Below are 72,089 nucleotides of genomic sequence, written 5' to 3' on the forward strand. Positions count from 1 at the left end.
AGGGACGACTCACAAGGTCCTATCCCAATGTTAGCCATAAGGAAAAAGGGACGAGATCCTTGTGATCTCCCACTTTTATATGAAGTATCACGTGAATGGGATGGAATATTTAGTTGGCCAGTTTTTTGGTCACCTGTTTCAGTTCACTGCTCTCGTGGGATGTGCATCCATCCTTATCAATGACCTCACATTCCATTGCTATGTCTGCCAAAACATGTATCTATCTTCTCAGGAAAATGCAGTTAGTAAGAAAGCTTTAGCTGACAGGGAAATTCACTAAGAGAGAAACTTGTTTTTTACAAAACCAGGACACTAATGATTAAAATCTTCTAACTAGAATTTTACTAGCAGAAATGTGTAAGTAAAGCTTAGCAAAAAAAAAAAAAAAAAAAAAAAAGCAGCAGTCCTAGAATTCCCCCTAAAACACATTTCATTTTAATTTTTTAAGTTTTTTATAACCTCAGTTCACAAGTTAACTGAGACTTTTAGTTACTCTGCCTTCAGTTACATCAGCAATGTGTTTTAAAGAGCCTAGCTGCTTCGTCAGGCCTGATGGCTGGTTGTGCAGCTGTTTTGTGTGTAATGTAGGTGTTTAAGGAAGAATAAAAGTTTATTAAATGATAAGGGAGATCCTGTGTTTTCAGGTAACCTTTTATCCTGTTGTATTTTTTTAAATATAGCAATTTTCCTTTTTCTTTAATATAGCAATTTTTAGACTAAGGTTACAAATATCATGGGAAGTAATCATTAATAATATTCAAGAAACTTTCAGGGGAAAGAGGGCTGAAATAACTATGATACTGAAGTAATAGTTTGATGACAAATACATTATGTAAACCTCCACTTATTCCTTTTAACTGTTCATAACTACTTAAAAGTAGGCTTGTAGAACATATTAACACTATAGGAGACTGGAAGAGTGAGTCCTAAAGAAGATCTTAATAAATGCATGGAAAACAGCCTTATGAGTAGCAAATAGTGACTACTATAAAAGTTATACTTTGTGTTCTTACTGTTAAGAAACTTATTTATTTGCCCTGAAGGATTGACTGTACAAGAAAAGAACACTCGAAGTGTCCTTCTTTCAATTGCAACAGAGATGCTAGTACTCAACTAGACAGACTGTATTCTTTTCCTACAATAGCATCAAGAGCTTCTCCTGGCCACGGCTAAACATAGTTCAAATCTCTAACCATTTCTTGACATAACTTAGTAGTGTTCTGTTCGTATTACTGAAAAGGGGAAAGAAAATATTAAAAGACCAAATCTTGATATCATGTAGTTCTACAGTTTGAATCTATAAACTTTCATCCTGACCTACAGTCAAAAAGGTCCTCAAAAAGTGAGAAAACTCAGATTTTTATGACTAAGATACCAGGAGAAGAAAAAGAAAAAAACATACAAATAATGTTATGTTAGCTCTTTTTTCTTTATAACTTAGTATTAAGATGGAAGGATAAAGCTATTTTGCAAGGTTGTTTATGGTTGTACAATTATTAGGGCTGCATAAATAAATGTCAGTGGAGATAATGTATGTTCCACACTTCATTCTTTCAAACTGTCAAACCCAGTGCATCTTACTAAGTGAAACAAGGGTTCATGGAACCATACAAACTATTTCAAATACTTATGCCAGAACTAAAAATTGTAGTTCACTGTGTACTATTTGGGATGCGTTTACCTGAATAAAATTTATGATAATTTAGTGTTAACTGTCTTAGTCTCTATAAACAAGGAATTGTAGGGAAACAACTCCAACAAGCAAGTGTCAGAAAACTTGTAATTTTGATTGCCTTAGCATTCGAATCATTGTCACAGAGTTTACACATTATCAAATCATTAATGCTTTCATCATACACAGCAGTTAAAAATCTGACAAATACGGCTGTCAGTCGGTTAGTTAACACGGGACCTTGATATTTTTATTTTTACTTTTGTTTGAGTGCATACTCCTGTACCATATGTAATGTTTCATTGCAGTACCTTTCCCCTTTAATGGAAGGAGAAATTAATCTGTATACTTAGTTAACTATGTTCTTACAACATGTATTTTGACTTAGAACCTAGCAATCAACTGAATGAGGTTAGTGGTTTAGTCCTAAACAGCAGCTTGTTCACTTTCACTCAGTACATGAAACTGTTCTTGTTGTTTGTTTATATTCTTTGGGTTTTCTTTTGATGTTGTTTTTGTTTGGTCTTTGTTTTGTTTGTTTGTTTGTTTTTCAATAAACTTGAGTAGAAACATTATTATTGGGTTAATAACTCAAATGCTTTATTAGTCCCGGGTTAGGGATAACAGTGGAAATTCTGCCACAGTGATACCTGTTCTTATAAAGTAATTCATATGAAATGAAAGGTATTAATTTAAATTCAGTATAAGCCCTTTACCAGAAAGACTGAACAAGTGAAGTTCAGTATCTTTGCTAATGGAAAAAAAAAAAAGAAAGTATTTTCTTTAACAGTTTTACGATGCAAGTAAAAAGCCATTTTGGTAATGAACTGATAATTCTTCAGCAATATTAATCTCAGTGGTTGCCAAATGAAAGGCTACATGCCCTGAGAAACTGAAAAGGAAAGCAGAAAGAATTACATCTACAGAATAATTGATTCTTGTATATCTTTGATTTCTGCTTGAGTGCTGTGAAGAAAGAACATCCACCATTTATTAGCACCACTTTTCTCTAACAAGGGCATGTATTTTTTTGTTCTTCCATGCCTAGGTTATACAACACAGGATTGTTTTGTTTTGTTTTGTTTTTTAATAGAGCTCTATGGGTATATACCAAGAGTCCTGAGAAAAGGACAGTTCTAAGCAGTCCACAGAGCATTGCCTGCTTTTGTGTCTTCTTACATTGCCTTCAAATTGTGCTGTAGTGCTCCGGTTCCCAGCTGATGTGAACAGCCATAAAGGTGATCCAGGAAACATACAGACAAAGATGGATATCTACTTAGCAAGGAGTTCCTGAGTCTTCCCTGATGAGCTCAGCACTATGGTGAACTCAGTGGGAGTATGAGATACTCCCTCTGAGCTCAGCGAGAGATCAGAACATCCCTGATAGGCTAACCGGGAGCTGGGAGCTCCTAAATGAGGTACAGTTGGTAGAACAAAGCAACTATGATAACAAACAAAACCAGGAACTGATGTCCAATGCCCGCTTACATATCTACAACAAAAACGTGTAAAATGTAACTTGCTACCTACCCAAGACAAGCTTCTCTGTGAGAGCTTCTCTGCACAAACTTCTCTGCAAAAGCTTATCTTCATGAAATCTGGAGAGAGAAGGTCACTCACCAGGAATGCCTGGCTGATTCCAAACTCCATCATGTAAAGTATCTATCAAAATAAACTTGTCTGTCCCACTCCTGGGAGCGGTTTGTTGAGTGCCGTACAGGTAACACCTCACATAATACATCTAGCCATGCATATACATAAAATTACCATAAACCTATATTCTTCCTTTACCTATAATACTTCCTTTACTGATGGTAATTCTGTTGTAAATTGTTTTATATATATATATATGTTTTATATATATATATGTTGTCTACCTTGACTTCAGCAAGGCTTTTGACACAGTCTCTCACAACATCGTCACAGGCAAGCTGAGGAAGTGCGGGCTGGATGAATGCACAGTGAGGTGGATGGCAGAGCTCAGAGGGTTGTGATCGATGGTGCAGAGTCTGGTTGGAGGCCTATAAGTTAGTGTGGTTCCTCACGGGTCAATATTAGGTCCAGTCCTGGATGCTGGTGTAATGATCATGCTCACAACCTATAAGGATTACCCAACTTGCAGGTGCATAAGATCATGATAGTGGAGTTCTCAGGATTCTGTAATACACAAAGACACAGAGGTCTGGATTTCTGTGAATATCTTTTTGCAAATTACTATTAGTAAACCAAGTATATATTATAGGTCACTAAAAAATGACCACTAGTAAAGCAAGTATATACATACACACACATACGCTTTATATCACAGAATCACAGAATGGTTAGGGTTGGCAGGAATCTCTGGAGATCATCTAATCCAACCCACCTGCTGAAGAAGGCTCACCTACAGCAGATTGCACAGGAAGGCGTCCACGCGGGTTTTGAATGTTTCCGGAGAAGGAGACTCCACAACCTCTCTGGGCAGCTTGTTCCAGTGCTCTGTCACCCTCAAGGTAAAGAAGTTTTTCCTCATATTCAGATGGAACCTCCTATGCTTCAGTCTATCTACTGACTACGCCTTGCACAGGTGGCCTCAAGAGCAACCTGCTGATCTCTGTGGAATAGTATTTGTCATGGAGGTACCCCGAAACAACTCCAAGCAAATAATAAGCTAAAACCAACTTTATTTTGGAACCTAAACCAAACAACGGACTGAAAGCAAAAAAGAGAAGCCAATGCAAGCTGGGGGGGGAGTAGTCTAAAATCAGTCAGCACTCTGGCAACATTTAATAAACTGAAGGTTCAATATAACAGTTGGGGATACTATTACTATATGACTGTACAAGAATGATGATCCAAAGCATGCACACACTCACAAAAAGGCCTGTCTCACTCAAGGCTACCCAGAAGAAATAATTGCTTGACTTGGGCAGGGCAAGGGCTCGTTCAGGGGTACATCCAGAAGAAATAATCACTCACCAAGGAGAAGGTGAGGGCTCTCCATCCCATGAACTCTCCTTAGATGGCATCCCTGATCTAAAGGGAGGGCTCTGTTCACAGTGTCACTGGGCCAAGATGACCACTTGAAAGAGATCTTCAGAGATCTTCTCCTCATTTTATAGTCTGGTCAGATCTGGCTCTGGTTATTGCAAGCATGGTCCAGAAGCTTCTTTGGGCCTGGGCATCTTGTTGGCTGAGGACCCCGTCTATTGACCAGCCGTCCCACTTCTCCTGCTCTGCCAGCCTAGGGGGAGGTGTACATGACCAGAGTCACCACACCTCAGGGTGGAGGCACACAATGGCCAGTGTTGACCAAGGTGCATATGTGAGGGCAGCCACACTGGGGCACTAAAGGTGCTAAAAAGCCACCAACTGTTCCATTGAAATCGCAGAACCTTGTTGGGGTGTGTGCAACTGCCACAGAATTGTTAATTTAATTGTCTGACTTGACAAATTTTTATGTACAAACAAATCAGTTTTTATGTTAGCATCCTCAAAAAGTCAAATAATATATTATTTTTACTTGATGTTCCACAGTTCTTCAGCTTGGGCTCGCCAGTAGAGTATTGATGTTCAGTTACTTGTTGACTGGAACAGGGTGTTCACACAGTGATATTGTCACTTTGGCATTTGCTCTGTAAGAAGTTGTACATAGTGAAGATTTCTGGTATGAACTTTGATTAAAGAGGAGTCATATGTCAATAACTGTCTAGTGGTTTCAAAACGAGTGAAATCAAACCCCAAAAGGATTAAACACTGAAATATTTAAAAGAGCAGACGTCTAGCTTGATCCCAAGACACTGCTATAATTCAATGACTGAACGAAGCTGAGGATAGTGAGTTGGAATGAAAAGACCTGAGCAGCAATACGTAGCACCTCATCAGAGGCTTCAGCTATAGTGCACATTATTTATTAAACTGTCAGTCTGCCATAACTAGAAAGGCATTAGATTGAGTTCCACAGCAACCAGCTCAGCATCATCTGGGAGTGCTGTATCAGTAAGTCTTGAAATCATTATCCAGATGCTTCAGGGTACAGCAGTGGCTGCCAGTAAAGTCCGTGATAATTCTGACTAATTCTGACTAAATGCAGACATTTTTTCTCTTTTCACACTAGAGCAACTGGTAATCACTGTGTGGAATGAAGTGACTATAGGTTGGAAGTTTAAATGGAAATGTAATCCATCCCTACAAGTGTGATAGTGACAATGAAAACCACTGTGGTTTGTTGTTTTTCTCAGGTTCTGCAAAATGTCCTTGACAGAATAACAATTAGCAAAATTTGTTGCAGAGTCTTCCCTAAAGGTAATCTGACTGTTGAAGACAAGACTGACATGATTTTCTGCTCACAGGCAAAATAAAGGAAAGTTCAGGGAATAAAGTCAAAGTCTATGTAAGCTCCATGCCTCTAACAAAATTCATTAGTACTGGAACTATGTGAAAACATCTGTAGAGATTTCTGCCCAGGTAAGTCAATGGCTACTCATTTTAAGATGGTAAGTTTCAGTAGCAAAGGTGAAATGTTAGAAGCAGTTTTTACTTAAAATGGGACCAGACAAAGCAGTATTCTTGGGCATGCTTATTTTATCATTAGTGGGTTAAAGCATGAGTTTCATATGCATATATGTGGAAGTATGTTACTCATTATAAATGGTTTCACCTGAAAAGATTCTTATTGTTGGTAGAAAGCATGTAAAACCAGTATTAAATATTGAAATTTGAGGACAATTCTAATAACCCAGTAGTGTGTGCTGAGACAATCATGCCTGAAAATGGAGTCACATAGAGGACAGCAAAAGCCAGTGCTGTTACTGGGAAAAGCAGCATGGTTGGAATGGAAAAATCTGACTTCAGACAAAAGTGAGTACAGTAGAATTGCTCTTGCCACTTCTCTGTATGTTTTTGTCTTTTTTTTAGAGCTGTCATATCAAATGATTGAGCCAGTCACCCACTGGCTGTCTTCATGCTCTTGGTACAAAATGGTTAAATGTCTTGAATAGTGAGTCTCAGAGCATTGCCTATAGCTGCTATCACAGCAATGCTCCTGTGAGCTGAGCTGTACCAGACATCTGGTGCATATATCAAATAACCAATCATCCATAAGCATTTTGTATGGACAGTTTAAATATAATGAATTGTTAAGACTGACCCATTAAACATTACTGAGACATTCTCAAGGTAAATCTTCAGTCATATAACATCAGCCTCACAACATGAGATACAATTACAGGTCATCTGCTATGCCAGAGAACATATGCTGATGTTATCAAACATATGGAGAAAAAAAAAGGAAAATTACGCTGAACAAAATGCAACAAAGTAAAATAAGAATAGTGCATACAGGAGGCTGCATCTGTCACATCCCCAGCCGTGAGTGTGCTGCAAAAATTTAACCAAAATCTCACAAGTGAAACCGCTCAATTTTTAAGTTGACAGGGAACTTCTTTTGATAATGTGAAATATGTCATCAGTATACATACCTTATCGAAACCTAAAAAAATACTATGTCATTATGAACATTGTACAGGGAACACTACGCTACCAAACCAACCAAACAAAAAAGTAATTAATTGCAAATGGTATCTGATGAAAGACAGAAATCACTGACAAGTCTTCCAACAAATCTCAAACATTTTTGAACATGAGTTTTCTTAGGGAAAATTACCGCTTGAGTGTAGCTCAGCACTGAAAAAAAAGATTGTTTCTAACAGCCAGCAAGTAGATCGTTTGTACATGTAGCAGCTTTGTCATCACTTTCACAGATGTTTGCAAATCTTTGCTCACAGCTGTTTGATGAGTATTCACATCTTCTGTGGCCTAAAGGAATGAACTGCACTTCAAATTCTCACTCTCTGTCATATGTGTGTGATGCTGTGTAGTGTCAGGAAGCCACAAGGGTGGGAAGATCCATGAGGAAAGTGACTCAGGAGCATGGGTGGCAGAGTAGGGATCTCACCAAAAAGAGGTCCAATCCCACAGTACTTGAACAAGAGAAAGATCGGTGACAGTAACGGGTCAGAAAAGGTCTTGGCTGGGGAGGGCCATGTATATAGGGACAGGGACAGAGAAAGGCTTAGACAAGACAGCAGATGGGAGTGCAAGCCAGTGAGGAGATGTCATGGCACAGACAAGCCTACAGCTCAACCCACGCAAGGGCCAGGGCAAAGGGCCTGAGCTCCAGCTCAGCCCCTGCAGGAGGAGGAGAGACCCACAGAGGCTGTTCCCAGACCTTGTCCCAGGTCACCCCACAACAGAGCTGGCCTTCACCACCCGCACCCCAGCCCTAGAAGGAGGAAACGTGTTGCAAAGACCATTGGTGCATGCTGGACCCTGACACATGGCTGCTTTTCTGACCTAGCCTGGACTTGAACCTCACCTGGACTTTACCTCACTGTAATCCCAGATGAAACATTCTCACTTTGGGGAGGTTTACAGATAAGCCAATATTTTTCATTACTGGAAGCAGAAAGTAGGAGGAGTGACTGTATGACTCTATGACTAAGGTAAAGGTGAATCAGTTAGTCCTGATTATTCTTAGTTCATTTAAAACTGTCCCCCTGTATCATAAGCCTCCAGAGACTTTAAAGTACTGAGAGCTAGCACTGCCTCCCTCCGCTATAAATAAATGTGTATCCCTGAGAAGATCCATTAAGGGCAAAGCAAAATGAGAAAATTGGATGCCTGGAATATAGACTGTATTAAAGATGAGAATACAACCAATCTACTCCATCTAACATAAGAGATTGTTTGCTCAGGTTCTTTTTGTCTTCATCCAGATGTAGCTGAAGTGCATTTCTCAGCTATCAACTGTACTTAGTTGGTGTGTGAAAAACATCTCCTGTGTTCAGAATAGAATGCTCAGAACCCCCTGTGACAGCAGCAAGAGGGACCCCCTAGGAGCCTGTTTCCCCATGCCTTGAAGGTCTTCTTAACAGCATGGATTAGTCTAGAAACATGGGACCAAACTCAGTCTCATGGTCTTCATGTAGATGTATTTCTACTGAATGCACAACAGATTTTCCCAATAATCCTATGTTTAGACAAATGGTGACTCAGACCTTCAATTTTCAGTTCAGTTTTAATTTAGGGGTACCGAAGGAATAAAAAGAACATTGAAAAGTTAAGCCAACACCATCCATTTTAAATTTCTTCTGCACATCTGAATTTGACATCTCTTTATCTTAACCCTATAAAACCTCTCATGCTGCATACAGGGTTCAGTTATAAACACAGTGGAACATATTGATGTGGCTGATCACAGAATCATCGAAACATTTAGGCTGGAAAAGACCATTAAGATCACCAAGTCCGACTGTTAAACTAACTCTACCACTTGATTGCTCAGATGACAATGGATTTCAATGCTGATTAAAATCCAGTCCAAAAATCTCAGTCAGAAATCAGTATATTTCAATGAATAGCAGTCCTATTATAAGTTTTTTATGATTTATAAAAATCACAATATAAAATAAGAAATTGCTTACAAAAATGTTGTTTAGAAATTGAGAGGATACTGGAATTATCAAGTATATATAAACGGTCAAATTATTATACCTTTTCATTAGACACCTATAGGTTTTGGCTTTTTGGGTTTTTTTGTTTTGTTTTTTCTTGATCAGGTATTGTGTTTCACAAAATTTTCAGGAAAGCCTATCAGCTAGTGCACAGAATCAGATTATTGTTGATTAACTTAAAAATGATCTTGGAAAAATTAGTTTGTTGTTTAAAAACATGATTTACTCCACACAGGATAGGGTGGGGAACAAGGTTGATTGCTCATAATGAAGCACTGCTGCTTAGATATTCAAACTGTAATTGAGAGATGCCTGAGGAACTAAGCTTCAAAACAAAATCCAATGTACAACATCCTTGATAAAATATCTTGTAGTGCATTTCCATTGAATGGCAAGATGTTGATGAGAATTGAATAATTTTCACCATACAGAGAGCAATCATTAATCGCTCTCTTTTTTGAAATTTCTTAGTTTAAGCACTGAATAATCAAACAGGCCATTAAAAGTGGTGTTTAATAAAAACTATTTGAAAAGCTCATCTGGAAGCAGATAGTGCTTCCATGTGACTGTCTGCTTTGCATATGCCCTGGTATCAATATGCTGTGAGAACAGCATATGGCTTCTTTGATGGTAAGTAATGGAAAATGACAGACTGTTTGAAGATGCTGTGGTGCCAATTTCATGAATAATGCATTAGAGTAACAGGTATAATCAGTGCAGTTTAATAGTCTGCAGCCTCCAGAGATACAACAGCAGCATACAGAGGAATTATCCTTGTACTAGGACCACCTGACACTTATCTTTTTTTCCTTTATGTGATTGAGACTACACTAAAATAAAGTCTTTAAAAAAGCAAAGAATCAAAACCAAAAGTGTTATGTGCTTAGTCAGAATTAGTTTAGTATACATGTACTGCATGATTTACCTTTTAATAATAAGCACAATTTAAAAAATACCCTTTCTCTGTTTTAAAAATGAACGTAGGTTTTAAAGCTTCAAATTTTATAGGAAAAACAATCTTATGATGGTCATTCATGCATTTAAGCCATTTCCCATTTTCTACAAATGACTTTATGTAATTTCAAATGATGCAGCACATTGCATATACACCATACCAAAAATGTTTTTAAACATTTTTTTCCTATAACAAAAATAAGCATAATACTTACTTACAAAAACTGTCTTGCAGAATGCTGGTAAAAGATTTTGCATGAAGCATATACTGATTCCTATTTAATGATCATAGGAAAGCTCTATGAAAGAGTGCTACACTTAGGCAGAAATATCCCTCTGGGCACCTGGATCTTAAATTACAATGTCATGACACCACAACAATGAATATGTGTTAGGGTAAATGACTTGGGATACAGGGTTTCAGTCCTTGTACTTACACTTTTACTCAAGGAAAGATGCCTATGTTTCTGACTTAAAAGTTCCATTTTCTACCTGACAAGTGAGCTACGGTGATGTATATCCGTGTTTCATCTTTATTAATCTGTTCTGCTTGCTACATATCTGTATCTGAAAAACTATCTTGGCAGATCTCACTTTTAAAAAAATTAATTGTGACTTTGAAAACAGCATTCTACAAGTCAACTGCACAGTGAGTGGTAGCTTCATGTGTGTGTAGATATATACACATATACGTTCATGAGTATCGACATATACACACATCCTACAAATGAGAAAAAAAAAAAAAAGTGGAATCTAGGCTGGGTTAATGTAGGAAATATTTCTGAAAAATAAAATAATTTGATCAAATTGTTATAAAGTCAGTTGGCACAAATAAGCTTCTATAGAACACGATTGCTTGTGAAACAAATGTTATGGTAATCTATTCTGGTCTTTCCAGTGAATAGTTAGCACCAGAATAGCTGACAAAAGTCTAATTATGATCATCCATTTGGTATTCATACTTATTTAGCACATGTCCTCCATATGCTGTGCATGAATATTAGAAGAAGGAAATGCGAATGCAAAGAATTATCTAATAACTTCCATGGGAGCATAGAGTTAAACACAGGGAATTCTGCCAGGTAAGTTTTAAGCATGGGGTCAAATTGCACCAGTTTGCATGTCCAACAGAACAAAAGCTAAAATAGTCGCTACATTTTGGGGTCTGAGAATACTATAAGAGAAAACAGTTTTCCTAGGGCAACGCTATATCAGTCAGTTATAAGATATATAAAAGATATTGTGGTGTGCAGAAATGACTGTTCTTAGGATGTGGACATTGCTCATGCATGCTGCCAACTTGGGCCTACCTCAAACATTGCCATTCTATGGTTGTGGGTTCATATACCATCAAGGCAGATTCTTCAGCTCCAGTTTCCTGCATGGAAACCTACAACTGTAAGCAGAGACCAAAAAACAGTTCATGACATATCCATCAGAGCTGATATGGGATTAGTATTCTTTCCATGACAAGCACATCTTGTGTCAATGCAGTGCGAGTATTAACAACTTGTAGTCAACTAAACTGTGGTCAGAACAACTGGAGGGACCTTATGTGCTATTCATCTGTAGGAGGGCTAAGATAGCCTTTTGCAAAGCCCTTGGCAGTTCTGAAGACAGATGTGGCAGGAGTGTATGGGAAGGCAATAATTTTCCACAACAGGCCAGCACAGAGTTCTCCAGCAGAGCTGAGTAACCAGCTGGCTCCAATGGCTCTTTCATACACCCATGGTAATGATGGCTCCAGAAGTAAATCAGATCTTGATGTAAATCAGGGAGTCTCTTCAGAAATCTATAACTCGTGCAATCTGAAATACCTCTGACATTTTTCCATCTGGGCAGCTCAATAGTCCTCCAAAACTAGGAAATATTATCTACTCTGCTCAGCATCCTTAATTAGTTGTTGCCTTATCTTACGTGTCCTTTTTTTTTTTTTTTTGGCTTTACCTTCTCACTTCTGTGTTCCAGGGCAGACACAGAACAGATGGCTTGACTATCTTCTCTTTCCAGTTTCTCCTACAGCATGGAGGAGATTGGATGGGAAGAGCAGTGCAGCAGTTCCTCTATCCCCAGAAAAATATGTGGAGAGATGAAAAGCCTTAACAATCTGTGAAGACACAATGAACTGCTCTGTTGCTTGTACAACAGCCTCTCCACAGCCCCCTGACTCTCAAGGGCAAAGATTTCTGTAAGGAATGCAGACATAGACTCATTCCTTTGTTGACCATCTCCAGGGATGACTGTTTGAATAAGAACTGTGAATAAGATGATTCATCATCTTATGAATATCCCTTACGCTTTCCTTCTCACTGTGGCATAAAGACCACAGCTGCAGGGGCAGCACAAGAAGGCTGAGCTGCCAAAGAAATTGCAGCACAGAGAGGAATTAATGAGACTGAGTTACATAATGCAAAGGAGAAGGCTGCCAAAGAAAGATGACTGAGAAGCCCTATGGAAACGTTAGTGTCTCACTAGCCTTGAGTGAGTGAAGGAGTCAAGAATTACCCCCAGAGTAGTGGGAAAGGCCTTTTAGTATTATAATCTGTCATGTTGCAGAAGGGGAGAACCTGCACACACCAGATCTATGAGACATAGCCTGGTACAGGTGGCCTTGGGAACTGTAATTCCTGCTACATGCTGGGCATCGAACACCAATGTTGAATAAGCTGGTTGTAACTGACTGAGACCTCTGAGCTGGGTTTATGGCACAATTTGAGACAAGTTATGGCACTGTCCTCCTGATCCATCCCCAAGCTACATACAAGTATCAGAAAGCCAAACACTCAGCATGATGAATCTTTTGTACTGGCATAGAATAAACCATTGATAGGATCCAGGGTTCTGGTCTGGCTAGGAGGAAACCTGACCTTGCCTTGCCATATATACGTCCTCACCAGGATGCAAATGCCCTGGATGGGTATTATGATCTGTATGATTTCTTTCTTCGCCTTTGGACTCAACTGCATACCAGCATCCAGGAGATGATAGTTGAGTATGGACAGTGGTTCAACAACAGGTGGCCCAGTGGAGCAAGTGTGGTTTTCCTTCATCATCAGGAGCATCTTCTTTTTCTTAAACTAGAAATAGCTTTGTTCCCCTTCCCTCTCACACCTGGCAGCTGACTGTCAGAAAAACCCACAGATCACAAATCTCTCAGGCCTTTCTTGACACTCCATGACAAGAATGATCATTTATTTGAGCCATTTTCATTTCTGTGAATATGGAGACTGAAGTACTCTCATTTTTTTGTTGGTGAGGTTTTTGTTGTTTTTTGGTTGGTTGGTTGGTTTTTCTGGGCGGGGCAGGGGGAGTGTTGGAAGGGAAGATAAGGGGAGAGAGAAATGAGATAACGAACAAAGAAGGAACAAATAAAACCAGAAAACAGAATGGAAGGTGGAATACATATATATAAAATTATATGACTTGGAAGCAAGTCTTTTTGACATTTTTGTTTTAGAAAAAGTGATTTATTATAAACTTTCTCTCTATGTACAGATGTAGATGCTGATAAACTTTTCAAACACTTCCAAATTTTGAGAAAAAAAAAAAAAAATGACCTGAACCTCCTCTTCTCTTGATACACAAATTTAGTCTCACAAAAGTATCTACGGACTTTTACTTAAACATCATCTCATTATTGAGTTCATTAGTGACTAAGTGATGCACTTTGACTTGGGAATTCCACAGAACTACTAGATTTGATAATGTAGAGATTATCATAAATAGGGAAAAGTACCTAAATGTCCTTTGGAGAGTAACTGTAACTTCGAAGCAGGTAAATTACTTCAATGTTATATGGATGGTAACAAAAGTAGCAAAGAAGATAGTAGACAAGATGAAATAAGACACAGAAATGGGTGTAAGAGGATAATATGAAGAAGCAAGTTAGTTTTCAATTTAAGAAACGTGGAAGGAAGATAATAGGCAAAGAGAAGAGAAAGTGCAGAAATTGTGTTTGAAGAGCTGTGTGGACTGCAATCAGGAGATGGTAATTAAGATGGTGAAAGATGGGCTGTATGTATTTAACATAGTCAAGAAAAATATACACTAAAATTTTGCAGGGGTTGAAGTATAGCTAAGGATAACTCAGAACATGTACAATAATTTGTCAGACTAGGATGGAGAGGAAAGAATATAGAATAACCATATTAAGAATCTCTTGGTATAAAAGAGGTTACAAATGCCTTTTCTAGTATAATTCCCAGTATATTGCTCCAAGAAAAAGCTGGCACAGTATGACCACAGTTTCCAAGGAAAGACCTGTGTATAATTATTAAAAATAGGTTCCTGTAAATAGTATAATTCTTCTCTTACTTTTTGGAAAGCAGAATAGCTCAGAGTGAAAAAAGTGCAGTACAGCATACTTTGCAATTATCACACGAAAGATTTTGCATCAAGTTGTGCTGGTTTTGGCTGCATAGAGTTTATTTTCTTCATAGTAGCTAGTGTAGACTTATGTTTTGGATTTGTGCTGGAAACAATGTTGATAATATAGGGATGTTTTAGATACAGCTGAGCAGTGCTTACACAGAGTCAAGGCCTTTTCTGCTTCTCACGCCAGCCCAATAGCGAGCAGGCTGGGGCTGCACAAAAAGCTGGGAAAGGACACAGCTGGGACAGCTGACCCCAACTGACCAAAGAGATATCCCATATCATAGGACATCACACTCAGCAATAAACTAGGGGGAAAGTTGGCTGGGGGGCTGCTGCTCAGGGACTGGCTGGGCATCGATCCATTGGTGGTGAGCAATTGTTTTCATTTGCATCATGTATCTTGTCTTTCTTGGGTTTTATTTCTCTCTCTCTGCTGCTTTCCTTCTCATTACAATTTATTGTTGTTATTGTTATTATTATAAATTATTAAACTGTTCTTATCTCTACCCATGAGTTTTCTCACTTTTATCCTTCCAATTCTCTTCCCGCTATTTCTCTGGGGGAGAATGAGAGTGGTGGCGTGGTGCTTGGGGTTAAAATACAGCACAAGGTCTGGAGAAAATTAACATTAAAAGACTAGAAGTTAATGCTTGGGGATTTTTATTGTCGTTGCTGTTGTTTTGTTTGTGTTTTTTGTCACAGGAGTTGTAGTTATAATCTTATCTTCAGTTGCCAATGAAATTTGATCTAGAGAAAGCACAAGTTGGAAATAATTTCACTACATAAATGTTCCATTTTTTAACATTCTTAGTTTAGACTGTAAACAAGATGTTGCCACAGCCTAAACTTTTAAAATGCATCACTTCTTGGGTAAATAGAGAGAGAAGTATGTACAGCACCTTTTTTAAAAAAAAAAAAAATTCAAAACTCCTTGACAAAACAAGGTGAAACACTCTAATTCAGTTTTACTTCTAAATCACCATCTGCATCATGTTGTGTTGGGTTTTGTTTGTTTGTTTGGGGTTTTTGATTTGGTTTGGTTTTTTTTTTTAATTTGTGTAGTGATAAATTCTCCCCACTCTGAATTTTGCTTTCTGTTACAAAGAGCACTTGCAAGAAAAACAGAGGTACTAAAGTAAGAAAGATGATCAACAGATACTGAACATCTTTAACATCTTTTACTTCCTGTTCTTTGATGGAGTTTCACGTGCAATAGGTCTGTCATAGTGGAGGTCAATACTACCTGAGTTGCAATTCTGAAGCCTTTGACATTATGTACGGACACTTATGATCTATGAAATCTCATTTGGCTGAAGAAGTAGAGAATCTGACATGTCGTCAAGAAGATTTTCAGGCGCTTTTTTCTGTCTTTTTTTTTTTTTTTCTAGATAAGAAATAAAAGGCAAACTCTTTCCTGTTAATGTCATGTATGCAGGATACTCAGCTCAAGCTGATGGAAATTATGTTATCAGTTGTCTGTATTAGCATTCACCCCTATGGGTGTTCCAAATTCAATACAATTCTCCATGGATCTCAGAACTTTTCAGATCCTGACCTTTGTGGAAATTCCGTATTTTCAGGAGATATATATAATCTATATAAATAATAAAAGATTAATTCCTCACTCCCTCATTGTCCAGCAATGCGCATACTTTGACACATCCAGACTAGCTCTGCTTCCTTTAGTAATTCAACTAATTCATATATAAGTAATTGTACTGCATTCTGTGGCAACAAAGAATGCTTATTTAGCATGCTGAATTATATAATGTAGATATGCACCATGACTTAAAGGGGAAGGAATTATCAAAACTCATGAAAGAAAAATTTACCCTTAGGTGAATACTCAGAGAGGGGAAAAAAAAATAGTAACTGAAGTATTTGGCAACAAATAGCTATCTTAATGCACATCTTCTTGAACGAAAAAGAGGGAATTACACTTATGAGTCTATTTTATTCTGACATAGAGAATTGCTTGTTTCAGTGTTTCCCTTGGATTATCATCAGTAATTACAAGTCCCTGTATTTTTGAAGTTCTGTTAAGAAATAGCATCAAAAACCATTTCAACAAGCTAACTTTCTAAGCTTGACTTAGGATTTTTAACACTTCTTTATACTATGCGGTATGCTATGGATATGAAATAGTAAAGAAATATTTTTCACTAAATAATATAAATGTTGATAAAATAGTAACATAACTTTGTGTTTATATTTATGAGCAGCACTATTACTGCTGCATTTTTGTTGTCTCAGTAAAAATAGCCAATACTTACAGCAGTATATCTAATGAATTTGTACTCACGATTCTATTTACAACACAAGAATCACAGTTTATGTAATCAAGTGCTTAAGTGTATGGGTAGCACTGTTTGTAAATACTAGCCATTAAGCTTTTTTTTTTTTCCCATTCCAACTTTAATACCAAAAAAAAGTGTGCACAAAAGCTATGATATTCGTCAAAACTGTAAGCAGACAAATTTTATTTGCCTTGCATAAGAATTTGACTATGTTGAATCATCATAATAAAGACAGTCAGCAAATATAGTATAATTTATATGTAAACTACAGAGTGACTATTTGTAATTAAGCAGTTTTACATACATGGGTGAATCCAATAGATGTATGTTTTCTCCATTAAAACAATACTGCTTGGGTAGGTAACAACTCTAAAAAAGAGATGTAAAATGGAACTATTTTCACTTTTTCTTTTCTGGGTTATCTATTATTTATTCCCGACCTTGACAGCTCATAATGTGTTATCAAAATCAAATATTTATCTGGGAATATGCGTTTTCACTGAACTGTTTATAGCCCATTAATACACTCGGGATTAACTTGAAATTGCATAAAGTGTTAGGTACTTGATGCCACAGAGTTCCTGCTGCTGTTATTTCAATACTGTTTTGTAACTGCTTCTATCATTAACAGTGTTGATTGCAGAATTTGGTTGCAAACAGGTGGATTAAATGAAGACTAGGTTCTGACCAGTTCTCTACGAACACGGAGTTGTTAAGCTTTATATATAAACTTGAATACTCTAAAGCAAATTTAGTGCAGCGGTAATTATTTGTTTAGTTGTGTATTTTTTTTCTTGAATTATTTAATCTTTAAATATATATATGGCATAAATTTAAGAATTTATATGCACTTACAAAATAGTATATATTTATATGTAGGTGGTTTTTTTTTTTAATTTAGAGCATGAAGTTGAGTGATAATCTTTAAACCTGCTTTCTTTCAATTTTTACTCCAACATATTATTTCCATATTTTTCAAGTGCAAAATGCCATTCCTACTGGACAATGTGTAATTGCGGTAATGATTTAATGTAAAATGCAGTTCACATTTTTTTGTTAAAAATTTGACTAAATTTAAACAGATGTTTCATGGTGTGCAGATGCACCCAGAAAAACTGTTCTCAGTATATGTCCTAAAAAGGATGAATACTGTCACAGCTGGGATTAAATCAGAACACTGCTTAATAAAACATCAATGATGCTGTTACAGCTGCCCCAAAATGACACCATCAAATGAAACTCACTTCTTAAAATAATTTATTCACTTCTTTTTGCTACAATCTTCTCCCTCTCACTTTTCAACCTCCTGCAAATGCAACATGTAGAAGACCAAGAACTAAGTATTAAGGACTGCCATGCATATCCTCTTTCTGTTTAATTGCTATTCCACATTCTTTAATAACTGTATAGATCAGTGGTTTTGCTTGTTTGTTCATGTAATCAAAAAGGAGCTACCAGCAATGATGAACATCAAATGCAATATCTACTCAGAGTAGCACAAGTAGTGTAGAGTAAGTGGCAAATTCCAGTCTTTTTTCCCATAGCCAAAGATTAATTTACTGCTCAGGAAACATTGCATACTTTGAGACTGTCAGTTTAAGTTATTTTATTTTCTACAATATGAGGACAATCTTCATGCACGTGTTCCCTGGGGTTTGCTTGTTTGTTTGTTTTAATTTTTTTTAATTTGTTTTTTGTTGTTGTTGTTTATGGTTTTTTGTTTTGTTTTGGGTTTGTTTTATTTTGTGGGATTTTTCTGTGTTGTTTTTTGTTTGGTTGGTTTGGTTTGTTGGTTTTTTGGTTTTTTTGGGTTTTTTTAAGGTACAGTTCATTTGCAACACTTGAAAACATACCTAAAAGGCAGTTCGAGTTCATTTCTCATTCATTACCAACTACAGCTGCCATACTAATTTAGCATCTGTCCATTACCTAGAATACATTTCATGTAGACTATGGAAAGCTATTTGCAAATCTGTTGATCTCTGGCAACCTGACCAGGATGGGATTTTTTTGAACTAAGAAGTGCTTCGCTCCCCAAATATGAAATGGTTTGGGGTTTTTGGGGGGAAGTTTTTGTTTGCTGGTTTTTGTTTTGGAGATTTTTTGTGGGTTTTTTTTTGTTTCGTTGGTTTTGTGGTTTTTTGGTTTTTTGGGTTTTTTTTAACAAAACTCCAGTAAAGGTAACATTTGTATATTCAGTCCTTTATAAGGAGCACCTAATAATTCATGTCTACAAACTTCTTTAAGAATTAAACATGCATGTTAAGAGAGATGCATTTGAGGAAAGATATTTGAAAGCTGAGAAAGTGACTGCAGGAGATTGAATGAAAATAATGGTATATCCAATTTACAGAAGTCAAGGCAACTTAACATTTCAATTTGTGACATTATATTCATAAGAACTCTTGCTTCTTTCCTCATTGATCAAGAATTAGATCTTTTGGGTTCAGTTTTTAAATGCTTAAAAATAAAAAAGTGCATACGGAATCCCTTATTTGTGGTTTCTTTCAAATTCATAGGTATTTACAAAATAATAGTAATTACAGCAAAACTCTTACAGGTCACAGGTGCATTTACAGCCTATTGTCCAAATGGACAAGTAAATGCCAATTATGGAGGCATATGTAACCTGATTTTTCAATATCTGATTGTGCTGCACTGCAGGAGTTCCATCCTGATTACTTTTGGGTCATGTTAATAGAAATGCATTAGGCTAATATAATTTAACAGCTCACTGAAATGAAGACTAAACCATATTAAATGCAAGTTAAACTATTTTATTCTCATTTTAACAGGTGATACATTTTAAAGTGTAGTAGCATACACTGAACATTTACTAAGCTATTATTAGGGCAAATCTCACCCTTTTTGCAAGTAAGGTCAAGTCCTTGATTTACTAACAGGAACTCTTGAGGATTCATAATTAGCAGGCACATTTGATGGTATAATGTTTAATATACCTTTAGTATTCTCCAAGTGTCAATTATCAGCTTAGTCTAGCATAGTCTAACAAAGATTTTAGGAAGAAAAGAGACTAATAAACATTACTTTAACTGTCACCTGGAGACAGCCTTGTATTCCATAGCAGAGCAAATGAGCAAGTGGGTGGAAGTATGTCTAAAATGAGCATATGTAAAGAGCAGCAGTGTTCAGAAATATTGTAAATAACTTATTTTTATAAACCCATTCATTAAAGCTGTATGTCTTTTTTTTTTTCTCACCTACCATCCATCCTCTGCCCCAAAAAGTTAAACTTTGCTGAGATCTGAAAAAGACACCTATGTGTTAAAAAATGTGTGCATGTCTGTGCACATACAAACAGAAAGCTCCAAATCTGCTTTTTCAGCATTTTATGCATAACATTGTGCACCTATGTATCTACATCTTTTACAGTTCAGAATGTACAACATCAAGCTTAGTATCAACTTCTATTAATATAGTAGGGTAGGACACAATAGATTATGGAATCCATCACTGCAAAAGCTATCTATTTCTACATCCTGGAGAGGATAAAAATATTAATTTCAGAATAATCTGTATAATGCTGTCTTCTCAGTTTCAGACATTCATTAGGCTCAAATAAATCAAAGACAGAAAGATTTCTGAATTACCTCGTTTTCACTCAGATAATATTTGAGTTTTATATTACAAAAATCCTCTTGCATTCATACTTAGTGTGGGATATATATTATAAGTGGTTGGGCTGTCTCTATGAAGCTATCACAGAGGTACTTCTCTCTTATCTTTCTCTGCCTCTGTCTGATTTTGTTTGGGCTATTTAAGCACTTATTTTCAATTAACATTATCTTGAATTGTAAGATGTTATTGGAAGTTTAGGTTAAAGGCTTGAAAACAAATTGGAAGTAGCTAAAAATTTAAGTCCAGCTGATTTTTGTGCATTCTTTATACTTGCATTTTTAAGTCCACATTAATATTTTTATTTAAAAAAATTAAATTAACTATAAAATAATGCACAATATAAATGAAAAGTTATACAAGAGAGGAATTGATCAAAAACATCTCCAGTTTTCTGAAGGCGACGTTTTCCAGCTCAAGGGGATTCTCAAGGAATAAATGGAAGGCTCCTTTGGAAGTTGTTTGAATGTTAACTTCCCAGGACTTCCTGAGAACAGGCAAAGCATGTAAAGACTACTTCAAGAATAGTAATCCAGTTATGTCATTTTACTAATTTGCAATGGAGAGCATGGGTCCCCTTTATAAGAAATAAATATCTTCCCCCAAATTGTGACTGAATTGAAGGCATTTTGCACTAACAGGTCTACTTAAATCCTGGTAAGACTGTTTGTGTGAGTCAGTTACTCTTCATCAACAGGAAATTGGATCTTGGTAAGGATTTTCTTTAAGAAACACAAAAGTTTGGAAGAATTATTTGCACCATGGATCTTACACCTGAAACTGCAGACAATTAGGGAGATGTTAGCTGTGTCTAGGGCTGCCCACTGACACAATTCAGAGCTCGCTGTATAATAGAAAAGTCATTAAGGATGTAGTTTTCAAAAGCTGTTACAGTTCCTGCCTATGTCGTGTGCCTAGATCGGTCATGGACAACGAAAAGATGGAAGCTTGGGGAAAACTAGTTTACAGCTATGCTAAAATCAAATATGTAATGTCAGGTCAGTGCTGCTCTAGGATGCTATATGCATCTCAGATGTGATAAGATTGATGTAACTGTTTAAGTTTAGAAGGGGAAATAAGAAAATTTGCTTTATGCTCCTTTTTATTACAAGTTACAGAATGTTCTCAGTCTCTAACAAATTAGAATCATAGAATCACAATATGGTTTGAGTTGGAAGGGACCTTTAAAATCATCTAGTCCAATCCCCCTGCTGTGAGCAGGGACATCTTTCACCAGGTCAGGTTGCTCAAAGCCCCATCCAACCTGACCTTAAGCATTTCCAATCATGAAGCATCCACAACTTGTCAGGGCAATGTGTTCCAGTGTCTCAACACCCTCATCATAAAACCTTTCCTCCTTATAGCCAATCTGAATCTACCTTCTTTCAGTTTGAAGCAATTGCCCCTTGTCATGTCACTACAGGCCCTGGTTAAAAGTCTTTCTCCATCTTTCTTATAAACCTCTTTAAATCTTGAAAGTCTGCAATAAGGTCTCCTCTCTTCTCCAACCTAAAGAACCACAACTCTCTCAGCCTTTCTACATAGAACTGTTCCAGAAAACTGATAATTTCTGTGACTCTCCTCTGGAACCCACTCTAATAGATCCATGTCTTGTGTTGGAGACCCCAGTGCTGGGTGCAGTACTCCAGGCAAGGGAACTGATGAGAGCAGAGTGGGAAAATCACCTCTTTCAACCTGCTGGCCATGCTTCTTCGTATGCAGCCCAGGATATGGTTGGCCTTCTGGACTGCAAATGCATGTTGCCAGTTCATATCCAATTTTTCATCCACCAGTATCCTCAAGTCCTTCTCTCCAAGGTGGATCTCAATCAGTTCATCCCCCAGTCTGTACTGATATTGTGGATTGTCTTGACTCAGGCACAGGACTTTGCACTTGGTCTTGTTGAACTTCATGATGTTCACATGGGCCTACTCCTCAAGCCTGTTGAGGTCCCTCTAGATGGCACTCCTTTCCCTCTAGCATACCAACAGCACCCTCAGATTGATTTCAGCTTGGTGCTGATGGTGCAGTCAGTCCCACTGTCTTATGTCATTGATGAAGATATCAAACAGTATTGATCCTAGTACAGACCCTTGAGGCTCACCACTTGTTACTGGTTTCCACTTGGACTTGAGCTGTTCACTGTAACTCTTTGGATGCAGGGACATCCAGCCAATTCCTTATTGCAGTCCATCCATCAAAAACATATCTGTCCAATTTAGTGACAAGAATGCTGTGAGAGACCGTATCAAAGGCCTTACAGAAGTCCAGGTGGATGACAGCTGCAACTCTTCCCTTGTCCACTGTTTCACTCATTCCGTTGTAGAAGGCTACTAGTTTAGTCGGGCACTACATGCTCTTGGTGAAGCCATATTGTCTATCTTTCATCACCTGCCTGTCTTCCTTATGTTTCAGCATGTCTTCCAAGAGGACCTGTGCCATGATATTACAAGGCACTGAGATGAGGATCACTGGTTGGTAGTTCCCAGGGTCCCCCTTATTACGCTTTCTAAAAATGGGTGTGATATTCGCTTTTCTCCAGTCAGTTGGCACTTCATGTGACTGCCTTGACTTTTCAAATGTAGTGCAGACTGGTTTGGCAACTACATCAGCCAGTTGCCTCAGGACCCTAGGATGCATCTCATTGGGTCCCATGAATTAAATGACATGTTCAGGTTCCTCAGGTCATCTTAAACCTGATCTCTTGCAATGGGAGTGACTTTGTGTCCTGCCTTGAGGTTCAGGGACTTGGAAGTTGTGGGAAAAGTGATTATCAGTGAAAAGTGAGGCAAAACTCAGGCTTCTTCATGTCAGTTGTCACCAGCTCTCCTGTCTCGTTTATCAGGGAGGGTATATTTTCTTTAATCTTCCTTTTCTGACTAATATGCCTGTAGAAACCCTTCTTATTATTCGTCATATTTCAAATTCAGCTCCAAGTGATCCTTAGCTTTCCTGATCCCATTCCTACACATCTAGGCAATGTCCCTGTATTCTTCCCAGGATACATGTCCCTGATTATACTGCCTTTGAACTTCCTTCTTAACACATTATTTTGACCAAGAGGTACTCAGTCATGTTTATACCCCACCTTCCTTTCCTACACTTGCGTTCTGAAAAAAATATCTCCTTAAAGAAACGCTAGCTCTGTTCGGCTGGTTTTTCCCTGAGGACAATTTCCCAGTGAGTCCTATCAGTAAACACTGAAAGTTCAGTCTCCTAAAATTCAGAGTCCTGAATCTTAGAATCATTTTGGTTGGAAGAGACCTTTAAGATCATCAAGTCCAAGCATAACCTAAATCTAGCACTAAACCATGTCCCATGTATAGAGCCTCATCTGTACATCTTCTAAACCCCAGGAGGGATGGTGACTCCACCACTTCCCTGGGTGGCCTGTTCCAGTGCTTCACAACCCTTTCCATGAAGAAATGTTTCGTAATATCCAATCTGAACCTTCTCTGGTGCAACTTGAGACCATTTCCTCTCATCCTATCACTTGCTACTTGGGAGAAGGGACCAATACTCTCCATCTTACCATATCCCTCAAGATTTTGCCTTCCATCAGGGCATGATCATTACAGTAAAGGCTGCCACCAATCTTGACATACCTAATCCATTATTCTGTGTCAGTGAGCAAGAGCTCTAGTAACATTTCTCCTCTGGTCAGGCTGTCTGTTACCTGGATTAAAAAAATCATCCTTGAGTCTCTCCAAGAGTTACCTAGACTTCTTACAGCTTTCTGTGACATTTTCCAGCTGATATCAGGGTGATTGAAGTCCCCCAGCAGGATCAGAGGCTGCAAACGTGAGGCTTCATGTGGGAGAAAAAAGAACGTTTTGTCAACATCCTGCCCTTAGTCAGGTGGCCTGTAGTAAGCACCAACCACAAGGTTTCCTTAGTTGGCTTTGCCGCTAATTTCTACCCATAATTTCTCACCTGTTCATTGATACTTTTCAAAGACAGCTCTGTGCAGTGAATCTTTTTTTTTTTTTTTTTTTTTTTTTAACAGAGAGGGCAACCCCTTCACCTCTTCTTCCTTGCCTGTCCCTTCTGAACAGTTTATAGCCATCAGTTGCAATGCTCCAGTCATGTGATTCATCCCATCAAGTTTCAGTGACAGTGATTAGATCATAACTTTCTAGCTGCATAGCAGTTTTCAGCTGCTTCTGCTTGCTCCCCCTGCTACCCCTGCAGCATGCCTTGCTATGAAGGCACTTTAGTTGACTGTTGACTGTGTCACCCTTTTAGAGGAACACGTCCTAATTTATTTGATACATTTCACAAGTGTTTCCCTGTTGGTTCCTAATGTATCCTGTTAATTACTATCAAAGGTCTTGAAAATTATATTTGTGACAAAACAAGAACAGGAGACATCAAAATGAGTACCAATGTTGGTGTCTGTAGCATCAGGGGTTCTTAGATTATATTATAAAGAGTTATTTAGTATTCTTTCTTCCACACTTATAAACTCCAGGTGAAACTCTCTGGTATTAAGTAGTCACATTTCATTAACTGAAACTCTTTCTTACAAGAAAGAAAAGAGCATCACGGACATACTTTGCATGTAAGCTATAGAGGTTTGGCAATCTGAAGAATATCAGTACTCAGATCAAATCCATTATCAGTTCTGGGAAACAGAGGAATTTATGTGCATTCTGCTCTTGGTATGCAAAGATAAATTGCTAATTAGTCTTATTGTAAAATTGCTGTTTTCCCAGTTTAAAATACATATATTATAAAGCAATCTGATTCAAATGACACTTAAAAATATATCTTTTTCCTTTTGTAGAGGCTTTTTTCTGGAATTCATAAGAGATTAAAGTTTTAATGCTTTTCTTTCTTTCACTATTTCAGTCTATTATCTCCACAGAACTTCTTAATGTGAACATGTAAGTTTTACTGTGAGATCTTTGGTGATAAAACCATGTTTTTCAATGAGACACAGACTATTTTTGTTGTGCTTTCCAACACTAAGGCAAAGGTTTATCTGAAGTAGAAAACTACCTGTCCAAAACAGTACAATGCACCTAGAAAAAAGCTCCTAAATTTTCCTTAAATGGTATTTTTCTTCTCTTAAAAACTAATTCAAACAATCACATCAAATTAAAATTAATACTTTGTAACATAAGCCCATGTTATGAAAATATGCCTCAGGCCCATTCCTGAACATGTTTGAGAACATATTTTTCCTTAGTCATGTTCATTTGAATTTTACACTGTTTGCAAGCGTATAACTTACAATCAAATTCTGACATTCCTGCTCATTAGAATTCTTCTTTAACTCTTAGATTGCCAGCTCACATAGTAAGTCATTTCATACTCTCCAACAAAACCAGTTCTTATTGCAACTAATGGTGGCAGAACATAGCTTTCCCTTTGCCACATAAAATCAATATAGAAATTGTTAAAAATAATGTTGGTTAAAACAAGGTTTTCACATAAAGTATCTTGGAATGTCTGGGTTTTTTTCTGCATGAAGCAAGGAGTGCACAGTTTGGGAGTTTTTATTTTAAACAGATGAATAAAAATTATAGTTTTTGTTTCTCTGCTGGCAGATGTTCGTAAATTAGTTGGTCACATTTAAAAAGGTATATTCGATTAGCTTCTTTAAAAATATGTATTTTACTGTTTATGTATTCCTCATATTTGAAATGTCATTGTATAATATAAACTCTTTTCTTTTGATTATAATTCTACAATTCCTTGTCAGTGTTATTTGGCAGTATTGGGCTTGGGTTTGGTTTTGTGGTTGGTTTTTTTGTCTGGTTGGGGTTTTTTTGGTTTTGTTTTTTGTTTTCTTTTGTTGTTGTTGTTGATGATTATGTTGTTTGTTTGGTTTTGTTTGTTTTTTTGGTTTGGTTAGGTTTCGTTTGTTTTTTTGGGGGGGCTTTTTTAAGTATGAGAATATGGGAGTTTACTGCATAAATATACCATGTTTATTTTTATGTATATACGGGGCAAATTATTATAAGCTATTATTATCATCAGATGAACTGCATAGGCATTTAGTTTATAGAAAAAACTATTCTAGCTCTTAGTGACTTGTGTAAGCAGAAGATAATTATCCTAAGAATTGATTCTGTTTTCCTTTGTGTGCGATAAAGATAGTTAATAGTTTCTTTAACTATTTTTCTTTCAATGCCAAAGATTCATCAAAAAGACTCATGAAAGACAAAAAATTCCTGCATAATTAGAAGTGCCTATGAACTTTATCTTATAGCTAAACATTACATATGGTAGAGAGATTTCAGGTGGAATCAACCTATACCCACACTTCAAAAATTACTGGGAATTGCTACAGAAGTTCTGTAATAGATGTATTAAAAAAAAAAAAAAGTGACCTTTCTGAGTAGTGATGTCTTAGATTTGCAGTGATTGTGAAGCTGAATGTTGCTTGAGCTGCTTAGATATTTTCACTGTTATATTTTGTGTACTACTCCTAGGTGGTAATAGAACCAACATATTTGTTTCTCAGTTGTCAAGGAAGATGAAAACAATGTGCCTGTTAAGGAAAATATTTTGGGGGAGTCCATATGGTCTGATTCAATTCACATACTTCGAACTTAATTTCCTTTTATTCCCACGAGCCAACAGACTCATGATTGCAGGCACACAGTAAGGTGCTTATGAGGAATAACACTGGCTTTGCAAAAGCTCTCAAAAGCTTTTTGCCTTTGCATCGTTAAGGCTATCGTGTATACATTCAGTCTCCTACAGTTACATCTGTGCTGTCATAATAGTGAGCTATGTAGCTCTTGAGGAAATTTTAGAAGACTACTTTAGCCTTCCTACTGTGGAAGGATCTTGACAAAAAGGGGCCTTTTAAGCACTAGTGCTTACATTTAGCGCTTGAAGTCTGATTTCACATTTTGTTTTCAGGTTTGCTACTAGACAGTTTGGGGTTTTAAGAGGCCTAGTCAGCTGGAGGGACTTGCAATCACGTTTGTGAAATAATTTGTGAACTATAATGCAACTTTCTTTCCATTATTTACCTTATTCTAGGATATATAAGTGATTCTGTATATCTACCGGAATAATTTTGTGCCAGAATAATAATTCATTTTTCCTCTGGCAAATGCTGCTCAATTGTAGATGGTTTAACATCTCAGTTACTTTTACACAGGCATATGTTATGAACCAAATGCCACTGAAAAATGGGCACTGGAAATGGAAACTGGAATGAGAAGTTACATCTTCATATTAATTTCATACTCTACTTCTGTCAATAAGAGTCTTTCAAATAACTCAACTGGCTTTAGTTCAAATCTTGGAATTTCTTATGTTGGCTTTATCATAAGTGATAAGTGCTTTTCGACTTGATATCTTACTTGAATAGCATTTTTGGTCATTGGATTCTTCTACAGGATATGGTACATGAAAATATACTGAAACTTCCCCCCCCGCCCCCCCATTAATTATTGCAATATATGTTTTGGAGTGATTTAACTTGTCTATAATCTCTGGAGGATCAAACAAAGGGCTGATTGTTTATTATTTAAAACTATTTTTTACTGTCTATAAAAATGAGTTTTTATGGCAAAAGGATGTTCTGAGAAAACACAGATATTATCAACAATAGCTACTGTAGTAGTTGGTTTTGGTATAGCAGTTGCTCTATCTCTGTCACCTATCACTTCCAATAGGCTCAATGTGAACATAGGTGAGTCTTTAAAATCACTTCTGTCCATTAAAAAATAAGTCCTTCATAACTATGCTGTCTTCTCTACAGAAACACCTAGAAAGATGAGCTATAAAGAGTGAATGAGAGCTAAGCTGCTCTGGAGAAAGATACATTTTTTGACAGTATAAGTAGCTAAAAAAATATAAATTTTTCTTCTAGTGTACTTTGATTTTTTTTTATTAATGCTCAATCATTTTACCAATTCTTTTTCTAAAAAAAAAAAAAGTTAAAATAAAACCATTGGTGCAATGCTGTGTAATACAGAAGATTTCTGTGAAGGTATATGCAATGATACTCTGGTTTATTTTCAAATGCTGGAGTATTTAACTTAAATAATCAGCTGTAAGGGTTACATGGATACAAAATTCATGTTAATCTTGAATATCAGTGAGACACTATCTGATAGAGAGGTTTTGCTGTTTCCTCACGCCATCATACTTCCAACAGTATTTAATTAGTACTGCTTGTATCTGTTTCTTACTGGAGTGTTTCAAAACTACTTATCTTTTTTCTGATACATTACCCAAATCACTAATATTATCATCTGTTTCTTTAATTTCAGCACTTTTTAGTCTTGTTAGGCAAAGGTCATTCTACCACATAAAAGCCGTAATAGTAGTATCCTAAAAAAATGTCTTTTGCTGCTTTGTGCAATTCTTCTTGAAGTTCAAAGATGTGACACATTAAGAACCTCCTTTGTCATTTTGCCTTAACCATGATGGTGTTCCATTAGCAGCGAAGACTTAGCAAGTTTCATTTAAAAATCTAGCTGCAAACCTAAACATCAATGTATATCTAAGCAACTGGTAGTCAACTGACATTGTTATGTTCCATAGCTTTTTAGCGTGAAAGACTAAAAATACTTTTTTTTTTCTTTTCTCATTTTGTTGCCATTAAAATGATGGAAAATGGGTCATATTTTTTGTAACATTACCTCCATTATAGAGAATTACTGAAAATTATATGTGATTATAGTCAGTTGTACAGAATCACACAAAATTTTTCATGCATAAAGTGTCCAAATGCTGAGGCTTCTTATAACATTGTAGTCAGTAATTTTTAATCTCCTCTCTATCAAGAATTCCTTAATTTCATAGGATATTAGCATGTGATTCTTTTGTGTATTTATGAGGACTTTGGTTTTTGAATACCAGCTTCAATCCATGGGAAAATCAAGCAGAAGCGTAGTGCGAAAGAGCCCTCACAAGAAAAAACAGATACAAGCAAGCCTACCACTGCCTAGCTGTGCTCAAAATTAAGAATGTCTTTCTCACCTCTTTGTTGAGTATTAAAGTCACTGGACTATCGAGTTTTCTGATGCAGTGTTCCTTCATTTCTTCATCTCAGAGCTTCTCTACTTGACAAAAGTATTTAGTAAGTGATATCAAGAGAAAGATTGTCTTATTTGGACACTTGAAGTTCATGCATTTTAAGTATACAGAAGACAGAATGCCTTGTAGTCAAGTGTCTAACATTCAATCTCATGAACTGAAATTTCCTCAGACATAGGAGAGAATTCAAGGATGTCTCTATATCTCAGGTAAGTGTCCTGATCACTGAGTTATCAACAACTGAGGGACACACATCCACTGTTTTGAGAGTTAAAAATGTAATGGCAATTTGTTGTTGTTTCCAGTTTTGTAAATGCTCCTACTAACCATTCAACTTGCAATAAGTCCTCAGAGGCACACCGTGTAAGAAGTCAAGAATCATAACTCTTCCTGGTTCTTCAACTGTGAGTATAGATGCAAAATATTAATTTAGGTTTTTTGCTATGACCTTATATTCTCAGGGAGCTTCTTTTTTCCACATGTCTATCCAGGTTTCTTGCCTCTGTTGCCTTTGGGACAAAAGTTTATTGATGTCTTTTATGCCTTTTGAAAGTTGTTCTCCAACTTGTTTTTTAGCCTGCCTTTTATATTTAACCTGGTAGAGTTTGTTGCTCCTTTCATTTTCTTCATTTGCACACAATTTCACTTTTTTGAACCATGTCTTCTTGAATTAAATATTTTGCATGACTCAGCAATTTAATTGTGCCAAATTTCTTTTGCAGCTTTTTATGTATTTGGCTCTTTTTATATAGTTCCTCTCTTTGAAATTATGCATACAGTCTTGTATTTCTTGGCTATTGTTGATTCTACAAGGACACTGAATGCCATTACATTATAATTTGTATTTTAGAGCAGCTTTTTGACAGCAACATTTTAAAAAGATTCCAAATCTGTTCAAAACTGAATTCTATTTTTTTATGTTTCCTAACTAGATACTTCATTTCGATTTAGCATCATCTATATACATGATAATGGCTTTCTCCAGGAAAAGATTCAACAGGAGTGCAAAAGAACTGCATGAAAAAGTTAATTTTCCTTGATACCAAGTCAAAGAAAACAAACATTGCTATGTTGAATGTAAAGTTCTACTGTCTTCAATTTATAGAATAAATGCATTTGTATTTAAACATTCTCCTGAAAGCAACAATAAACCTGATGAATATACCATTTGAAAATCCTCACTTCAAGAAGCTGCAATCACAAAATGTATAAAACCCCCGCATTTCTTGTCTTACCTGCCTATAATTTTTAACTGCCTTCCACAGAAATTCATCATATCCTTTTTATTTTTAAAATTACTTTAAAAAGCATACCATGGAATATTATTTTACAATTCTTTCCTATAAAATCTTGATGCATGTTTATAATTGTATTTGGAAATCAGACTCTCTCACTGTTCCTGTTCACTGCCTCTATAAGCGTAGCTGCAAAATCCCAAGCGTATGTTGTTCCTCTTTTGGGCAGTCAGCTCCAGAATCAAGTATCATCTGATATTGAACAGAGTGTTGTACCTGCCATGGTGGAGAAGCCTAAGCACAGGGAGAAAGAGGAATGATTTGACACCCTTGGAGCAGTTACCCAACTGCCTAAAGCTGTTGTGGACTGTTTTCTGTTCCTAACGCCAGAGCAACCTTGTGCAATTTTAAACAAGTTTTAACCATCATACAATGAGTTAAAGTTCTGACAATTAATATGATCAAGACAATCAATGTAATTAGGCCTGAGTGGAACGTAAGCAATCTAAACATGAGTGAAGGGAGAAGGGGAAAGCTCGCTTTCCATGTAGGCAAGGTACAATACTGTTAATGATTAATCTTATCCACTAATGGGATGAGGAAGAAAGCTGTATGAGGAAGTGGAGGACTTGAGAAGGAGGAAGTGAAGCCTGAGAAGAAGAGGTGTTGGGCAGAAGGTAGGTTTTACTAATCACAAAAAGGTAATGGTGTGACTTAGGAGGCCACAAAGTGTTTTCACTTAAGATCAAGATTTGATTATGCAGATACGCATGTATCTATTAGACATGTTCGCATAGCGCCTTAGCCTCACAAGTATTCTTATTTTTCATAGGAAAGTTATTTCAACTCAGAGATAGTTAAACTAGCTCCCCAACAGCATCAGTATGCCCTATTACATTCCTGGCCATGAACTAGAAACTATATTTATAAGCTTACTGTCCTTACTACACTTTCATCTTTAAGTACATCATTACTTATGCAGCACATTATCATATCAGAGGGAAAGGCCATGTTTTTAGATGTTGACCCACAGACATGTTACATGATGTACAGTTAATTTCCAAACAAGGATTTAAAGAAAAAAATCCTTGTGCCGCACAGACCTTACTGTGAGTTAAAGAAAAAAAAAGTAGCACTTAAGATTATTAGATGTTAAATTATACAGGAAAGAGAACCTCATCACTTTAAAACTAAGTAGGGAAAAATCTTGTGTAATGTAAGCTGATTACAGTTTTCGTAGTTGTACAGATTCCATCTATACTGAGTTATAGCTAAAAGAAAAAAACCAAATCAACATTTATCTATTTTACTATTTTTTTCTTTCTTTCTGTATTTTCTCATTGTCTACAGGTTTGTTGTTCAAAAAGAATATTACATCAAATATGTGATCTAAAACTACTGAACAATTATTCTATCAGCCATGCTCTCATCCAGCAAAGCACTTAAGAATGTAGGTAAACCCCACCAGCTTTAAATCAAGCTGGAAAAAATCACCCTGCAAAAGACTAAATATGTGTGCATAGGCAGTCATACCTTTTATCAGAAAGGAAGAGAATGCATACTTACTGTCTGTTTAATCACACATAGGTGCAAGAGAAAACCCAACTATCTCACTGAATCATACCCCACAATAACTCAGATGCTGCTTAAGATCTCCCACAGTTTGTTAAATTACATTTTAGCTTACTGATGCCTGCAGTTAAATGCCCAGGTAAGGACTTGCATATCAGTATCTAAATTAAACTAACATGTTTTTAAAGTTTCTTCTATTATTTGCCAAACCAATTGTATGTTCTGATCCAGCAAAGCACCACTACTTAGGATGGGGGATCCTGACTACTATGTTCCAATGTTCAAAGGACCTAAAGGCAAACACAGTTTTAAGTATATTTGGAATATAACCAAATGCAGGTAGCTGGCAAAAGTAGATGAAGAGTTTGCATCTCTGGAAAGTTCACAAAATAGATAGCCAAAAAGTAAATGTAAGGAAAAAGCAATTGAGAATTGAGGCTAACAGCTTTCAGTGATTTACTCTTGCAGGAATCAAAAGTGGCAGTCACCATCGATCGAGCTGGGGAAAAAAAGGAGCTTCCAATTTTTACTCCATTTTACTATCAGTAAGCTAATAAGAAGCTAAACAAGTAATCTCCTGAATTGCTTTCCTGGAATATTTTACATTGGGTGTTGCTCAAATCTGTTATTTAACAACTTTTTTTTTTTTTGTAATTTAAACTGCAACACATCTTTTATGACCATGTTTTCAAATACACTTTCAAGCATCCACACAAAAGCATGTCCATTTAGTCTGGTGTAAAAACTCTAATGCTTGCATGACAATATTTGCACAAATGAGCTATGCAACTACTCAGCTGGCATGCTCTTGTTACAAGGCAGAGATGTTTGAATTAATGTGTTACATGGATTTTCAGGAAATTTTTATTGCACACAGGCTTAAAAATGAAACTCCAACGTTTATGCTGTAAATTCCTATTGACATTAAGGTTTAAGTGGTTGCTAATTAATGGGCCACTTGGATTGTTTCATCTGGAAATGGATTGTTTTCCCTGGACAAAAGGAGGCTCAAGGGAGACCTTATCACTGCAACTACCTGAAAGGATGTTGTAGTGAAGTGGGTGTTGGTCTCTTTTTGCAATTAACAAATGATGGGATGAGAGGAAACTCGAGTGCACCTCAAGTTGTGCCAGGTCGAGTTTTAGATTGGACTTTAGGAAATATTTCTTCACTAAGAGGGTTGTCAAGCACTGGCACAGACTGCCCAGGGAAGTGGTTCAGTCACCCTCCCTGGAGATGTTTAAAGGATGTGTAGACATGGTGCTTAGGGACATGGTGTAGTGGTGGACTTGCCAGTGTTAGCTTTGTGGCTGGCCTTCATGATCTTAAAGGTCTTTTCCAACCTAAATGATTCTATGATTCTGTGATTTTAAGTACTGCTTTCAGTACCATTACCTATACTTTTTCCCCATTTCTATCCAACTCCTACTCAGTACACAACGTGAAAGAACGTAACTACATCCATCCATAATGTCTGTGAGTTTTCCAATGTGGAGACTTATATGTTATTTATTTCAGAAAGTTCAACCCTGCTCGGAAGGAAGAGTTAATTATTTCCTTATCAGTATTTTTTAATGTAATGTTCACTGAGATAACTTGCCTATGAGCTACTCAGAGGACATTCTCAAAGTCCCTCATCAAATACCATAGTCATTTTACAGAGGGATAGCTGATGCACAGAATAATGTCAAATTATCTGTCTTCATTTTGTTTTATTTCTTGTTTTGCAGTACTTGCTTTTGATAATCCTGTTTCTGACTAGTTGTCATCACACAGTTTTCAGAAGGTTACCAATAAATCCCATTGGCTTCATTTGGTTTTCTGAATTCCCAAGTTTCTTACAATCAAACATTGTTGCACCCAAGAAAATCTAGGTACCAGAAATAATGAACATTCAACTACCTTCATTTTTACAAGTTTGTTTTAAATATTTTTCTTAATAACACATTATTGCCACTTTTAAGCAAACAAACAGAACAGCTTCATCCCTTATACTTTTTCAAACCCATGATTCCTCAGACATATTCCCTTTTCTGCCACAGATCAGAGACAGTGTTAAACCACATCTCCTTTTATCACTTAACCTGGACTACTTCCTAGAAAATGTCCATCCTATGCATTGAATAAAAATTGGAGTAAGGGAAAAACGTAAGTTAAACAGAGTTGAATGCAGTTAAACACAGAAGTCAGGTAATTAGCCTTGCATAAAAATATTTAGTTTAGTATTTCTAAGCAACTAATTTTGTAATATTGGCAATGGTCTATCAACATAATTATTGTGATCTATCTCAAATGAGTATTGCTGAGATGATATATACTCACATATACTTATACACATACAGGCACATATGCATACGCATATAAAAATGCTTCTTGAACTTTGCCTTGCTTATATCTGCCCCACTATAGCAATAATATCACTACTATGATTTTTCAAAATGTAATTTCTACATTTCATATGTAAGAGCTGATTAAAGATATCACATGAGGGAAAATGTATCAGTAAGAGTTCGGGATTTTCAAAATCAGACTAAAATAAAGGGTATAACATCATTGTTTAAAGTGAAAAACTGGTCTTTTAAGTGTTACTAGATCTAGCAAGGAAGATGTCATTTATATGCTGATACTATTACATCAGAATATAAATTAAATTTTATCTATAAAAATGTTAATACTTTGATTAGTTGTTTTGATTTGGTTTGGTTTTTTTCTAAGAAGCAACACAGATTTGATAAGGCATTACATCTGTTGAGTCCCCAGTGGAAGTACATGCTAATTCCTTTTGTGAGAAAAATTGAGAAAAGTGAAATCTGTGATTAAAGTCATTACATAGAAGAAGCTGGTTATCTGCTGTTACAGTAAGATCTATCAGAATTACTTGATTCTAAGAACTGCTTAGAATGTACTGATATTTTTACTCCACTGGGAGTACGTGTTCAGTGTCTCTGAAAAGAAAGTCATTTAAAGTTGATCTGGATGCCTAATAATGTCTAACAGAAGAAATCATTAAACTGAATACTCCAGTAAAAACCTGGAGTGTGAAGGAAAACATTTGACATCTGGGACTGGGGTTTAGAAAAGTGTTGAAAATTGACTCACCTGAAGGAGGTGTTTTGTTCGTGGTTTCTTTTCTTTGTGTATCTATACTGTCTTTATTCATTTTGTATCAACAGGTATATTCCAGGTTAAGTGTTTCACATTAAAGAATAGCATGACATGGAGAAAACCACCTAAAAATAGAAATTCATGTCCCTTAGTTTTTCCTTTGCAATGCTGGGACTTGTATCATTACTTATTTTAACCTCTTGAATAGTATCAAGATGAGGTAAAAAGCCCATGTAATTACTAGCAAAGCCTCAGTATTTCCAGATAAGATTTCTAGAAAAGAAAGCTCTTAGAAACTCTCACCAAAAAGAGCTTCTTCAAAACAAGGTACTCAGAAGTAGCAGGAACAACTAACCCTAGTCTATCGGTTCAATTGTTAGTGTTCATGTATTACTGTAGTTCTGTAGATCTGACATTTTATTTTGTAGTTATTTATTTCACTGGAAGGTGTCATGTTTTAAACAAGCAATGAAGTGCCTGTTTATTCACTAAGTTTGGTCATGGCACTTACTTTGTAATTATACCTTTTTGAGTTTGTGATTTTACGAAGATAAGATTCCTGACAGGTTTCAATGCTACTATCCACAATAATGCACTCTGTTAAATCATGCCTCACTTCGTCTTTTTCATTGTATAGGACTTACAGCAATTTCTCTTCTGTTTCTGTCTTGTTTGTGATGTTCTGTGATCTTTTACTTGATCCTTCTTATCCACTCATAGTAGATGATTACACACTTTCCAGCTTTGATCTATGCAAGCCGCAATTGGACTGAGTTCCTTGATGTTAACTTTCACTTCTCTCTGAGACAGAGTTTCTACAATGCTTGCCCAAATTTTTAAAAGCAAAGCATATTAATACTTATGCTGTAACTGAGAAAAAAGTATCCTAGTGACTTCTAAATGATGGCATCTGTGAAGCTTATGAAACAGTGAATGCCTTTGCTTTTCAAGCATTCTTTTTTGCAGAGCATCCTTCCTTACACTTTCCCTTGCAAAGCCTTCTTTTGCATTCCTGTACTGTCTTTTAGGGTATAATAAGCTAACATGTTTCCTGAGAGTAAAGTGCTGTTTACTGTTTCTTTCTGACTATGTTTGACAATAAACAATGAGTCCAAGATAGTCATGTTTTGCATAGCTGTAGGCCTGAAATACATAATCCTTTGCTCTTTTCTCTGTCCTGTCGGGGTACACACAGTCATTTTGTTTGCAAAGTCATAATTCTTTCATAGCTCAATAGCCTTAGTGCCTTTAAGAAAAAACTTTATCTTATATTAAACCAAGATGCCATATATTCAGTATTTTCTAAATGCAATTAATGTTCAGGGCAAATGTCAAATTACTAGGATCCTGGTCTAGTTCTTTGCATTCTGTACTGTTAATAGAAGAAATATTGAGGACAGAACTAAGAGTAACAGTCTCTCATAGCAGTTCTTTAAGTTGTTTCTTGACATTTATCTATTTAACCCATCTGTACAATGAGAGAGTAGTTTATTTCTTGTACTTATTCAGTTAATTCTCTCTCCATTTGTGCATATTGATATAGCTACTAACCAGTTCAAGCTCATAATGGATTTTAATATGGTATTCATCTGTCAAGAAAAGGACAAAATCTCTTTTCTGTGGGTTGCATGTTAATATTCAAACACTATCTTTTGGCAAGAATGTGACTACTCAGCGTAAAAGGGAGTGTGCTGATATTCTAGTGCTCTTTTAGTAAGACATCCTGCACTTCTAGAGGTCATCTGGTCCAATTCTCTGGTCAATGCAGGGCCAATATCAAAGTTAGACCAGATTGCTCAGACTTATACCCAGACAAGTTTTGAGTAAGTCCATGACTGGATCTGCCACAATATCTCTGGTCTTGAATTTCATCACTCCTGTACCATTATTTTTTCTCCCTTAATATCTAATTAGAGTTTATCTTTTTAAAACTTATATCCGTCGCCTTGTATTCTCACATTGTGCACCTCTGGGAGAAGTTCATCTCCAGCTTCTCTATGTCCTTCACTTGGTCTTTGAGGACCATGCTAGAATAAGACTTAAGACTCAACCAAAACACTAAATTAAAAAATTTTAAAAAAAACCAAACCAGCTATTTTTTCATGTCTAAACTGACTTTCTTTAAAGCATATTTATTTTTTATATTGACATGCTTTATATTTTGAGTATTCCAGAAAACATTAATTTATTAAGAAGTAGATAGAATGTCGGGGAAGGATGTTTTAAATAAGGAAAAGGTCAACATTTTGTAAAATTCAGAAGTATTTATAAGAAGCATGTGTATTTCTAATGCAAAAATGAAGTATCTGAAGGATTCAAAGAAAATATAAGAATGTTTTTGTGGTAAGAAGACTATAATGTTATTGATTTCACTTCTCACAGAGACAAATAACTCCTCATCCATCTCTGGAGAAATATTTTACACAAGTAAAACTGAGAAAAAAGCCCATGAACCAATATATCCTTTCTACTTAAAGTCTGAGAATTGATGATTCTTCACCATTTCACAAGAGTGATTTATGGTCTAAAGTTGTGTAACTGCCCTGCCATATCTGAAGATAAAATATTTGCTGACTTTCCTCTAGCCATGTAAGAAACCTACATGTTTCAAAAATGCATCTTATAAACCTGTGTTCATGCTTTTTAAATGAGTAACAAGATAACAGTATTCTGAGACACAATACTTAACAAGTTTCTGTCATATAGAAATGCAACCTTACTCTGGTGAATTATGTGTCTCACTGTTGCCTAAATGCTTAAAGGTCGTTAAATTTATCAAAAGGAAATCAAAGAATAAACAGGACTCTTCATAAAATGCAGCGTTTACTAAGATTTTTGTTCCACCTGATCAATTGTAGTACCATTTCTTTCAATTATGACATTGACTGACCTTGTACAAGTCCAGAAGAAGATGAAATGTATAGATTCACTGAACAAAAACTTACACCATAAATATGTTTGCTGCAATACCCTAGTAAAGCAATTCCAAAAACTGCAACCTGCATCAGCTTATTAACATATCACTTCTGGGCATTTTGCACTTGTTCCTGCTTTACAAAAACTAAAGGCCCACAGGCTATCTTTAGAAAGTCTTAAGGTTATTCACTACACAGAGACAGTTGTTCTACAGTTAAACAGTCCAGAGAGGGGCACAAATTCAAAACGGAAGCATAATTTTTAGGGAGAGCAGCAGTCAGAAGCTAAGACAATACAGGTTTCCCAAATCACTCTTGTTTTCCTCACGTGTCTGATCCTGTGTTATCAGTATTTTTCTGCACTACAACCTAAATCTCAGATTCCCCGGCAATGATTTCAAGAGAAATTGATCTTTCATTCTAATGTCAGACACTAAACTGAAAAAAGGACTCTCTAGTCCTGCAGTTTTGAGACTAAAGGAAATAAATGAAAATCGATATATCAGTCTAACTATATTAATATGGACAAAAACACTTCTTAAAAGCTATCTTATTTTTTCTGCCTGTAAAAGTTGCTTTCTGTAATGCTTTCTGTGCTGCTTTGCAGATCTGCAAATCTGATAGAGTTCAAAGAGTTGCTGCCAAAATGATAGAGACAAAGGAAAACAAAGGCCAAAACACTTTCACTTTTACAAAATAGAGTGCACACATTTTGTTTACAGACAATCTCTGTAGTGTTATCTTCTATTTGGTGGAGAGTATCTTGGTAAAAAATCTATGCCTTATCTTATGCATGGCCTGCCATGGATGAACATTGACCTTAGATATATCTCAAATGACAAATGATCATTTCCTTAGTGAAGGTTTCCAAGCAGCAAGCATTATCAATTTTAAAGTAGTTTTACAGTTATAAAACCCTCCAGGAAGAGTAAGATCCTGCCAGCTTATCTATATTGTCTGACACCCTGTCACTTGGGAAAACTTATAACCATGGTAGTATTCATGAGGAACTAATAAATGAATAAATAAGTAAATGAACAACGTTTAATAGCTACACTTTTTTTTAAAATCAACACTTTGCTTACACATTTTTGATAAGCACATTTAAATGTTTAATATTTTCAATACCTAGAAATATTACTAGATAAGTGAAGTAAATTTGGCAATATTGCCTTGTTGTGTGTTACAGAACTATTCTAGAAAAGAAGTTCAGTGGAAATGTTAGATACTGCAGAATATTACTTTAACAATATGATATTTAGCGAGCAAGACTTCACAGAGCCTTGAGCATGGCCCTTGTATTTGGCTCATCTACAAATCATTGTATGAGCTTAGTAGTATTCTTTTTATTAGCAGCAAAGAGCTAGAGCTGGTTTTTTGCAGACCACAGCTTATGTAAAATTCTTCCCTACAGCCATTCTTATCCCCTGTCCCCCTAAATGCATGCATGTGGCAGACTTATCTGTCCAGAGGGCAGCTGCCTTGAGAAAAAGGAGCACGATATGTGCAACTCTTATCCCTCACAATTCAAGCACTGCTCCTAAATGTCCTGTTCATACATGTCCACATGCCCACTACTGTTTGTTTTGCTATGTGTAACGGGTGAGAGGACTTGGAAAAGAAGTTTAATTTGTTAAAATGCCACTGAGAAACAATGGAAGAGGTGAAGAGATCTGAGAGTTTTTCCTTTATTTAAAGTGTTTAGAAAAAGAACTGAGAGCTCCACGATGTCACAGAGGCACCCCGAAAGTCAATTTTAGGTGGTGAACGAGTTCCAAAATAGACATTCTAACCAGAAAAGTGTAGCCAATAAACCGACTAGGAACAGGGTTTATACAATTATTTATCACTCTGACAACATAAAATACAGGTTCAGATATCTGTTGAGGAGATTATTGGAGTACGACAACATAAGAATAATGAGATCCACAACATGCACGCATACACTCACAAGAGAACTCACAGAACCAGAGGCCTCTCACTCCAGGGTATCCAAAAGAAATAATCACTCACTTGGGTTAGGTGAGGGCTCACGCCTGGGTTGGGCAAGGCACTCATTCACTCATTCAAGGGCACTCATTCAAGGATATATCCAGTACATAACCACTCACCACAGGAGGAGGTGAGGTGGTCTCAGTCCTGGGAAGTCTCCTTAGATGGCATCCCAGTCTAGGTGGAGGGCTCCAGTTCACAGACCTGTTGCTCTGGTGGGGACCCCATTTTATAGCCTGGTCAGATCTGGTTGTGGGCATTATAATATGGTCCAGAAGCTTCTCAGCTTCTCTGAGCACCTCCTTTGTTGAGGACCTTGTCAATCGACTGAGGGTCCCACCTCTCCTGCCCTCCCAGCTGGGTGGAGGTGAAGTCACTCTGCCCCGGGCTGGGGGAGGATGTGACTGTCAGCACCTTGGCACCACCCTAGATATGTAGGTTGGGACAGGCACAATGGGGCACAAAAGGTGCTAAGGAACCATCAACTGCCCTATTGAAAGTTCCGGATCTCAGGGGGATGTGCAACTGCCACACATGAAGAATGAAAATTGTGAAGCAAAATAGAGGCAAAAGTACACGGGAAAAAAGGGCTGAAAGGGCTGCTTTTGGGTTTTTTTGGGTTTTGTGGGGGTTTTTGTTTTGTTTTGTTTTTTGTTGTTTTTTGGTTTTTTTTTTAACCTTTGGAGACTTTATGTCTCCCCTGGAAGATGCAGAAGTAGCCAGGCAAGGTTAGTTTTAGTCTCTTAGTCTCTTCATCACAGCATTGTGCCTCCCCTCCCTGAAGCAGCCCTACATGAGTGGTCATCTGGCTCATTTGAAGGCATGGGTGAGGAGGTTCTCTGGGTCAGGTTGGAAGTGGTAAATGATACTCTATCTGCAGAACAGTGGCAATGGTCAGGATAAGTTTGAGAGTCTCCTCACTTCGGTCTATATAAGAGAAGCTCGGGGGAGAGGCTGGATACCCCTAGGAGGAGCCTGATGAGTATCCCATACTTTCCCCCTCCGAAGCACAACCCTGGAGGACATAGACCACCACCTGCTATGTGTGAACGGACTGCTCTGGGGTATGGTGCTCTAGGTGAGTCCCTGCATGAAGTGACTGTATGGCATCCTGCCCCTTGCTGGGATCCATGTGTTGGAAAACACAAATGGAAGAGGGAAGAAAGAGCAAAAATGCTGCTAGTGCATGGACAGGAAACAGACAGGAAAAATGTCTGGAACCAGCCTAAAGTTCAGTTGTTTTAGAATTTCTCTGCCTACGCATTCACATGAGTTGACTGCAGACAATGCTGGTGTTGTTTAAACATGGCCCTTCTGTTGTTTTGAGCTGGAAATGACACTGAGAGTGGAGCCAGGAAAGATATAGTCAGACAAGCTCAGCAAAGCCTGGAAGCCTTTTTTGTTTATGTTTACATAGTGTGTTTGGAAACTTTAAACTTTTGTTTTGGTACATTAAGACACTACAAAATGCAATATATGTCTCAGGATATTAACTTTCTGTAAACTTCCTTGTCATGTAGATAATTATTTATAATAAAGCATAGGTTTCTCTTTTTTTTATATGTGGAATAATGATGTGTTATAGTGGCAGTTCTGGGAGAGTGGGGCATTAACTTACTCTATTTCCAGAAAAGAAAAAGCACAAGCCATTGAATTTGTACCAAAAAGGAAAATATTTTTATCATGGGTTTTTAAGTACCTATTTTTCAGCTTTCCGATAATGGAAAATAATCTGAAAAGGAAGCCTTTTACTTTTTATATTAATTAGCCAAAGAACTAGAAGGCATTCTTGCAAAGAATTCACTCAATTAACAGACACACTAACATTCATAAAGTATTCTGACATAACTACACAATCATGTGAGAGTCAAGTATGGTATATTTGAACTATTATGATCATTATGAGTTTCATTCTAAATAACAGTGCTTTTAATTGTAAAATATTAATACTTTGTAATAATCTTTGTCTTATTAACTGAATGTATCTAAAACATGTGCAAGGGCTTGCAAACATCTGAGAGACTGGTCAGAGACTGTTCTGAATGGAACCAGATAGAAACTCAATTTACCATTCCTTTCACAAAATGCTTCTTAATATGCAATAAACTACTAATAATCATAATATTAGAACTACAGTAGCAAGAAAAAAAAAAAGAAAACTTGCTTTATCTTATTCCTCCTTACCTGGAATGCATTAACTTGAGTAATATCTTTTAATATTAGTAATTGCTAATCTTCTAATGCAATTTCTGGACTTGACACATCTCAACTTGTCTACTACCAGGAAAGAAAAAAAAAAAAAAGAATGCTTCATTTGTTTTTCTGATGTTGTCTTGTTTTCAATACTTATTAAATATTTTTCCACTTTTGAAAATGTAATTGCTTATCCAGTTCAAGTGTAATATATAATCACATATGAAGTATGGTAGATAAACAAATTAAAGGGCCTGATTTAATCAAGTTATTTAAAAAAATCAATTAGGAGTCCAATGTGAATTAGTTAACCTTTAATCTATCTAAAACACAGGAAAATGGAGAAACTTGAAAGTCATCTAGCTGCTGTTCACAATTCACAACATACCATAAGTTTGTGAAACATTATAATAAGTATAACCTCATTATAATATTTAGATGATGATATATTTCATGATATGGGTCTTTATAAATTCTTACAAGTTTAATGTGAAGGAGAACAGATAATATGCAAAAGGTGTGGTGAAACCATAAATGACTACCAACTTTTTGAGCCGTCTACCATGGATGCTTGAAAAAAGGCATCCCATGTTAATGTTTGTTTAAATAGTCTACTCATCTTCTCCTTTCATGGTAAGAAAAATTCCATGACACTATTTTATCAATAAACAGATCTAGGTTAAAAAAAATTAAAAAAAGTAAAAAGGTAAGCAGAATACAAGGAACCTTTCCCCTCTTTTACCCAGTCCCATCTATACAGATCCCAAATTACTGTTGGAAATGATGGTCATGAATGGTCCCTCAAGCCTAAAAGACCTTCAAGCAGACCTGTCTGACAAACCACTGCACTATGAAACTATTGTCTTATAGTCTTTCAAAAAACAAGATTCCCCTTTACAGTTCCCCTGTAAACGACTGCCATCACATTTAATCTCCATCAAACTTGCTTAAGCAGTAAGGAAATGAATTAGTTAGCGATTTCATACTGCAGTTAATCACTCACCTTTGGTATTAACATTACCAAAGCTATGTTGGGCAAACAATAGTGTGATGGCAGGAATTCTAAAACTAATTTCTGACCCCATTAAACTATGGATCTCTATGAGGAGGAGAAAAGAGTGAAATATGAATCCAAGTAATTTCCTACAGGCTAAGGCTAAGGTAAGAAAGAGGAAGGAACTTTTTTATGGGAATGCCCTCTGAGGTCACAGAGATGCACATAAAAATTTAGCTTTCATGAAATAACCCTTCCAGCACCTTGCTAGGTAAATTCACCTAAACTTCTTTTGAAAGTAGGAAACCAGGTCACAAAAGAAACAAAAAGTCAGGCGAAGGACCTTATTTGAATCAAAGATCAGAGGCTGTCCAGTTACAGAGTCTGCAATAGACTCCACAAGAAAGCCTTAGAGGGGACAATGACAGGCAGATGAGCCTACCTATTGGTGTTAAATTGCCACCAAACTCTTTTAAACAGCAAACTGCTTCTTTAAGCAGCATCTTTTACTACTGTGAACAAAAAATCTGTTCTAGCTACAATCCTACTAGAAACACCCTCAACTCTGAAAAACTATAAAATATAGACATTTCATATTGGTGGAAAAAGTAGGCTTTTTTGCTACTCAAGCAGGGTTTGGAAGGATTTTTTAGTGGTGCATCTGAATTTTTTTTCCACCTTTTTTTCTGATGATGCATTTGCTGTGAAATGATGAAATTGCTGACTTGGGTGGTGACAGCCTGAACAATGATTGCTGTCAAAGAAAGGATACCTTTTATCTCCGAACTTCTGAAATATTAAAGCAGAGACAGCCAAAAGATATTTCATTTTCTTCTTTTTAATGGACTTCCAATTACCTTTCCTTGTAGTTCTATTTTTGTTGCACAAAAGGAAGCCATAAGTCAAAATCCTTTTTTTTTTCTGATTAAAGATTTCTTCTATGTTGTATATAAAATAATTTTTGAATTCAAACTTCACAATGATAGATGTTATGCTTCAAGGACTTTTGCACAATGTGCATCCAAAGCTTTACTGAAAATCTGGATGGGAAAGAGGATAAAAAACAAGTTCATCTTTGATATAAAGTTACTGTATTCTTTTATAGTAAAAGAAGCAAAACAAATTAAAAGTTTTAGGAGTGACAAAAAGAAAGAAAAAATAACAAACCTGTACACAGACATAGAGGCAGATGTAAACAGATATGTAAATATATGTTTTCGAAAAGTCCAAGCCAGGCAAATTTAATCACAGTTAATAACCAGATAAAGATACCATAGGTAGGTTAATATGAGATTACTTGAACAGTTTTAAACAAAAAGTTGATAATATTTGTGAATATCAACTTTTTTTATTCTTGAGACTCAATCCTTATACAGTATTAAACACCAAAATGTTTCTGAGCATATCTTGACATAAATTCCATTATACCATGTGAATCTCAGGTCAGCTTTTATTTATATAAAAATTCTGGCATATTGCTTTGAAGTCAGTTTTGAGTATAACTTTAATGGAGCATTTTATTTACATGTGAAAAACTATTTAGAGGAGTCAAAGAAAACTTCTGAACTGTTTTTCTTAGGTAAACTAGATTTCTGTGTTGTATTGTTGAAAATTGTTTCAATATTTCAAAACACTTTGATACTTGTGAGAAAAAGAATTACAGACATTTTTCATCAAAATTCAACAAATTTCTCACTTTGAAATTTATTTTATATAAATATTTCAAAAGGAGTAAAAATGAACTAAATTATAATTCCATTTTGAAAAACAACAACATTTAAGAAACTACTGAAAGACTTAGGCAGAGAGAGCTAAGATCTCATGTTATTCTATGGAAAAGGAAGTGTAATTTCCAAACAGCTTCAATTTATTTTTGCCTATCATACCTGCATTAACTCAGGACTTTTTTTTGCCATTTACCTCAGAGAGACAGGTGGTATAAATAAGAAAGGACTATTAAATTAGTTTACTATTAATATATTTTTTAATCTATGTTATAATTAGTAAATTTATTTATGTACATTTTTGCCTGTTGCCCAATTTAATCTGTAATTTATTCACACCTTCCAATTCCATCAGCTTTATTGTTGACTCTTATTATTCTTCTTATTATTTAGATCATTAAGTGAAGTGTTATGGAACTCTTTGCTAAAGCTATGTTGCATTCTTTAGGAGCTACCAAGATCTTTAAAAAATGCATTAGTCCTCACTCTGATTATTTGATGAATAGTCCAGTGGGTTTCTGCAAAGCGTGAGGAAGATGTCTTACATAAAACATGATGGTTTTATGTAATCTTTTGAATCATTCTATTTTCATTAAAAGTTTGCAAAGAGGTAGATTTTTAAAAAATAATTGCCTAGGTGAAGACTATGTTTTTTTCTTTAATAGTGAGAAATTATATGAAAAAAAATATATCATCGCCATTCACTGAAATTTTTATCCATTAAGCAAGAAAGATCTCTTATTCAGGTTCTTTTTCTTTATGAAATTTTGAAATCTGATCATTTTCTCTTTCTTATACCATACAATACTTTTGCTTCAACCTTCTGTGGGATTGAATAAGTTTTGGATTAACTGCTCATTCACCTCAAATCAGCTGGTAGCTAACATGTTTGGTCAGTCTAATCAATTGTGGCAGAGATGTCACAGTGGAAGATGTCTATTCTAACCTGATCTCTGTCCTAAGTAATTTTTAAGTATATAGAATGTTTGGAATTATAAAATATGGAATTAGGAACAAATATCTGTGAGTGACACTGGAAAATATAGTAAGCAAGGAATCACCTTTGTTTAAATATAAGTTGCAATATTAATGATTATTATTTTTATAAATAATAATATATTTGACCTCCATTTTATATGCATGTCTTTCTTTTTTAAAGGAAAAGATGGCATATGAGACCTAAGATAAAATTCAGGTCTCTTGAAGTTGTTAGGAATATTGCTATTCTTTTTAAGAAAACTAACATTTCAGTTACGGTGACTACTTTATTCACAGCCTTGTGACTGTATAGTATATTCATTGAATGACACATGATGACATCTAGCAGAGCCGGTAATCTGTTTTCAATACATCTGCACTGCCAGCTATCATGGCCTCTTCTTTAGATTCTATGAATTTAGTATTCTCTCTACTAATAATATTGATGGAACAATTTAGAGCTACTTAAAATTTGAAAATGCCAGAAGTTGTAAGGTCAACAGAGAAGTTTACTTAAGGAAATATGATCCATGCTGAACCAATTGGTGGTGATTATATTGCTAGTCTAAGCGATTTTCCTTCATTTTGACCCAAGTAATACCCATGTGTCTGATCTACAACATATGTTCCAAAGAAAGCATGGTGATATTTTTCTATTGATTCAATTAATCATCCTCTGCAATTTAAGACAGCGACATATAAATTCAGATGTGATATGAATATCATAGTTAAATAAAGTGCTTTAGTCACTTTATATTCATAATTCAAGTACCACTAATATTATCTACATTAGGAGATTGCCTCAGAAGCAGTAGACTTGCACATTTCTTTCTCATTTTAAAAAGCTCCCCTCTCATGTGAGACTATGAAATTCTGAACACACACGAACACACACACACGGGCACGCACACACACAACTTATTCCGAAACCAAAGTATAGTGAAAAATATAGACAATAAGTTTTAGGAATTACTTTCTGAATGTTTGGTCTAAAACATATATTTTTTTAAAAATTCTGTAGTTAAAATAATTCATCATTTCTGTTCCATCTGGTACACTGCACTCTGCAGGTTAAATCAGGGGAACAATTCACACACATTACCGAAAAACTATTGAGACTATTTCACTGGACTTGCAGGTAAGGTCAAAGGGTTTACTTTCTTTTAAATAAAAAAACTATAGATTTTCACCAACCTGCAAACAGTTCCAGGGGATTAAAATGTATCCAAGGATTTATTTTTTTTAATGGTACACAGCAACATAGATAACGTCTGATTGTCTTTCAAGGCTCCCCACACATTTTTGTACAACAGAAAAGTTCTAGAAATATGTACACACTCCTGTTATTTATTTCTGTCTGTGGCCACTTGACCACAGCACTCAATTTTGATTCCAAGAAGAGAACTAGAGGTTAGCATAAATCATTCAAAGCCAGTAGTAAGGGTAAGGTGAAATCAGAAACACATTTAATACAATTAATGCACAAGGTAAAATAGGAGTGTTAATGTTTGCTTCTCCAAAAAGTCAATTTATTTCATCATAGACCCTTCCATAACACTGTTTTATCGGAGGGTAATGAAGGGACATGTTAGGCATGATAACTTTCCTGAGATAGCCGTTCCAGGGCAGACACCTGCAGATACTGACGATGATTGATACAAATTAACTACTTGTGGTTGGAATAGAAATACACAGTCAGCATGCAAACTGCCAGTGCCAATGGGCTGTAAATAATCAATAACTTCAAATGTCTGCTTGACTGCTAATAAGGAAAAGGATACTGTTTCTGTAGACTCAGTTATTCAGGGTGATGCAGATGGCTGACATTGATAAGATAAAAATAAAAGATAGTAATGAAACTTGTGTACGTAACGCTATACAAACATACCCTGAACATCCACTTTAAAAATATAATCTATTACCAGATTCTTTTTAGAGGTGCTAGCTTTCAATAAAATGTGAAGCCTGATTAACACAGGGTAACAGATAATCAAGGTTTTCCTTTGATTTCATGAAAGGGTCTGGGTTCTGACAGTTTAACTATGGGCAGTACTTTCCCAAAAGTCAGGCAGACTAATTCTGCAAAACCAATATCCACGATGAACTGTTTCACTGAGGTATCTTTTTCTTTCTAAGGATCACTTATTTAAAAAAAAAAAAAAAAGTAATAATAGTCTTTGAAAAGGGGCAGGAAAACATCCACTGGAAATTGAAGAAAGTAAAGAAGAATAAGGCTAAGGAAAATAACAAGTGACACTAAGATGGTCACATGAGTAGTCAGAAGGTTGTTGATGGAGATGTCTAACACTGAGGTTCACCATATGGAGCTAGAGGTGCCTCTCAGCCTTTCCAAGAAAAGAGGTGTTTGTGAACCCTCTCTAACCAGTCAATGCTTGCAGAAGGGCAGAGTTAGACAAAGCACTCTCACTCACTACCTGCTACTCCTCACTGCTAAAAACCCGGCATGAAGCAACCTTCATGAACCTGGCCCTGTGTTCTGAAAGTCACTGATTCATGATGCCATTAAGACAGTAGACTCACTCCAGCTCCAAGATCAGAACCATCTTTGCCACCACTCAGGTACCATCTTAATACTCTGGACTGGAGTCCTGGAACCTCCTCAAAGGCAATTAATTTCTGAGCAGGTCACTTTGCTGTCCAGGGACAGGGGTGTGCCCTCCCCACTCCAGAGGGCAGCCTGCATCAGTGGAGATCAGAAGATGTCCTCATTTCTCTGGCCTGAGTTGAACATACTGTGCTGTGATCTGACCATGGTCTCAGTTGGACATGCTGCTATGACATGGCACTGTCAGATGTCCTCCCTTACAGGAGAGGGTAAGGTTCACATCTGTCTAAGGGACCTTTCAGGTCACAAACAAGTCCCAATAAAGATCATATCAAAACCAACCAAAAGTAAACCAAATCAATCAAACAAACAAACAAAAAGCTGAACAGGAAAAGATCTAATTCCTTGACTTTCTGAAGGTAAATTTGCATTCGGAGCTCATGTCATGTCCCTGAAGCCTCATCCTCCAGCAGATCTGTTATGTTTTGAGCAGAGATTACCAAGTGGCCAGTGGTTAAAATACAATGGAACCTAAATACTGAGACATAGTGGGGAACTGATGTTAACATAATACTGTTTTATCCGAGTATGAATCTGATTTCTCACTACTCTCATTGCAGTTGTGAATTCCTGTTCCAGTACAGTGACACTTGTACCACCTGCAGTTGAAAGACAGAGATTAAATGGCTGGGAAGGCTACCTGAAAATTGTATATGGTAGTTCATCAGCAGAAAAGTCATGACTATGAGTATGCCAATTACGTGCAAATCCCAGAAAATCCCATAGAGACCCAGCTACATGTTGGAGTGATTTGACTTGGCTGAGTTCAAGAATATAAAACTACCTGCCCTTGCCTCAATCAAATGTCTAGAGAAGACATCATTTGCACTTCTGTGTCAAAGATGGTAAACTGAGAACAGTATTTCATCTTCAAGTAGTCATTCCCTGTGGGAAATTCTGTCTGTACAATTTCTTCACTTCTGACCCATTTGTAATCACCATGCCAAGTTTCATTCTGCAATCAATACTCATGGGATTTATGGGACTATGTCTTATTAGCGCCAAAGGAATTTATGTAGGGTTAGTCCCTATGCACAGTTAGCTGACCAGAGCAAATAACTGCTGGCCGAAGCTAGGATGTTATATGTAATTTGAGGATTATAATGACATATTCATAATTTTTTGTCTTCAATTATTTTTTCTGCTTTATTCTTCAGGAGCTACGGATGCAATTACTAAAATAGCATCTCAGTTTAAAGAGGATATTCCTGACATGGATAACATTCACTTTCTGAGTAATTAGTACAGTCAAACGAAGATTTTTTTTCCTTTGATAGCTTGGGACAAGTTGGGGTCAGCAACATTATTGTCTACGACAGTAAACAGGTTTATTAAATAGATCAAACAGAAATTCCTCAATCTGCTTGATCCTTAATTACCTTCAAATTTAAATCCCTATTTTATTGAAGGTCTCAGGTGTTCTTCTCAAAATCTCTATTAAAATGCAAATAGGTCATTATATAATTGAAGCTATTTAAATAAAGTATACTTTCTTCACCAGTTCATCCTGTCATGAGTTTGTGAAGACGTGGATTATTTGAAAGGACAAGGCCTAGAGGGAAGGTTTGTGAAAATTATAAAGAACACATGAAGACTGCCCAATCTTTACATTTTCTTTTTCACCATATAACAGGAAATATCCGTAAAACTCAAAAGTAATATCTCCAAGCTTATGAGGAAAGAGAGTTGAACATAAGGTAGAGTTCATCACTGGATTTCACTATCCCAGAAGGTCATTAAGACAAAAAATGCGACTATTTCTTTCTTTTCAGTGACACAGGCGAGAGTATGGGACATAAATTCACATCGCCTGTTTATGTCAGTGGACAGATGATGAGGTTGTGTTAAATAGTGCACGATTAAAGTTGATAGACTCTGAACTCAGTTGCTTTGTCCAGGAGAGTCAGGAGAGTGAGATGAAGGTCTGAAGTCACTTGAGAATGTTGGCTCTTGTAAAGTGATAGAGCATCTGAGAGACCATAAGAGGCAGACAATACAGGTAAAGGTTTCATTCTAAAATGTGCATATAGTTGCCCAAAGTTAATGGTAATATCTTGAGGATTATTCTTTCTGACAAGAGTGACTTAAAATTGTTTGGGGTTTTTTTTGAAGTTGGTAGCTCTGAAGGAACCTAAAGGATTATTAAAATCACTTTCAAAAATAATTGAAATGTCATATCTCAGCTATTGTAAAAGTCTCTTCAAAGATTAATTTCTTTAGGATGACTAAACACTTGTGAACACCATATTGGATTGGTTAGTACATTATCCAGAAATATCCTTTGTTTGAATTCCTAAGGGGTTCATTTTTTAAGGGGGCTTTGTAATATAGCTCTGTGACAAAGCGTGGGAGAGTATTTTACTGCAAATTCTGCACCTGTGGTGTTACCAAGTATATAAAGCCATGTCTTTAAGGCGAAAAAAGAACAAAAATACATTGCTGAGTTTTAGTACATTTGAAAGTGAGTATTCATCAAGGAAGGAACCTTAAAAAGACAGAGATTACAAACAACATTCTAAAAGATAGAAATAATGAAACTGAATGAAGATACATAGAACTCAAACCCCACGATTTTTTTCCCTCACAAATTCTGACATCTAGGACTCTGAAATATATCTTTTCCTATTCAAGAAAAAAAATAAATCAAAATTATGAGATATACTGTAAAATACATCCCATTTAAATATCAGTTTGGAACAAATGCATTATTCTGTTTCAGAAGCAATTAAGTGTTATAGAATATTTATTTGCATAGATAAAAACTTACAGGCTTCTATTGCTTAATATTGCCTATGATGTAATTATGAACATTATCCTGATATAATGATATTAAAATAAGTGAGAAAGTAGAATCAAATCAGAGTACTTTCTTGGGCAAAATAAATAAATAAATAAATAAATAAATAATCCAAGATAATTTTTTGTGGGCTTTCTGGTTTGGAAAACTGCAGTGTGAAAAAAAAAAAGAGAGAACAGTATTTACTTTGTTACTAATCCTTGTACTGTGAAGCATCAGCAACTTGTTCCTTACTAGGTTTATTTTACATAAGCGAGTATCATCCCAGTTTTTCAGATGAAGAAACAAAAGACACGAAGCGACGTGTTCAATACCAGCAAATGTGACACCATGATGAACGTATAAGCACATACAAGGCTTTCCGACTCCTGTTTTGAGAATGTTAGTATCTTTTCATTATATCAGCTTTTCTAACATAACTCTGTGGACTCTTTTTTTTTTTTTTCTAGAAAAAACATTGACACTTTGTTCTAACTTCTTTGAACTCCCTCTTCCTGCACAAACAGCTGCATAAATAGCTTTCTTAAAAATTTATTATGATTCCAGGGAAGTTTTTGCCTGCTAACAGTTGTATATTAACCTTAGAAATTTACACATATTTATAGCAAATGAAGGGTAAATCTATAATATTGAACTTGGGAGTATTCACCTCCAAAAACTTGCCTCAGGCTAGACCTAGATGTATGACACCTGTGTTTCTCTCTTCCTTCTACTCCAACATGCAAGCATACATACCCTGTGCAAGCTCATGCAGAAGTTCTAGTTTTCTCTGTCAAGTGCAACATGAACAGTCAACTAAGCCAAAACAGATGCACCATATCGATCAAAAATATTTAGGGAATATATTTGACCTCCTAAAAGTTTGGCATTCGTTGTTATGAATATAGAAGTTATCTATCCAGAGAATGAGCAAAAAGGAGAGAAGAAACGGAGACGAGAGAGGGAAGGCAGAGAGGGAGGAAGAGAGAGAGGAAGGGAGAGAGGGAGGGAGGGAGGGAGGGAGGGAGGAAGGAAGGAAGGAAGGAAGGAAGGAAGGAAGGAAGGAAGGAAGGAAGGAAGGGTCTTTAAGTGAATGCAAGAACCTCTCCTTTTAGGGTGATCAGGTTTTGACTTGGGACCAGTTGCTTCCCAGAAGATTTGCAATGAACAGCCTCACTGTCATCTTTACAAACCCTCTTTGTTCCAATAACCCCTGCCCTGTGATCTGTCCCTCTAAGAAAATATCATAATTCTTCAGTGTTCTGAATATTTGTAATACCTGGGAAAATATATTAATGTGATGTGTACAGTATCTCTTGTATAGGACATGCAGCTTTCTGAGCTTAAATCACAAAAAATTGTTTGAAAGATTTTCCTGCCCAGGGAAGTGGTGAAGTCACCATCCCTGGAGGTGTTTAAAAGATGTATAGATGAGGTTCTTAAGGCCAGAGTTAGGTTAATAGTTGGACTCCATGATCGTGAGGGTCTCTTCCAACCAAAATGATTCTGTGAATCTATGATAATAATCTAGAAATCTTATTTTTCTCTCTCTCTCTTTTTTTTTTTAAATCTCATTCTCTTTGTTCACTTTAAAAATAGGTTGTATTTCACAGTGTAATGAAGGATTTTAGCTGATCAGGACTCTGTCTTCCCTGGCAACATAAGATGGGTTCAGAGTACTGAAGAAAAACAAGCCTTTCAAATTCCTTGGAGCAACCTTTCACCTTTGCTCCTTGCTCTCATGAAAGAGTGAAGAGTGGAAGCTGAGTAAAGCTTTTCAGTGCCAAATAACCCCAACTACAGATCTTATTTTAGAGTCCACAAGAGTGTCACTCAGAAGACAGACTCCTTGACACCAAGGAAAAAAAAAGAACTTGTATTTTGAGCTTCACAAGAGCCCTATTGTTGCTGATTGCTAGAAAGGGAAAGAGAGAGAGGAAGGAGGGAGGGAAGAAAAGAAAAAAAAAAAAAGCACAAAAAATCCCACAAAAAACCTTCAGAGGCTTTTAAGGAGCTTTTGGCTTTGAAAAATGAATAAAACATTGCATTCGAAATCCCTTTGTGCATTACAACAAAGAGATAAAAGTTTATCATAAAATAAAGGTCTGGCAACTTCAGCAAATACATCCATGGAACTGGAACTTAAAAAGAGTTGTAAATAAAAAAAAAAAATTGACTGTTAAAGCGAAGTTTGCCAGCTGTGTTTGAAGGTTATTAGAAAGTTCTTTGTTGAAAGATGAGCTTTTTCAATTAATGACTATGTAGATTTAGATCAGTAATTCCTTTAGTAATTATACTCTGTGTAAAGAAGGAATTATATGCCTTGTAAGCATGTTCTGTTCTATCAAAGTAGATTTCTGCAAAAACTGAATTAAAAAGATAGTTTATCAGTAGTGGTTCACATAATAGATATGTCAGTCATTGCATCCTGAGAGTCACAAGCAAAATGTAGACATTCTTTTAACCTAATAATTGTATGAGTTCCCTATTTTAAACATATGTTTTTACCTGCCAGGTTACAAATCTTTTCATTTATTAGACCGGGGAAGAAGATCATGAATGGAAGTATGGATTGGTGGTGATTAGGTTTTATTACTGAATTGGCCATAATTTCTATTATGCTTCATGTTTTTATTGAAATATTTTCATCTTTCAGTGTATTCCCATCATCAGCTTTCTTGCCCATTTAGTACTTGAATCTGAAAAGTGTTTTGGAGAAGAATCAGTGGATATTAAAATTTTGGTTTGTTTTTCTTTTCTCAGTAAAAAAACATGTTCCAAGCAAATGTTTTCAGATAAACTGAAGGAACTCATATATATTCATCTTACAAAGAGGTTGACATTAGCTTCACTCACATGACTTCAGCGAGGTTCAAATGAAACACCAGACCATTAATTCAGCAGAGAAATAAATTAGTCAAAAATGTTTACAAAAGAAGATAACCGCTACTAAATGAAATTCAGTTTTACCTCATCTTTCGGGACTTGTTTCTTAGCCTATTCCACAATACAGATTTATGTGAAAGCTTATTACAAAACTGTTCCCATTGATTTCAGCCATCATTAGTGGTGCCAGAAAATAAGAAAATATGAAGTGTTTTCAGAAATAGATGAATACGAAGAGTGTACAGCCAAACTAGAAATAAAACCGCATTTGTTACTAAAATAAAATAAGCTATCTTTAGCTTTAATATTAGCTTTTATTTCTCTGTCACTGAAATACTTGCTTCCTTTCCTCTTATTTTATTTTTTTTCATCAAATTAGTTTGGCACTTGTTAACTAGAATCAGTGTTGATTTTTTCCGCCGTTGTTTTAGTACATCTGCATGGTATTGTGAGTGAGATACGCAGGTGTCAGTAGAGAGTCCTGCTTCAAGGGTGTTGCCAGCCTGTTGCAAGGCTTTAGTTACTTTGCTTCTGACTGTATTTCTGTTTGCCCTCATATTTTTTTTTCCTTGCATGATTAGAGCAATCCTAAAAGTTCAAAATTCTTTGTAATTATGTGATTATTTGTCATGGAAAAGGAAAACAAGATCTTTAAAGTGAATATTTTACCATAGTCAAACATAATGGACCCCAGTTCTTCCCTGAGGACACCATGTACTACGGTCATTTAATTTACATAATACTAACATCAGTCTTTTCTGCTACTTTCTTGTAGAGTAATACCTGTTATGGTCATTTCCATTATTTTAATATCTTTTTCATCATTTCTTACTTTATGTGAACATTTTTGCCCCTCAATAGCATTTATTCTTTGATGTGTCGTTTACATGTGACCACATAAGAAACAGAAGTATTATTAGTGAACTCTTGTATTGAATATAACAATGAACAGAATTGTAAAAAAAAGTCTAGCATCTTCACTTTAGAATGTCTCATGACTCTCATATTAGTGGACTCACTGTTAGATATCTGTGAAAACAGGATCCTTTTGAGGGTCTTGCTACAAAAAGGGAGAAATTTTTGTATTAGTTTGCGGGGGGAGTGTGTGCTATCTTCAAAATATTTTTTAAAAATTAACATTTGGCTACTGTTTCCTTACTAATTCCCAAACTTAAAATGTTACTAGTTGCATAATAAAGAGACACAATTGCCATGAACATGCAAAAAGAGTCTCATTGAGTTTGTTTTCCCATACTAAAATGTAATTCTGTCACTTGAATGTGAAAATAAGTCTAGAAGCAAGTAGTGTTGTGTAGATATTCTGTAAAGCATTGAAAGGCTGAAGAGTCTTTTGACAATTGAGATTTGCCTCAGCCTCATACTCTTATATTCTGATCCTTTTGGTTCTCAACAGAACACTGTAACATCAGCAACATTTCAAGCTTTTTTATCCTATTTTTTAATGGTCGATGGTGTTAATATATTTTATATGTTAACTGTCTCAGAAATTAAATATTCTTCTATTCTCCACTTTATTTGTTGTTTTGTTTTGTTTTCTTGCTTATTTTAGAAATGTCCTTTCTTTCTGGTGAAAACTGAAGAGTAATGAGGAAAAGATAAGGTCTGGAATAACAAGTGTATAAATGTTATGAATAATCTTTACTGGTTAAGCCTATATTGACTGGTTAATGAAAGGTCTGTGGTCTGTGGTATATCTAAAAAAATGACACTTGTTCAGACTAAACTCTGTGTGTGTGTGTGTGGTGGGGGATGTGGTGAATAGAAAAAGAGAATCTAATACATGCTAAGGTTTTGCCATGATTTGAAGACCAGACAAAGCCCAGGCATCACTGCGTGATCAGAAACGGGGAAGCATTCCTGTTTATGAGCAGAGAAAATTTAGAAGGGCTTCCAGAGCCAGTTAATGGAAGAGCTATATTACAGAAAGAAACAAATGGCAACAACAAAAAAATAGAACTCCTCCCTAAAAACTAGTTTTCAATCCCTTTTGTTCTTTTAATTATAAATATTTTATTTTGGCTGATACAAGTAATTGTGTTCTACATCTAAAATCCAGAAAGGTTGTGGTAATATCCAAGGGCCATCTCCTTATGTCCTTATACATCATACATCAAGATAAGCTCAATATAGAGAACAAGTATGGAAGAAATTTGCATTAGTTCTCTTAATGCTGTTTCTGCATCAGTACACACTGTTTATCACATGATAGCAGTCACAAGCTCTACTGTGATTTCTGAAAAAGAGTGGAGAAGAAAGGTAGGTGTTTGTTTGTCTTAAATAGACATAACTTCTACTAAGACTTACTGATGTTGAAAAAAAACCCTGTCTTTTCAGTTAATTTCTCATATCTGTTAAAATAAATAAATAAAACCAGGTTTTGTTTTCAAGAACTTCTGCAGATGTCTTCACTCTTCCATGAAGTGGTTTCAGTTATAACAGCAAGGTACTTAGATATTTCTAACTGCTACATATTGGCATGTATGTAGGGAATGGAATATGGTCTCTTCTCAGAGTTCCAAGAAGTTCAGAAAAGCAGATTCCCCAAGAGATAGGTACAATTGCATAAGAAAATAAATGTGTATATCACTTTAAGGTCCTTTTAGGCACAGTCCAGCATTTTTTGATCTTACATAGTACTTCATCTTTGCTTTCACAATACCTATCCTAGGAATGTGATTAAACACACAGATAATGCAAATGAAATGAGACATATGTATTCAACGTGTTTGACTACCTCTTTTCCTTTACTACATTATAGTTATGGATGCATAAATAAAAATAGGTCTAGAAAATAAAGAAATACTTATCACTAAAAATAGGAGTAGGGTCTCCTGAAAGAGAAGAAATACAGTATTTCAGATAATACAAAGGCATTAAGGTACACCTTTCTCTGTGTACACTCAAACATCAAAATACTTTTAAAATTTTGTTTTATAATCCAATAATAACTGGGTCATTCGAGTAAAGTGGTACCAGGATTTAACTAATAACAATTTCAACAATACCACTTGCTTGGTTTGGCCCGGCTGGCAATATCTGCTTAAAGGACATCAAGAATTAATTTACTTAGGACTTCCTGAGGAGCAATAGAATAATTTCCTAAATTTAAGTAAGAAATTTACACAACAGTTGCCTGACTCTTACTTCTCTTTTTCACCAGGGCAATGAATTATTTTTTCATGAGCTCTAACGAAAACAACTAGCAATTTTATAAGAAAATAGAGAATAGGAGAAACATATTTGACAAGTGAAAAGGACAAAGGAGTAGCAAGGTTTCTCCTCTCTTTCACAGAAATGAATAGTTAATCTCTATTCTGGGTCTGTACAAAGCCAGTCAAGAATTATTAATTTCATGTACAAGAATTGTGCATTCAGTGTAAACTGCTGTCATAAGATTTGAATTTCTTTTGCAATTTTCCAGTGTTTTGTTTCTTCCATTTTGTCCATTGTATTGAATTTCAGCAGTGAAAAATCAGGGATAAGACCTTCGCTTTTATATTTTTAACCTGTAAACTTAACAATGTGCAACGGGCTTATTTGTACATGAAACTACTGTTACCTGTTACAAAATTAAGATTTCTCTATGGGTTATTTTCAAAATAAGACAAGTTAATAGTTTGAATCAAATAAAACTCAGTGTAACTGAGTTTTTCAGTGTAAATACTTTGGTCCTAATCCTACAAAAAAAAATGAAGAGATGAACAAATTATGTTGTCCTATGTGAGTCTCTACAGCATCACAATAAAATTTTGTAAACTATGGCATTTCGCCAAACACCAGAAAAATCCCAGTGTGCAAAGGGTTTAACTTCCCTTTCAGCCCAGTGTGAAACAAATCTGACTTCTGTAGTAACCATGGAGTTACAGTGCCATAAGGGTAGTTCAGGGGAGACCAAACCTGGGCTTCCTGCTCCTGTAACAATGTATGTCTCAGCAGTTTTGCCCTCATACTCTCAGAATTATTTATAACGGTTTATATTAAGAATAATAATGACCTCTAGGTCAGACGTTTCCTGGCAGCTAATCACTGAGTGCATGAAGGGCCTAAGGCAAAGCTTGTGGGCCACAGCTCCTCTGGCAGGTGACTGCCTGCCTAATAGGAATTGCTTTCTTTGTCTGCTGTCACTTCTCAATTTGAGTTCTTTGTGAACTTCACAAAGCTAGGTTGGTTTGTTTTGTTTTTCAAGTAGTAATTCCAACAATAAAACATTAATCTGCATGTGTTCTCTTCAATTAATGTTTAAAGTGTCTTTGAAATACACGAAGAAAAATTTGAAGTCTGATACATTTTGGTTTCTCTTCTTTTTTCTACAGATTTATGTCCTTTGTCACATCAGAAAAGTGTCAACAATTGTTTTCAGAGAACTGTGATTTCAATTTACATACTTTTGTTAGTACTTGAGAAACCACAATATTTTACCCCTGGAACAGGTTAATCCAGAATCCCTTGATTAACAACACGTATAGGGGAAAACTGCAATAAACCAAATGGGGCACCTATTACCTGTCAATGTAGGTTGGTGGGTTTTTTGAGCAATTCAAGATTAGTTTATACCACAAAATTTTGTTTGTATATTAAGTAATTTGGATTAGATGTGCTTGGGGAAAAGGCCTGTATGGTTTGATGTCATTGCTCAGCATTTTAGAATCTGAGGATGAGACAGCAAAACCAGCAGCACTAAAGTTCCTACTGAGTATCCTTAGTTCTGTGCTACAAGATCCATTGCTGAGTTCATAACTCTGTTTAGGATAGGAAACTTATAGAAAGGGGTTTAAACAGACCTTTTATGGCTTGATAGGCCTGTCCATTTTGTAAGTAATTATTCGTAGAAGATAAAGGATTTTTATAAATGTATTGCTGTTTAACCTTAGCTGACAACTAAGAACCACAGAGCTGCTCACTCACTCCCCCTGCGGTGGGATGAGGGAGAGAATCAGAAGGCTAAAACTGATAAAACTCCTGGGCTGAGATAAAGGCAGTTTGATAGGCAAAGCAAAACAAGGAATTAATTCACTGTGTCCCATCGGCAAGCAGATGTTCAGCTATCTCCAGGAAAGCAGGGCTTCATCACACATAACAGTTACTTGGGAAGACAAATGTCATCACTCAGAATGTCCCTTGCTTCCTTCTTCTTCTAGATATATATGTTGAGCATGAGATTATATGGTATGGAATATCCTTTTGGTCTGTTGGGGTTGACTGTCCCATCTGTGTCCCCTCCCAACTTCTTGGACATCCCCAGCCTACTTGCTGGTGAGGTGATGTGGGGAGCAGAAAAGGCTCTGTGTAAGAACTGCTCAGCAGTTAACAAAAACATACCCGTATTATCAACAGTGTTTTTAGCACAAACCTAAGGCATAGCCCCATACTAGTTGCTACGAAGAAAAGAAACTCTCTCCCAGTCAAAACCAGTAAGGTAAGAGGTGGGAAGATCTAGAAGTGTTTCACAAGAGCATCCGAATTCTTGATTTACTGCATCTCAGCTTGAACTTTGTCCAATAATAGGTAACTCTTGAAAAAAAGTTATCTGATGTGAAGTTTAACTAATTCAAAGTGCAATATTTTATTCAGGTGACTGTAATTCTATCATTTCCTAATTTTAAGTGCTGAAATTTGTAATCATACTTGTTGGTTTTAGCTACTTAGTCTAACACGACCTTCTGTTTCTAATTTCCTAGATTCTCAAAATGAAAGGCAGTAGAACAAAATGACTGAGCAAAGTTCACTCAAAACTCATTGGAATTGCAGTCTACTCTAAAAAAATGCTGATTTCTCTCTCAGTGGAACAAATGTTAGCCATAATGCACTGTCAATTGTGCAGGCCACTTTTTGTTGGAAGAGAAGATGTCATTGTTGGAAGAGAAAATGACAGTGAACTCTGTAAAAAAGGATTTATGAGTTTTATGGATCCTAATTTTAGCAATCCCTTATGCTTCTGCCTGTTTCTTGGTATTAACCTTATCTTCTTTCTCCCCTGACATCACCTGTTCTTCACACCTTTTATTTTTATTCATTCCTCTATGAATTTTCTATTTTGTGTTCCCAGACAGCACAGATTGGTTTCGTTTTCCAAATCACGTTCTTATCTGGCCATGTCTTAAATTTCCAGGCTTCAACATAACTTCTCAGTATTCCAACAAAACTGAGAGTTTTCTCCACGTTTTTGTAGTGAAGGATCAAGGGGACTGAAAGGATGAGACTGTTTCAGTACACACTAGAAATTCAAACAGCCCTCACATTTTTAGTAGCCTTACGTATTTGTGTGGATTTAGTAACACAGCTGTATTTAGTCAGGACGTCACAGAAATGATGAAATGCATATTTTCTACCTTGGAGAAGACTGTATCCTTCACATCAATTCTGCATTCCAACTCCTGGCATTGAAATCTTCCTAGACAAACAGTTCAAAGAAATTGTTCATGTGAACAAATTTGGTTTTTCTTCTTTCATCATATTTTACTGAGCTTTTCCAGAAAGAATAATTCCAGGGCAAACTGTTTAAAAACAACTCAAAATATGTAACAGGAATTCTCATTTTACAATGTTGTATTAAAATAAATATACCCATTTCTCCTGAAAAGGTCAGTGTTGGAGATAACAAAGCTTCTTGTTATGATCCGGCATAGTTCTTTTTATGTACTTACAATGCCTTCATGCATAAATGCACAAAGCTTGGAAGAATAAAAGACCTAAAGAACCTTTTCATGAGCAAGTTTATTTCCTGACATTTGTGACAGGCTGTAAACTGGGGACAAACCAGATCTGTAAGAGTCTTACTATTCCTGTAATCAACACAAGGAACAGACACTTACATATTCGATGACTGATTTCTTCCCTATTTCTTCTTACTGGATCTTTTCTAGTCAACTGCTACCTTCCAAAGAATTATAAACCTGGGTTTTTTTGTGAGGATGTGTGTTTGTAAGCTATGCAAATTCTGCTTTAACTACCAATTAACTACATCAATTCTTCCACAACAGCTTCAGTTGAATTACATTTATTTTTCTAATAAATAAGAAACAGCGTAGCTTTGTTAACCCCAAACAATCTTTATTTAATACCGTATCTGTACTGTGGATTACATCTTGCTGAAAAGCCAGATAAATTTGCCCCCACTGAGCTCCATGTTATGATGGTTAGATTTCCATAAGCACCTGCTCAAGCTATTTTAAAACAAACTCAGACATCTTTATTTTATGCTGAACCCTGCAGTGCAGACATATGCTGTTTAAGCACGAGTAATATGGAGTCATCCAGGCCCTTTAAAACTCAGAAAATGCCACCTCCTTGTTTTTCAACCAGTATAAATTATCCACCTGATATTGTCAAATACATCTTGTGTACTTACAGGTATGATTTCTTTAAGTTATGCACACTAAGGAAAGCAGCACAAGACACATTTAAAAGCTATACTTTAGCAGCCAGTGAAGCTGAAAAGACAATGTCCTTGATGCATACTTGGAAATTTCATCAGCCCCTACAGAACTAATTTAATATTACTTTGTAGTTCCAAGAGAATTCAGCATGGGACCTAGTCCTAAGTCTTGATAAACTACTAAAATGATTTTTTTAGACTTTGTATGGGTCCAGCTAATCTTAAAACACTAGCAACTATTCATAAGATATATATTTAAAATTTGTTCTTGCAGATTGTTTTCAAGATCCTCCTACATCCTGGGAAACATTAGGGTAGGAGGGAAGAGCTTAAACACAGTTAAAATGAAATTATGAAAGCAGTCTGTTTCAAAATTAGAAGTACATAGCTACATTTTGCCTTCATAAATAGTTAACCTGGGAGAGGACATATGGAGCAAAATATTAAATAAAAGTACTCGGTGTCCTTTGTTTGAGAAAATGTCCCATAATAATCTATTTTTATGTTGATTCAGTGCAAGCCATATTGTTATCTGCCATCAACACACTAAAGACATTTGCAAACCAATAGAAAAAATTGTATTTCCTTTGGATAACCCATGGAAAGTGTATTGGTTTGCTCTACATTTGTAATCTGACCATAGAAGAGTACATCTAGGGAAAATAATTCATTATAGTATGAATTTTTAAATTATGTTTTTGGCTCAAAACTTGGCAGTAGTGCTTGGAACAGTGGACAGCACTATAAAACTTGTTTAGCTTTTTGTATTTGAAATTATCCTTCCCTCTTCAAGACTCCTTTTTGCATTACAGTATACAACAGGATATTCAGTTTCTTAAAAGGAGTCAAGGGCACTTATCTGTGGATGACTGAGTTATTTATTTTCCTGGATAATGTTACATTCTTTCGGAATTTAACCAGATATTAGGGTACCAGTTATTATAAACTTACGATTGCATTTCTGTAAGAATTACTCTTTCATTGGGAGAATGTTTATTTGATTGATTGTTGTTACAAGCACGTGCGCTAATAGAGTTAAATGTTGGGATAGAGCTGGGGCTGCTCTGTAATAATTGATGAACATTTGATATTAATATGGTTATTGGGATGTTAATTAATAATTTTCATGGGCTAAATCAACACTGCTGAAGGCAAGCAAGCAGATAGAGAAAACTGTGATTCACTCTAGTAAACACTCAGGATATTGCTGTAAGCCATGACACTGACTCAGTTTTCGGATGAACCTACCAATTAGTTTCAGGCAGACAGCCTGAATACAAAACTGTAAAACGAAAGAGGAACGATTGAATAAAAAAACATACCCCAGTGTAGTGAGGTCAGGCAGACAGTAGAAAAATGGGTGCGAGTCAAAGACCCTAGACAGAAGAGGTGACCGACAGAAGAGGTGACTGAGAGCACAATGGCAAGGGAAGCTGAGCCGCTGCAGCAATGAGCTGCCACTCCGCTCCACTCCTCCTGCTCCTGTTCTCACCACTATCAGCACCAATTTCTTCCCTTGTCTCAACATTGATGCTCATTTGCCTCCACAGTACACTCATTCAGAGAACCAAACTTGCAGAAAACAGACCTCTGCTGTTATATATCTCGTTTTCAGCTGCGCTGGCTCACTTGAGCCTCCAGTGGGTGCCTGAGCTCATTAGTGAATTATCAGCAGGTGGGGAGGGACAGAGACTGCTCCTTTCAAACATGGTTGCCTATCACCCTTACAGACTTTACAGAAAAGGACACACCTTTGGACATACTAGACATTTGCAAAAAAGTTTAAAGTTATGTTTCCAACAATAACTTCTGCTAAGATAACAGAAGTAAAGAAGGCCATTTTGAGTACTGGTAGAAACTTCTGAAGATGAGCTGTGCTTACCTATCAGGGTCAGATGAATCAGAGCTGACACAGAGTATTGTATCTCAAGGCCTATTTTAAGGCTGAAGAAAAAATAGTAGGTTTTAATCTCTTGCAAAGGAAAGTCACAGGACTTGAGACTCCAGGGAGGTGACTTAAAGGAGAGAGAAAACAATGTGGCTGAGCAACCCTGATGAGAAAGTTTATGTTTAAAAGACAACTCTACTCAAATTCATGTGGTGACTTCATACACTGATAATTTTAATTAAGATTCTTCATAAAGCCTGTTGATATTGAGTATCTTATATCTGACTGTTGAACATCTGCTCCTATGAGAAAAAATATAGCCATACCTGCCTCCTATGGAAGATATCAGAGCAATAAAATCTCTATCAGAGCTTCAATTTTAGAAAGCACAAGACTCCTAAAGCAAGTTTGCAGGTCTCCCTGTGAACAAAGGGTGCTAGTAGAAGGTATAGTGGATGTCATTTCAAAGCATATATAAAACTGAGATATATTAATGTGTTTTTGGAACAGAGGAGGAAAGAATAAATATTTATGGGACAGTTTGTGCCTGATGGAAGATATGGAGCCACAAAACCAGCTCTGAGGTGATATCTGAATTTGCTGGTGTGTGGCAAAGCCTCTTCCTGTTTCATAACCATGCAATAAGATCCATGTTCAGAGTGCCACAAAAAGTAGCTGGCCTGTAAGTCAGTCCTGCATATGAGATGGGACTTGAAAGTCAATGCCTGCCAAGGTTCTATACATGTATGAAGTCAACATATGACCACAGTGCACCACTGAACTCTCATTTACTGAAGAAGGTCCACTAAAACCATTGTGATTCATTCTCCAGGAAAAAGAACATAAGAATTGGAGTCTGGGACAAAAGTAAGCCCAAGAAAGACAATTCTGTTAGACACAGAATTAGTGACTAGACTTTGTCAGGCAAGGAACATCTCTCAGGCCGTCCCAGTGTCTGTGAGTAGCGGACATCTCTCAGTTTATCACCGACATTTCAAATATCATATGAAAAAGGGCTGGAGGCAGAAGGTCAGGCTAACTCTGAACTCACAGTCAGAAAATGGTACACACAGATACTTACACTATGACAATCCATTCAAGCAAAAAAACACCCTTCATAGCAATGCACTGGGGTACATTATTTTCCCAAAATGCAGCAGCAGTGTACACAGTGTAAACAAAGACAGTGATAACAGAACTCCTCGTATAGATGAATTTCTGTCTTTTGGGAGATTGGCTGAGAGCTGCAACAGAAGTGGAAGAGAATATCAAGATGAAAACAAGTTGGGCATTTTTTAGTTTGAATTGGATGCTGTCTTGCAGTCAGTGCCAGGAATATTGTTAGTATCCCTAAAACAGAAGGCACCAAGAGAGAAAAGAAATAGATAATTCCAGAGTGTGTAGCATTTTATGTTCTTTTTCACTGAAAGTAACTGAATGTACATATGAGTAAATAAGCAAATAAAAAAGAACATTTAATCATTCTAGAGAAATAGCCTATTTTTTATAAAACTCATAATATCTTCAAGTTGATGCTCTCTGTTGAGAATAAAAGGAGAAGAATAACTGAAGTAGATTTGGAAAAAAAAAATCTTTCAGGTAAAGTAGAAATAGGGGCTAATTTTCCAACCTTCCTCTGATTTCTGAAAGAATAGAAGATTTCTTGAGTGGCAAACTCTTAGGTAGACATCACACTGAATAGAGCTGCCAGAGGGGCTGTCTGATGGTACTACTATTCAAATATATCCACTATGATTAAAATACACTTCTTAACAAATTTGATTAATGGGAAAAAATGTTTTAAAAAGCACTAGTCCTAAGATACCATGATAACAAATTTATATGTAGTAGATCCAATGAGAAGAATTAATGAAATGTAATTCCCTGTGTTTTTGTTTGGGTTGAGTTGGGGTTTGTGTGTGTGTGTGTGTGTGTATGATTTATAGAAATTTCATTGAGATTAATAGATCCTATTTAATATCTTTGTTGGAAAATTTGTGCTGTCTTTCACCTATAGGGATTCTCTGGCATATTATAGTGGATAAACAAGCATCCAGGCTTTCTCTTGCTGGATTGCAATAGCAGAACTTGTGTCACCTAACAGCTTATGTGTTTTCATGAAGCACAATATTTATGAAACCTCTACTCCTTTCTTGTGTTTCATTGAAAACCTTCTTGGTGGGCAAAAGTTAAAGATACATCTGCTGACAGATGCAGTATGATAACTGCTTCATATTCTCAAGAAAGTAGGCTAAAAACTGTATTTCAAAGATGCTTTTCAGAGCACTAACAAGAGTTACCTCAAAACAATGCAAAGCTACAGGATATCCTTTCTGAAGTAAATACAGAAATATCGAAACACTGAACACAGAGGAATTTTTCAATTTCAGAGTGATACAGATTGACTCATATTTTTATTGATGGCCACTCAGTACTACATTTGCCCAAACTCATTATTGCAATTCTCAAAAATGCATCTGTGTTCTTTCCATTTGTGAACTTGTACTTTTTTTTACACATGTATTTTATCTGACATCTGAATTAATACCTAAGGTGATCTTTGTGGAAGCAGCATAGTTGATAACACAGTGAAGCTCAGCAATACGTAGACCTAAGCACTGTATATTCCAAATGGGTTTAATAATGCCACGTGATCTCAAATGAAACATGAAAACTCACAGAATAATTCTTCTCCATGAAGAGCAGAGATGATGGGCAGGGTAGAGAGTATAAGCTACATAATGGGGACAGTTTTAGTTCTATCCAGTAAATCCAAGCCTGGCAATGATTACCACAGTTATGATCCAAGATAAGACCCCAAGGAAAGCTGCTAGCACAGTGTGGCCAGCGCAGCAATTGTTACCAACTCAGAATGGAGATTTTGCTGCCAGAGGGATTTTCTTTTCAAGAACCAGATTAGTTATCCCAAATGTGATAGAAAAAGCATTTTAAAGAGATTGCATGAAGGCCCTAGAAACTGCAAAATTGAAATAAAAAATGACATCTCCTTCACACTAATCTCAAACGAACAGTGATACTGAGGAACGTATAAAACCTTTATTTAGAGAAGAAACGTTAAGGCAAAGAACCCCACATTAACACCAGAGGAAAGCCACTTCTGTGAAGTAAATTAAACATGGAGTTATTTATTTTGATGAGGCACTTGTAGTCTGTTCATTTGGAATCTGGTGTGGTGTGTTTTTGTTGTTGTTAGTTTGGGGGTTTTTTTGGGGGGGGGCGGTGATTATGGGTTAATTGTTTTGCATGTGTGTGGGTTTTTTGGTTTGGTTTGGTTTTTGGGGTTTTTTTTGGTGTTCGTTTGTTTATTTGTTTTTTAACTTGGAGATTTCACAATGCTGTCAATTTCTTGAAGGCACAAGATGAGGAACATTAAGTGTGATGGGTCTTTTACTCAAAAGTTTAATAAATATGAATCCCAGAACTTAGTAAATCCAGACAAATGGCTCTTTAGAGTTATAGAATCATATTGGCAGGGTTTAATAGGCATTGGAAGTGACCTCAGGAGGTCCCTAGCAAAAAGCAGGGTCAGCTATGAAGTTAGACCAGGTTGCTTTTGTCATGGCAAGAATAATATTCACATCTCAAAGAAGATCTGGAAATCCATGTGGTTGCTGGAGAGATGAGATTGATGAAACAATTTTCATTAGTATCATGAGTGGTTGACTGTTTTTATCATTGAGCAGAAGAGAACACTGAAAACTACAGTTTTAAGTAGCTTACTGTATGTGAACAAAGGCTTACACTACCTAACTAAAAGGCTGAATGAAATATTGGTGACATTTTTTTCTCAGTGATTGTTAAAAAGTATGAGCATGAGACTTAGAAATGGCAGTCTTTAAAAGTCAGTAGTTCTACTCAAGGGTTGTATTACTCTGAGAAGGTGTACTTTACCTTGATAAAAACTAGTGCGTTTGGTTTACGTAAAAAAATAAATCTGTAGCAACTCTTAATAATAAAACTGAATAGTGCTATTTGATTACAAAAAAAACCCTCTATCATTAAACAAGAAAAAATAGAATTATTATTATTTTATCTTGTCATTTTCATGAATTCCATGTCTTCATGGTGTAGCGATTTGGGAACTAGTGGTAGTACGTTAGTATAGAATAATTAACGAGGTAGTGGTGTCTAATAGATAACATTGCAGTAGCCTTTACTTGTAATAACACTTCAGTGCTGAGGTCAGTAAGTGTTAATAGGGGATTTGTAGAAGGATAGCAATAGGAAAATTTGATATTGCACTCCCTGAATTAAGAAAAATAAATTGGTCAGGTCTACATTGCAGGAAGTAACAAACTGCCAAGTTTCCCAGTTTAGCAATAAATGAGTTAACTTGTCATCTGATTAACACTGCTAAGGTATTCATTTGTCTTACCTGTTTCCAGCATCTGAGTTAGCCTCTCTCCATGGTAATACACTATGTCACATTGGCTTGCCAGCTTCCTCAGAGCTAACTCTGTGATGTGTGCATAGTGTTCTTTGCAGCATTTGAATGTGAACTCAATAAATCTGACAGAAAATTGACAACTGGAGGGGAAAAAATTATCCTTCTGGAGCATTACAATACTGATACAGAAGGCAATCAAAGGTTTTGATCAGGTGTTTAATTTCAATAATTTTAAACCATTGTTTTAAACTTGTTATTAGTATCCAAATATGTGAGCTTCAGAGCCATACATGATCATCCTGAATCATCATAACTTGCATGTCCTTATATCACTTTTGACATTATGGCAGAGAAACCGCTCTAGAACATTTAGTTAGTTAGTAAAGTTATTTTCTTTAAAAAATGTGTAGCTGAATGGCTGACTTGCAGTCCTCATGCTTAGATAGACAAGGCTCAAATAGTCATCTTCATATCCAAAGATGATTTGCCTCTGTGAAAAGACAATTTTAATAAACAAATTTCCAGTTTGCCTGAGGTACTGGAATTTTGCTGGCCTTCTACCTTGTTTCCAGTCCCACAGGAATCCAACATCTCTGGCTGGCACAGTGTAGCACCACTTTCAATTAATTTGCTTTTCTGGATTAATCTGTTTTTATTTCTTTTAGCAAAAAACACAAAATTGGGTTTCTAGCCATATATGTTAATTCAGATTTCTTGAAATTTTTTATCAGCTGAGGGCACTGATCCTAGTGTTTTATGCAAACTGCAACTCAGTTGCATAATGTCTACTTGAATTCCAACATTTTTAATTGGATATGTTGTAAAACTGGAATAAAAGAGAGAAGAGGGGGAGGTCTGCAGCATGTTGAACTTTGCTGCAGTGCTGCCACAAATGTTTCAGGAGCAATGAGAGAGATTAACTTCAACAGGGAATGGGGGATTAAACAGATTCCTGTATGTCTCTTATGTATATCACTTTCTGTTGTGTGTTTCTTTCAAGCTGGAAAACATTTTGAGATCCTCAGATAAAAGATGCTACAAAATGAAAAGTGGTTACGTTATTAGTTTATGTATTCCAAGTCCCTCTAGGACAGCTGCAAAATCCACAAACTGGAATTTGCATTAAAATCTCTGATCATAGATAAATTATCTTTGAATTGGTGGATTAAAGAAATGAAAGAGAAACAGAGCCTTTTCTGTGCATTTTTGTCTTGTTTATTCCCTCATGCATTATGTATTATATAGCATGTATATGTGCTTGATCTTCCCAGTTATTCATGATTAATGAATAATATAATAAAACCCATCACATCTTTAGTGTTAGGATAGTAAAGTGGTTTAAGTACATGAATAAGTTAAGAATCTGTGTTATGTTCTCATTTTAGGTGCTTGAAAACTGAGGGAAGCACAAACAAAAAAGTTTACATTGTTCAAAGAAGACTAGAATTGCATACATGAATTAGACATGATACAATACTTACTCTTCCTGAAGCATTAAGACTTACCACATCTGCTCAGACGATGTCCCAGGTGTTTAATCTCTACTGTAGAAATACTCTAGGACTGCTATTTCCATTCTTTTATTGTTATAGTGCCCCTTAAACCCATATTTGAGTTCCTTTCTCTATAGCATAAATGAGAGAGGTTAAACATTTTAATACTGTAGTTGCTTTCTATAGTAGCCTCTGCAGAACACATTTATACATGCTGTCTTGTAAATATTACATGTAAGAAAAATTGGTATAAAGAAGGAAGACACAAGGTTTTTAGAGATACAGTCAGGTTCTAATAACAGTAAACTAATCACAGAACACAGACAAGACCCCAAGTACGAAAAATGGATTTCAAATAACCTTTGTGTAGGGGACTTCGTTACCATTCCTGGTTTTTCAGGCATTTTTGTTTGTTTGTTTTGGTTCTGCCTTTTTTTTTTTTTTTTCCCAGGCTTCTCTGAATTGGAGCATTAGCTGCTCTTGCAATCAGATTTAAACTGTGCTTGCCATCTCACTTTAATATTTTTCTTTTAGTAATTTAAATGTCATTCCTCAGAAACAAATAGCCAGAATAAAAGGAAAGTATTTCATAGTTGGATGGTGTTTAAAGGCATGCAGATAAACAAAGTCCATTGTAATTATGCCAGGGGCATAATTTTGACTGTTCTGCCCTGTCTTCTATAATTAGTCTTGGAAGCAAATACTGTTATATTCAGCCATGAAATGAAGTGGAAGAGCTGAGTTTATTAGAGATTAATAAAGTCTCCGTGAACATTCCTAAAAAGCTACTGAACCCTTAAATATAGATTATAGGTCAGAACACATTGCCGGTACTTCCTCAGAAGGCAAGAAATTGAGTACACTACATCTATTAACTACAAAGAAAGTGACTAGTGGGCTGTCAAATGTTAATGGAAGATTTTAACAAATTACACCACAGAAAAAGATGTGTAGTATTTTTATTACAACATTAAGTGTATTTTTAACAGTCTTATAACTGAGATGTTTTAAGAAAATATCCACAGCTCTCCTTACTGAAATTCATTACAACGATATGTGCGTGTTTAAGTAGTATTGCAGTCTTTCAATCAAATGTTAATCTTCTGATCCTTTCCTACTTCATATTATACACAGTAAGCATGGAAACATTAAACAATATACATGTTGCAAATCTGAAATCAAGCAGACCTCATGGAGAAAACCTAAGACTTGACCTCCCATTCTCTTGCACTCTTACCTAAATTAACTTGGTGATCTTCATCTTCTGCCGATTGCCCAGCTCAAATTATAATTAACTGGCCTTGTCAACTCTGAAACTGTTTATGTTGTAAAACTGTTAAGTCACCATTGCTCTGAACCAAAATAGAATAAACAAAACAAAACAAAAACAAACAAGCAAAAAATCATATTAATTGGAATAAATACAGACAGATGACCATGAGATGGCTAGCCAAAATAAGTACACTTCTTTACCCTAACAAAGCAGATGTTAATGTTTTTATTGAAGAAGTTTTCTATTTGTTTGGGATTTCAGTTTTGTCAAGAAATGAGAATAATTTCAAGGATAGAAACTATAGAGTACCAAATGGAACTAAACTGTCCATGAAAAAATGTGGAAGACATTTCTAGGTTCTCAAAGAAAAAAGTTCTGAAAACACAAGATAGAGATAGAGGCAGACTAGAAGAGACTGAATTCTGTTCTGATGGAGACCTACATTGATGAGAATGTTCTCATGATGAGATTGAAGAGATCCTATATAAGCTATTATTTCAGAGTATGAGTGTCATTGTCATGTCTAAGAAGCTCATTTAAATGAATATTAGGTTACGGTTTTGTTCAATTTTAGATATATATAGATATATGGATACATATAAACACACATACTTTCAGTGATTGAAGATGCAGAGACCAAGAAATATTGGTTTTCCTTTATCTATGTTTTACCAGGCTTTTAATTGCTCAAACTGCACATGACTAGAGACAGATATTGGATGGGAATTCCCACATAGTTCCTGTTGATTTGGTTTATGTCTGCACAGCTAAATATATTCAGTCTTGGGTTTTCTCCTTGGTTTATAGAGTAAGTACAGCAAGATAGTTTCCTTCCACGTTGCTCAAGACTATTCTTTCTTCTAAAGGAGTCACATCCATACAACATGGCATTTGACTCATTATGTATCTGGTAGGATGAAGAATTTACTTACACTTGCATTTCTTTAACATGATGTTTTTCATAGTCAAGATGAATGGAAAGCTTAAATTTCTGGATGTGGAGGGCTGCCTTCTCCAAACATCTAGGATTTCATGTAACTGGAATGATTAATATTTTTCCTAGCTGTCAAAGAAATCATCAAACCACATTACTAAATTAGGGAAAACACCACTTCACATGATACCGAGTCATCTGCTACAGAATAACAGTCTCATAATATGCACTATTAAGTGCAATATTGATCAATACACTAATATTTA

This window comes from Caloenas nicobarica, chromosome 2, assembly GCF_036013445.1.
Source record: "Caloenas nicobarica isolate bCalNic1 chromosome 2, bCalNic1.hap1, whole genome shotgun sequence".
Taxonomy (NCBI): Eukaryota; Metazoa; Chordata; class Aves; order Columbiformes; family Columbidae; genus Caloenas; species Caloenas nicobarica.